Raw genomic sequence first — 70,920 nt, forward strand, 5'->3', positions numbered from 1 at the left:
CGAGCTGGTCATGCTGGGAGACAAGCTGGTGAATCTGGTCGAAATAATAATCGTGGTGGTCAAGCTGGTCATGCTGGGAGCGCGCACGCCAAGGTCGGCTAGAGATAGCCGAACTGGCATTGCTGGGAGCGCGCGCGACAAGGTCGGCTGCTGGAACGAGGCCACGTCCTGTTCTTTGTCCTCTCGTTTTTGGTAGACCACCGGGCGCGTCAGGCGCGCTGCAAGCTACCTTTGTGTGCGAGAAAAGAGAGAGAGAGAGAGAGAGTGGTAGAAACGGAGAATCGAAGACGCGTTTGGATAGCTTGGGCAGAGGGCAGATCGAAGGGACGGCTGTGTGCGCGTTGTTTGGAGACTAGTTGAACGACGGTGCAAGCGAAGCGGGTTTTGAGAAGACAGCGAGCGGCAGTCCGTTCAGTGCGGGAAGATGTCAGACGTCCCGACTGCGGCGTCGCTTCGTGTCTTCGAACGTGTGTGTGCCCAAGAATGACGGCGGTGCCGAGGAGTATCGCCAATGCCATCCAAGCCACACGGATTTCCTCGCCTCTGCCGACCACGCAAGTTGCCGCTTCGCCCCCATCGCTGGCGGGACCCAGGTTCGCTTCTCTCGTCCGTGTAGTATTTTCGTCTGCTATTGCCTGTTTTTGGCCTGTGTCTAGTATTTTTTTCGTGTTGAGAGATAAGCAATCTGGTTTTATTAACATTGTAGACAATTTGCACCGAGAATCTGTGCGTCGGTTAGTACTGTGTCAGCGCCGAGGATGTGTAGCATTTGAGTTCATGTGAGGCTGCCGCAAGTACGAAAATAATAAATTGGATGCCGAGTTGGCTTTTCTGACGAGCTTGGCTTTTTTATTCTGTGTATTAATTTAAACAGGTTAAACTGGTTGGGAAGTTCACCAGCATGACCTGTTTAACAGCATGACCAGCATGCCAAACTGGGCATGCTGGGGCAATAACCCAGCTTGAAGCTGGGACCAGATCAACCATCATGACCAGTATGACCAGATCAACCAGCATGACCAGCATGCCAAGCTGGGCATGCTGGGGCAATAACCCAGCTTGAAGCTGGGACCAGCTTAAGCTGGTTTTTTCAATAGGGTAGGGACTCTTCGTTCCGCCTTTTCCCATTCTCTTTGTCCAAAATCCGCGATGTCACAAACTGGACTGCTACTTCCTTCGGTTCTCCTATCTTCCACATGTAACCGTTCCCGAAATTTCTCCTCCATCACTGCTCCTATATATTGTATCGCATCATCTCCCTCTAATTGATCTCCCTGATGCGAGAGTATGAACCTCTGTTTAGCTTGCGTTGTTTCACCGATTGAGTTCAAGTGCTCCCAAAACTTCTTGGCAGCGTTTCTATCTTTCTTACTTACATTACTCATCCATTCCTCACCCTTTCTCTGAATTTTCGCATTGATCAAACTGGATGCCTCTCGGCGACATGTTATAAAATTGTCCCATTTTCTTTTTACTTCCGTTTCGGACTCCCCACTACGCTTGGAATACCTGTGTTCTCTAGAGGCTTCCTGACGTTTTTGTATCGCTTGCTTCACTTCTTTGTCCCACCAGCTTTTTGGTCTATGTCCTTGCTTCCCCTTTCGTTTACTCTTAACTTTGTCTAGTTCTAGAGCAAAAAGCCTGGTTAGGCTCTCATAGGTCCAATCTGTATGCCGTTGCCCTGAAACTGCTGCCTCTATTCTTTCAACAACTATTTCCAACTCTTTGTCGCTGCAGAAAGTTTGCTTTGAATTATGTTGTCTAGTTTCAGCATTTACTTCTCTGGCAAAATTCAGCTTAATACGTTTGTGATCACTACCAAGACTTTTGGAACCTTCTTCATCTATTTTCATTACTTGTAACTTACCATATATTTTGTGTGACATGAGTACGTAATCTATAGTTGAATGCAGATTGCCAGTTTCCCAAGTTATGTGCCCGTCACACTTCTGACTGGTATTACATAAAACTAAGTCATGTTTTTCCACCAGTTCTAGTAATATGCTTCCAGTTGAGTCCGTATACCCATCCAGACCCTCAATATGGGCATTCATGTCTCCCATAATAATTATTTCGGAGCCTTCCCCTAGTTCACTAATGTCTCTTGATATGCAATCAATCATTTTTCTGTTTTCCTCTTTAGCACCTGTCCCTGTCCATAAGTAAACCACTCCAAGGACTGTTGATTCCCCAGCGACTTTTCCTTTCAGCCACAAATGTTCGGCGCACTCCTTTCTGATCCTTTGAAAGTTCATATTCTTCTTAATAAATGCTCCAATTCCACCTCCCTTCCTCGTTCCCTCCATTCTGTTGCATTCTTCCCACACATAGTCAGGGTTGCAAGGTGGCTGCTCCATGTCTCTGAGATGTGTTTCCACAAACCCATACACCATTAAATCCTCCTTTCTTAGTTGCTCCTCTACCTCTTCCCATTTTAACCTATTTCTACCACCCTGCATGTTAATATATCCAATGTCTGATTGTGCTGTTTTTTTATACCTGTTCTTACGTTTTCTCCTCTTTTTAACCCTGGGTGCCTCTCCTAACTTCGTTGGGTTTTCAATTACTTCAGTGCCCCCAGGGCCCTCGGTCCCCCCAAAAAAGCAGTCACCGTGCGGCCCATCCTATCCCCCACCCTGTAACCCGTGGCCTCACTGTAGTGAATGCCATCTGCAAAAGGGCGGGAGCCAGCCTCGTACACCTCTCTGTTTACTTCCATTACGTCGTACCGAAGCTGTCGACTCATACCCTTAATTACTCCGTTGGCTTCGACAACCCTCCTCTCCGTTAACCCGGACTGCCCCCGAACTTCTGGAATGGTGCACACAACCACATGCGCATTCTCAGACACGTCCCTCAGCTTACGTATTCCCACGTTTAGCTGCTTTCCGAGGTTCTGGCTCCTACCCTTCAGCACATCATTAAGCCCCGCATGAACTATTACTAGGTTCCTTCCCTCCCGGTTATCCCACACCCCCTCACGTGCTGCGGTCATAGCATCCACCATACACTTCCCTGGCTGGACCTCTACGGTTACCCTCTGGTCTCCATTCACCCTGTTATGTACACCCCTCCTAACCCGTGCTACGTTAGAGCTCCCCACTACCAGTACCCTAGATCCCCCTGGTGCCTGCGCGCCTTTGTCCTGCGACTTATCTCCTGTCACCTGACTGCCCGACGCCTGCTGCTCGAAGGCGCCATTGAGCTGAGGTTCAATCAGCTCTCCAGCGTCGTCGAGCCCGCCTGCCAACAGGCCGGACTCCAGACCACCAGGGACCCCAGCCTGCAGACTGGTGGTTCGTCCCGCTAGAACTGACACTTCCTCCTTTCTTCCCTCGCTACTCTCACTCGCTCGAATTACCCCTTCCAGGCGCTCTACCCTACTGTCACACTCCCTCTTACGCTCCTCTAAACCCGCCTTCCATACTTCCCCCAGCTCTTCCGCCTGCTTCTCGAGGCCGACCCGCTGCTCCTTCTCATGATTAAGCTGCCTAGTCAGCTCCTCTACCTGGGCCTCGAGACCCACCCGCTTCTCTCCTTCTGCCTTAAGCTGGGCCTCAATCTCCCGAACTCTACCCTCCCATTCCCCAGTTACCTGCTGAAGCTTCACACAAAGCCGACACTCGAAACTCACCTCCGCCGCCACCTCCAGGCTCCCGAAACCCGTCTCCTCCAGGTAACACCACCTCCCACACCCCTCGCACTGCACCAACTCGTCCCCACCCTTGTCATGCCGACCCAAATCTAGACCCATGTCTAGACCGGGAACAAACCGTCCCTTCCCGCCAAAAATTCAAACAGAGCCTACTTTGCGAAACTAACGTTAACTGCTGCTGTCCAAACCTAATACTGCTACCGCATAGTCACTTCCAATCAACTCTCAAAAAAAGAGAGAGAAAAAAAGAAAAACTGGCACTTAGCTTCCGATGCTCGAGGAGAACCAGGAAACACGTCCGCTCACCGCAACTCAGTACGAGGTACGCCGGCGACCGCAGCGACGCTTGTGTTCGCTCAAAAACTTTATTTTTTATAGTTGCCCACGTCCTGGTCCGGACGGCCCGGCCCACGTCTCGCGGATGGATTCCACAAGGGGACCGGAGTGATTAATTAGTGTTTCTAGTGCGGTGGGTATATCGGTGCCCGTGGGTGGAGCCAGCCATTCCTCCCAAGAAATGATGTGTGAGAGTGTTGGGAAAAGGGTGGGTGGGTTACAAGATTAGCAGGTGTGAGGGATGGAAGGATATTCTCCGCATTTTAGGCAGGTGGGGGAGTCGGGTCGGTTGTAGATGTGGTGGAAGATGTGTTGTGATGGAAGAGAGTTAGTCTGGGCTTGCCTGACGATGGAGGATTGTTCTCTAGACAGGGCCAATCATGGAAGGCCGACCACAGCGACGCTTTCGGTCGCGCACGTCGCCAATAGGTGCGTTGCAGTATACCCCTTTAAAAAATCACTTTTTTTCCCCTTCTTATTCTTTTCAGATCCAGGTGGTGATTCCTAAGCGGATGACAAGAGATCTTCACATCTCGCCACCTTTGTACTTCAGTGACACAAAATAAAAACGGCTTGCCACAATCTCTCTCTTTTTTTTTTTTTTTAAGGTTTGCAAACTGCATTTGCACTACACGTGCCCGCAATGGGATTCAAATTCCATGTTCATTCACCAATCTTTTTTCCTTTTTGTTTTTTTAGGCGCAGCTCTACGCGATTCGCGCGCATACCAAAATGTGTCTTTCGAGGAATGGAACATGGACACGAGTTCTAGGAGTTGAAAAAAGTGTAATTGAAAAGAAAAAAAAACACGAGCGCATTCTGTGTTGGGAGCACCGTGGTTGGGAGTAAGGCGTAAAGGTGGGGTCACACTGCTCGTGCGTCATGTACAAAAGACAGTCTGCAAAACACGAGTCACCGCAACATCCGCGTGGTTAGAACGCCATGTGCCGAGTTTTCTACTCCAACTTCGAATGCCGTGCGGCATTCGAAACACGGATCTCGCGCTGACTCGCATTCGAATCTGTATGCAGGGTGACGCAAGCTAGTCTTTTGTATGATGCAGTGTGACCCCGGTTCAACGCTCACCGTATAGACCAACTCAACTCACTGACGTCACGCTACCGCGGTGGCGCTACTGTCGATATACTGCGCATGCGCAGAAGCTTCACTCCTCATGAATTGGGTTTCTGCGCATGCGCGGTGCCCACACCTGGTGTGGGCAAAGCGGGCTTGTTTCTAAACACTGCGTTGGTGTATAAATGGAAGCAGGGACAGATCTTTGCAAATCGTCACTTTTCCTTTTGATAATATAGTAAGGGCGCAGGCGAGCTGGTGAATGTTGACCATGTTGAATAACCTGAGACTGGGGCAGAAGTGAACAAATAAGTCGAAGGAAATAAGTCGAAGGAAGGAGTCGTCCTGTCCTTTTCTGTTCCTTCGACTTATTGGTTCACTTCTGCCCCAGTCTCAGGTTAATCACCATGGTTTCTCCTTTTCAGTCCAAGCAAAACGCAGCGATCCGGTGGAGACAATAGGGAGCTTTCGTGGGTCTTTTTCGCCGTCCCGCCACGCCCTCCGCAACCCGCTACGATGCCCGGAACGCTACAGTCAAGGCCATCGGCGCGCAGGCGCAGTAGCGGCTTCTTCGTTGCAGAGGGCTTAGATGAGGGGGAAACGCGGTCTACGAAAATTCGCTAATAAAGCAGCGCCAAAAGTTAATCGTCGCGGCGCTTGTTGTCTTTCTGCGTTTGCTGTCGCCGCCGAAACCAATCGCGCACAGCGAATGCGCCATGCTCCTGCGCTTCTTTATGTGCGCGATTGTTTTAGCCGCTAGCAAACAGGAAAAAAAAAAAAAAAAACACTAGGAAAGCTTAAAGGGGCCCTCCGGAGCGTTCTGCGATGGTCTATTTATGGCGGTTGCTCCATCTACAGGCCCTAAGGATCACAAGAATCATAAAATTACGGTCATGCGCTGCGGATTTCCCTATTAAAATTGCTATCAAAGTCCCCGGCACTCCCCCTTTTCTAAGATGACCCCGGAAAACGGGAGGGGAATTTCTTTACGCATCAGCCAATAGCAAGCGAAGGATTCCGGCGTCACTGCGCGTCACCAACGCGGCCGACCGCCGACCCCGCGGAGGAATCTCTCGAACACGCGCGGACCGTCGTCAAGGAGCTCGGACTTTGTGCTCGGCAGTCGTCGTTCGTCGCCCCGCACCGTCGCGCTGCTACTGCCATACGCAGTCGCATTCCACAAATGACAAGGAAAAGTTTGACTGGCTGACGTGGAAGGATCGCAAAGCTGGCTCCGGAGTCGGGATCCACGGGAAGAAGGAACACGTGTCCCGCAAACGCACGCCTGCAGACGCCCCGGGAAGCCGACGAGCCGACGCGCCGACGCATCACCCCCTAGCAACAAGCTTGCGGGGAGAAAACATAGTTCGCTGGTTTTGGAGCGATAATTGCGGACTATGTTTCCCGCACCACAATCAGTTTACATTTTTCTCAATCTCTATTTTACAACAAGCTTAAAAAGTGTTGCAATAATAACGTTCGCATTCACCGCGAGATGCAGCATTTCCATTGGTCAAGTTTTAGCGATGGGCAGGGAATGGAGGATTGCCTTCTAAGAGAAAATAGTCCCGATATTTTTCTTCTGCCATCTGCTTAATAAACGGTTTTGTAATCTAAAACTTTGCATACATATTAACTTGTACCTACTACGCAATATAACATCATAAACAGACGATCGCAGAAAGCTCCGGAGGGCCCTTTTAAGCTTCGCCTTTAAGGCGGCGGTTCAACGGCCCCACCGGTGGCAGCTGCTGTGCTAACTCTCCCGTTTGCGGTGCAAATGTCGCGTCTGTGCGCGTGCCACGTATTTCGTTCTTTTTGCAAATAAACTACTACTTCATCATCGGCATTCTGGTGCAGAATGTAATATGAATTTGTCAAACCTTAACACACAATAGGAAAACAAAAAGGGCAAGTTTTGATATTTTCAAAAAACATACCTCTATGTTTGTCCCTCTGTTTGTTTTGTGCTTTCTTACTGTTACATCTGTCCCAACACGCTCGTCAAAGTCTTCTATGCATTCCAAGCTTCTAGACTTCTAATGCAACCAAGACGCGTTCTTATTTTTTTACTGGATACATGTAGGACTCGTCTGGTTTTGTGTATACGTGTTTTTTTTTTTTTTAATTGGCACACTCATAATTTTTATACTTCAAAAAGAGCCTTCTTTATGCGAATTTGAAGTGTCGTAATTCAGTTTCACATCATAACGCAGCAACAACATTTAAGGGCTGGCTCCTAGTAAACATAAGAACTGAGCATAAAAAAAAATATATTAGAAGTGCAACGCGAGCAGTTTCTTTGTAAATACCACATGATCGTGATAAAATTTCAAAGAATTTCCTTCACGCGTTCTTGGTTTTCTCAAATAGCGTTCTGGTATCTGATCTCTTTTTTTTTTTTTTTTTTGTACGCTAGAGGAACTAGGCTGGTTCTCTGTGAGGCTCGTTTGGTTGTATTCATATTCAGATTTGTTTAAAATAATTTTAAATCGTGGGACTATGTCGAAGCTCGACTCTGTACATAAGAAACCAGTTCCAGAGGAGAGGACAGCTGTTTAAACAATTCTTTAATTAGAGCTTTTCACGGTCTAATTAAATCACTTTTTATGATTTTAATGTTTTCAAAGCATACCAATTATCCTAAATATTACAATGGAATTATGTTGTAGCGCACAACGCGCACGACGCGACATCTTTTGAAAGGTGGCTGAAATTCGAGGTTGAAAACTTCAGGCAAATTGGCGCTGATTCTGTTCCTCATGACGCAGAGGATTCTTGTCTCAAATATTTTCTCGCGCTTCTTCCTCGTTCTTGCAGTCACAGTTAGTCAAGTGAAAGAAAAAAAAAAAAAAAAGATAGAAAAAAAAAAAGCGCGTTATAAGCAAATTTTCAGAAACACTTAGTGCATATAAATAAGCTATTCAATGCTGCCCGCCATGTTCCGACACCACGAAAGGTGCAAATATTGAACTACATATGGCGACGACGAAGGGGAATTTTTTTCTCTTCACTCCCCAAGGTAAACAAATATATATACTTTTAAGGTTCCAACTTCCCAACCGCGCCGGTTCTGTTTTGTCCGCCATCGTGCAGGGATTCGAGATTTTCAGTTTTAACGTTACTCTATTCGAAGACAACTTACGGAGAGTGTTATGTCCAAACCGCAGTGGCTGGGCCTCACGGTAGGCCAACGAACAGAGCTCTGGGGTGCTATGTTGCGCTTTTTGGACTCCCAGGAGGCTTGGAAGAAGGAAGTGACGTGAACGACACAGCAAACGCAGATTGGATGTTGACAGAAGAAAACGAAATCAACACCCAATCTGCGTTTGCTGTGTCGTTGACGTCACTTCCTTCTCCCTAGTCTCCTGGGAGTCCAAAAAGCGCAACATAGCACCCCTGGTCATCGTGGCTCAAATCTGAGGCTCACCGAAAAGGGTCTAATAAATCCCTTCAACTAGAAGTGAGCAATCAAAAGCGTTGCACTTGGGCGAAACCCTGCCTAGGTCATCTTTCAATGGATTACTTTTTACCTCATTTATTGAGATAGGAATAATCTGAGACGATCAACTTTCGTGGTGTTGGTTTAATAATTCAACGACTCCAAGCTTCCACTGTGCGCTTTACACCAACCATGACCCCTGTCCTTTGCAAGTAATGAGAAGCAGCCAGGGCCGACTTGCTAGAAACAGCGTCTCAGCTGAGACAGTGGGAAAGGAGACAATGTCAAAGCCAGCGCACGAGCTGAGCGGAACTCAAGCCGCGTCTCAAGACGCTCGCGCGCCCCACATTTTGCACTGCTTTCTTTCACCCAGTCTCAGCTAGAGTGAACTAGAAACGACTGAGTGGGCCGAACTACAGGCACTACAGGCTCCGCTCATGCTTTCAGTGGCACCTCAAACTGTGGAAAGCGATCAGGTGGAACCAAGCCCCTTCTATAACAGCGCTATGGGCCTCCTGCGTTGCCCAGGGGGTGCTACGAAAAGAGACTTGTTAGGCCTTGTTTTGGGTAGCACAAACTTTAGCGTCTCAAGCTGCCACACATGCAGAAGCGTGCCTGCTCTGGTGCGGAGCGCGAGATCACGGTGAAAATACAAAGAAACAACAAACATTCGAACGCTGTCAAAGCTAAGACGCTAAGAGCGTGAGCCAAGAGATGCCCTTTCACGCGTTCCAAAGTAGACATGGCAAAGAAAAAGAAAAATGAAAGCGTCGCGACACAGGTGTTTTGACGTCGCCATGCGCCCAGAGACAAGAGACGCGTACCCTAGCGGTGGTGTCATGAATTTGGCACTTTTGATTGTCTTGCGGCGTTGAGTCTGGCCGATTTCTGGCGACATAAGGTGTTTTTCGTTCTTCAGCACCAGACAGAATTAATAAAAGCTCAACCAACGTGCCATAAGTAGTGCGAGGCTCAATCAGGTGCGCTTGTATACTACCCAAAATGAGGGCGCTACAGTTTGTTCAAAGCCTCTGTTCAAAGCTTCAGCGCAGGAGGCGAGCGGCGACACATGTCAAGGTCATATGGGCAATATAGGGCTATATTGTATTTTTTTATGATTTTGAAGTCAGAGGCAACGTCAAAACACCACGTCATGACGACATGACGTTACGACGGCGCCACGACGTTACCTGGCGCCAAGATGCTGTTGTAAGGCTTTCGTGACAGCGCGTCGCGTCGAGGAGAACGCTGTTTCCGTCATCAAGTCGCCGTTGTAACGTGGTCATGACGCTGCGCCGCGTCGAGAACGACGTGAACGTGGACGTTGATGCTGACGTTGACGTCGACGCCTTAAGTAACCTCAAATGTCCCTATGACGTCGCGTTAACGTCGTTTGAACGATGTCAACGTCAACGCCACAACGACGTCACGATGAAGCCTTGACGGCGTGTAACGTCTTCGCCTTCGCCAACATCAACGTCGACGTCGTGAAGTTGTCGGGGCGTCGCCGTGATGTCGAGTTGCGTCATGTCAACGACCTGACACCAAGCGTCTTTATGACGCCGAATTGACAAGGACGCCGTCATCTTGACGTCGCGCGACGTCGTCGTCGTCGTCAACGTTGATATCGACGTCGTTGTCAACGCAATATGACGTCAGAACGCAGTCTTGATATCGTGTAATGCGCGTTGTCAACGTCGATGACGACGTTGACGTCAAGGCGTCGTCGTGATGTCGCATGGCGTTCTTACCACAAGTCAGGTCGCGGTGACATTATGTATTGACGTGACGCCTGACGTCTAGGCTGTATATAAATTACAACCCGGCGTTCTACTCTTTCCAGCGGCGTAGACATTCCATTTTCCCGGGGGGGGGGGGGGGGGGGGGGGGGGCGGCAGGCTGAGACGTTCTTCGGAGGGGGGGGCGGGTGCAGCGCATTGCCTTTTCACCAGAACTGGAGATTGATGAAGCTAACAAAAGCAAGCTGGGATTCCATTTCCCATGTATTTTGTCAATAAAGGCGACGTCGGCGTTATACGTAAACAGCGTCTCGGTAAGGATCATGGCCCGTGCCCCGATGTCCCCCCGAAGTCTACGCCTGTGACTGTTTCCATGACCTTGATCAGTGTGCCGGTCAAGCTTGGCGTTGGAACGCAAGGCGTTTTTCATAAAAAACGGCTTATCCAAACCACTTCGCTCGTACCGCCCGAGAGGGCGCTACGAGCGAAGTAGCTTTAAATCCCTTAAATTAGCCTTTTTTTTTTTCACATGCGGAGGTGCAGAAATAGCACTCCGGTGACCCCACTCGTCTTTTCCAGAACACTCTATCTCAGCTGAGAGGCTGTTCTAACGAAAACCCCTTCATGTTTTAAAAGTAGCGCGAGCTGCGTCGATGCACGAGGTACGTGCAACGTGCAGCTCTTGGGAAGTTCATGGCGGCACAGCGAAGCACTGAGCTAGATTTCAGACGTCATGTTCTTCCCAGAAGTGGCGCTCGGCATGTGTCTCAAGCATTTCCACATCAATGAATGGCGCCACTCTTCCCAGGATAGAGGCTTTAGTTCTAGCAAGCCGGCCCAGGATCACAACTCATGAAGTTTCCTCGCGCTTGTCTTTCGTTTTTGGGAGTCCCTGCAACCAGTGTTGCGAGATGAGATCAAGCGAGATGCTCAGTGCTGCCCCGCCACGTTCTTCTATATCCGGGCTAGAGAGCGGTCTTCCTTGTGGCTTTCACTGTCGTCTAGGAGCAATGGGACTTTTTGAGCCGCATGGTGGTGTGACCACACTACCATACCCAACACCGCCTGAGCCATCCTGAACAATTAACTGTCCCCCGACCACTCCGACTAAAAATGTGGGCAATTATACTTGCCTAAAGAGCCGATCGAAATAAGTTTCAACTTACGATAATTGAATTCTTGTCAATACAAACTCGTTTCCTGAGAGGTGTTCCGCGTAAGTCCCTGCAGGCAACATGCCTCATGAGCTATGTATGGGTCTAATTACTCTAGAAACTTGTTTAACTCAACTCCGGAGCAAAGAGGACAAAGCGGTGAGGAGGAGGTGCCTCCTCACCGGTCAGGACGAGTGGGGCCACCGGAGTGCTATTTCTGCACCTCTGCATGTGGAAAAAAAAAAAAAAAGGCTAATTAAAGGGCTTTAAAGCCACCTCGCTCGTAGCGCCCCCTCTCGGGTGCTACGAGCGAAGTGGTTCGGATTAGCCGTTTTTTATGAAAAACGCATTGCGTTGGAACGCCAAGCTAGACCGGCACACTGATCAAGGTCATAGAAAAAATAGAATGTTTGCTTGCTTTCCTACGTTACGGTATAACTTGGTCCGGGCACTTAATCTAACAGCCTACCGATGAATCAATTAATGCTTTAATCGCGATTAAATTTTTAAACATGTTAGTCGGTTAAATTTTGAGAAACAAAAAAGTAAGATTGAACGCTTTCACCACGCAGACGTGTACGAGTACACCTGCACGAAGGCAAACTTTAGGTGAACATTTGACCTAAAGTAAACCGCAGGGGCGAGATATGCAACTCGAGTGAAGTGAATGTTACATGTGCCACAGCCACTTCAACGCCATGCGATTGTCCGTTTAGCGTAGCTGAGAATATTCCGAACAATCAAAGGAGTTCCCTATTGCCGGAAAATATTAACGAACTTGTTTGCTTCTGAAGCTGAAGTAATAATTTGTGAGTGTGGGTGTCTTTTGGGTGTTCTCATATACACATCAACGTTTATTTAAAATATGAAATTGTGCATTTTCTCGTTTATTACAAATTTAACAGAAGCAAAAAAATTGTAATTTACTTTTTTTTTAAGCTATGATACATGGAAATGTACGAAATCTATTAATTGGTTAATTATTCGGTTAAAATTGACGCCCAGCCCTAGTTAAAACTTGGCCTCCGGGACATCCGTGCTTTGGATGATCTGGACTGCTTAGCGGTTCTCCCGTGTACATGTTGTAAAAATACAAATAAATATTACAACAGTGTGCGTGAGTTAATAATAAAAATAATCTTTATTTCCAGACATACATATGTCTGAGGGGCTGCGGCAAAAGAACACACACACACACAAAAAACAAACACTTCTTATGAGTTGTGAATGCGAAAGCATAAATGTTCTTCCACTTCCTTAGTTCGTCTGCGGCGTAGTGGCGTGGACGGCCACGTTTCGCCGGCAGACGGCCTAGCGCGCGCGCTTTCGTGAAGTGGCCGCGCCGCGCTGAGCTCGGCCGTGCGACCTCTCTGGAATCAGCCCGGACGGGCTCTGTTGGCTCTGCAGCCTCCACTCCATCCTCCTACCGGCGGCCGCGCTGCTGCGTGCGCTGCGCCGCCATGGAGAGGGCTTCTCTGGTGGCTTTTTTTGGAATTACGAAGAACAAGAGCCAATAGGAGCTGCGTTCCTTGATGACGTGCACCGTCCAATGGGAGCATAATCCATCAGAAATCGGCTTCACTTGGGAAAGGGAATTTTAGTTGACATTTGGCCAATGGTTGGCGTGGTTTCAAAGCTGATGACGTCGGTTCGCTCCATGGGGCAGTTCCCCCGAATTTGGGGCAACAAGTTAGTGTTGAAGCAGTGGCTTCAACACAGGGCACAGCTGACGGACCAGCTCAAGGTTTGGGCTGACAATGGCACCTTCATCTTTTGTCTCTCAAAGTCAATTTCATTTCATTTATTATTCCCTCAGGGCACGAAAGCAATACAGAGGGGAGTGGGCGGTTAACACATAAAAGTTGCATAGTTAAGTGAGGCAAAAAACAACAAAAAAAACACACACTATGCAACATCTAGAAAAAGTTGGTAATAACATTTTTAAAATCAACAGTGTTAGTTATTGAGACTATATGTGTGGGAAGGCGATTCCAATCAATGGAGGTCTGGGGTAGAAAAGTGGCATTAAAAGTGGAGGTGCTGCAATGGGGAATCCCTATTTTTAGGTCATGGTCTAAGCATGTGCTGCTTTCGGAGCCTATTGGCTGCGTGAAGGCCTTCTTGCTGCTGCAGGTTGTTCAGAGCCAGGCCACGACCCTACCTGCCCCATCTCTGATGCACCCTCTTTCGTCCAGCTGGTTGCGCATGAGCTTTAGCATGTGGCGTCGCAAGACAGCGTGGAGCCTGCTGGTGGGGTCCGATGGATTGCTGAACAACCTCTTCAGCATCTGAGCAAAGTGCACTCCGAGCGCTGTGAGCATGGTAATGCTGTGGTTTGTCCTGTCAAAGGTCACACTTATGCACTCGGCTCCAGCTTCCTTCAGTTTGATGATTACTCCCGTACCAGGTTGGCATGAACGTTGCCGTCCAGACCATCAATGAGGGCGTAGCCCAGGGGGATGTTCCAGTTTCTGTTGGCTAACAAGTGCATGCTTTGCAGAGGTGACGCAGTCGTTGCGGATGATGCCGTGACTGCTGGGTGAATCCTGGTTGTGCATCCACCACCACTGCCCATTTCCACAGGGTGCTTGGGTGTGGTAGCTTGACATGCTTCCGCAGAAAGCTTTACACCTTTGCTGAGTAAAAATGGAGTGCAAGGGCAAACTTGCGCACATCCTCTGTACATGCATTTTTGTTGTGCCTAACTATTTTTAGGAGGAGGTTGCCCATTGTGTTGGTGAATGCATTGTCAAGTATCTAACTGCTGGCTTAGGAAGTTGTGATCTCAGTTGACAGAGCAGCGTGTTCAGCTTCCTAATCCTGGCCATCTTCCGACTGGTCTCCTTCTTAGCCTGTTTCAACAGTTTCCTCACCTCCTGCAGCTCGTGCTTCCCCGTGGCCAGGAGGACCCTCTGCAGTCGTGGGGACACAGCTGCATATGAGTGGTCACCGGAGGAAGTGTTGTGTCGCATGAACACAGCTTCAGGGGGAGTCTCTGACGTCGTAGCCGAAGAGGGGGAAGTAACCATCTCTACACTACTTCCAGAACCAGCGGCGGCATGGGCCTCTCCTGGGGATGACTGCTCGGTTGTTGATCCAGGCTGCCTTTCCGGAGAACTAGACCTGTCAGCAAAACGAGCAGTGACATTCAAGACTGCCCGTATTCCACAAGACTGTGTGCCAGTGCATGCGTTGTTTGCAGGTTATACAGTGGAGTGTGATATGTGACCACACCTTTTATGCATGGGCCACAAGTGGCACTTACCCACAAAAAGTGGGTGCTAGGGTTCTGGCTTATGAGTAGGGTTCCAAGTTTTCGTTATTTATTTTTTAATGTGTGAGTATTACCTGGCTCTATGAGCAAAAAAAGGGCCGTGATCGCAGGCCGTAGCCAAGAACCGTAACCAAAAGTCGTGACCAATCCAAAACAATCAAAAATCAAGACAATGAGAAAAGAAATCTTTCGTCATGTGATCTCTCTGGTCACGTGAGCTCTCCAGTCATGTGATCTTTCTGGTCGCGTAATCTATCTGGTCAAATGGTGAAACAAAAAATAAATAACTAAAAGAAAACCATCCCTTGCTTGGTTTCGAACCTAGGCCCCTTTGATAAAAAAACTAGTGCGCTATCCGTTGTGCCAACATAACCCGGCCAAAGGTAATGCTCCTGCATTCTCATATCATAGGAGAAAGCTTAGGTGCCCTCGAAGTTTAATTACTTCAAAATGGGGGTGATTTTTTCGTGTTTATCTCTTTTTTTTCTCTCTCAAATTCTGAGTTTTTTGGCGTCTACATTTGATATCGACCGAAATTCGGGTTTTAACGGTGCTTCTGTAATAACATAGAATGCATATCTGTGGCGCTTCTAGGAGACGCGACATTATATTCGTCATTCATTTCTAACTGAAGCACATAGAAACAATTTCGAAATAAAGAAAAAAGCCTCGCGGACAATGTTCTGGTTAAGCACAAATACAGTTATTTATAAAGGTTCCCAATGTGAAAGTGGGCTTTTTCATCAAGGCGAGCTCAATTCGGGGTTTTTCGGTTTTTACTGATTTCAAGAAAAATTTCTCGGAGGTTATATTTTAATGTTTATTGGTATACACCGAAAACGCAAAACCCACTTATGATTGAATTATTGTAAAAAGCATAATGGAATGCCATGGAATCATTATAATGGTGGTGGTTGAAGCTGTTGCAAAGAACCTGAGTAGAAGCCCCATGCTTTACTGAAACCTGTCTATTGGATTCCAAAGATGCCACTTTTCTAGTGATTCGTTGACCACCACTTTCAGATACAAAAGGTATACCTTTGCAAATTGTACAACTTGTCACCCAAAGTACCAGAAGACTGGGGTCTGCATCATGTGTAATTTTACCTAGTAATTGTTGTACTGACTTTTTTGTGTGTGTGTGTGCAGTGTTGTCAAGTGCAGAGAGTGAGCACGTTAGTTTAAGAGTGCTCCTTGGGACCCATCCCCTTCATGTATTAAATCTGCAACAATTATTTTGAGGGAAATAAATAAGTTGTGATCTGCTGCAATGAAACTGGCCCTGTTCATACCTATGTCTTTGCTTCAGTTGCTGGCACAGAAGGGAGGCCTGGTCAGACTGCGATCTTAATCGCTTCCGAGGTGACCGTTTTGTCTTACTTGCAGGAGAGCTGAACACCGTTGGCACACTTCCTTGCTTGAGGTATGTCTTATTGTTCAGCTGGTAGAAGCAGTTGTCTGCAAAGTGCACTGAGCACAATTTGGACCACCTACTGGGCGTCCAGTCTCGAAAAGGCATTTTCTCCATCCACGCCTTCAGGAGTTCCGGATCATTCAGTGGGAATCTGTGATGGCATAAAGAAGCAACTATGAAAGCTTTCTTTTTTTAGCATACGAAAAGGTACTAAGCCATCTGGTAAAGACTGTTTTAGGCACATCCCAAGTGCATAAATAAGCTATCTGGTATCTTGCAGACTAACCTCCTTTTCGGGCCACTAGCAGGAACAAGTAGGTATGGTTATGTGCTCATTTATTCAAATCGCCCTTCTCCTACAAACTAACACTAAGAATGCCATACTTCTGAAGTGAATCACATTTCCTCTTGTGGGAGGCATGAATTTAAGTGAAGAGGTTTTAGCAGTGGGATCAGCTTATAAGCTGCTTTCCTCATAAAGCACTAAGTGTGCGTGAATGCGAGCTGCAGACGTTTTAGCATGCGAGGGGACGGAAGAGAAATTCACGCCATGTCAGTCTCAACATGTTTGCATGGCAAGTAAAGCTAACGGCGTGACCAGGTTGACTTCAAGAACTAAGAAACTTACCTGTGATACGAGATCGCCGAGTCCCGGCTACCCCTGTTGGCACAGTCAATAGCGGCGCAGGTACTCGGCATGGTCTTGTTTTTAGGGTCGTTTGTCTCAGTTAGCAAAGTGACGGAGCAAGACGAGCTGTCGAAATCTGAACCGAAAAGATGCGCGTCAAAAGCTGTCTGCTATGTTCACAGACCGCAAATACAAGTGTTCAAATGGTTTAAATAGTTCAGATTATTTGTAAAAATCTATTTTTACCACAGAAAAAAACACAATTCACGGGTATTGGTGATTGTAAACAAATTTAGAGGGCACAAAAGCGACGGAGAATGAGCAAATGCTTTTTATGCGCGCTCAAAATTTTTGTAGCGCTGAAGCACGCTGAGCGACGACGACGTTCAGTGAAAAGGAAGCTGCTTGAAAACAACATAATGATAAGAGAAGCTGGTACAGTTTTGTGCACATGACTGCCAGTGGCATACCAACTTGTTTTTGAGTGGGGGGGGGGGCAAACCAGACCTCCCCCTCTTCCCCACCCCCCACCCCCCCCCCCTGCCCTTGAGTATCCCTTGGGCGCCAGTGTTTGCCCTGCCTGGTGGCGGCTGTTTCAGGGGAAGGGGGGGGGGGGGGGAGGGGGGCAGAACACATGCCTTGCCTTGCCGCCCCCTCCCCCCCACACACACACTGAGAACTGGGGGGGGGGGGGGGGGGCACAAGCGCCTTGCCCCCCTCGGTTGGTACGCCCATGACGACTGCCAACCGATCGCAGTCGGCACTCGGCAGACGGGAGCCCTTTTCACGTCATCACGAACCACGTAGTAAGGTCCAAACTCCAAGCGTTGAGGAAAAGGCGCACGGAGGTTCGGACTCGGACCAGCTAGTTCAGCGCCAATTCGCTCAGCGCCGAGCAGTTCAGAGATTTTAACACTTCTCTTGGTGCCTCAAATGCGAATCTTGACCACCGCGCCAAGAAAATTGACCGGGCACGTCCGTCGTACCTTTAGAACTCTTTTGAACTCGAACGACCGAGCGATGTCCGAAGAGCACAGGTCGGAAATGATCCGAACCCATACGAGAAGCACGGGGCCGAAGCTGGCTTATCCTGAATGAATGCACGCGAAAAGCCTCATCCCCTCGTACTCCACGTTATTCCTACGCGAGAGAGCACACAAAACTCTGAAAACACGAAATCCACACACTACACCGACGCCCTCAACGCATTCGACTCCCACAGGGCGCTGCCATCTTTTCGTCACGTGCCAAGTGGTCAAAGTTGTACAACATGGCGGCGCCCAGCGGAGGTCAACGAGGTAAATGGCGGAGCTTTTGCCTGCCAACCACTCTGCCAACGCTGTGAACGCTGGCTATGAGCTTGCGCTTCTAGCCTTCGTTGAAGTACAACATAAGGTGAAGTTCAGGCCCGTTCACACTCTTGCGACCCTTGCGACCTCTTAAAACTGGGTTCCTTGAAAGTTAGAAGGGTAGCAGTGTAAACTTGGCGGTCCGGCATATTTTCTATTTCTCTCGCGCATCGTCCTTTTATTCTTGGCTCAAAAAACTTTTGTCAACGTTATAAACGAGCCTTTCTTATAGGTATTACGCACATTTGACCTCGAAAATACCGCAAAACCTTCGCTCTTGTAAAATGCAGTTTCAGGCATATGGTTCCAGGGTCACTGCATAGATAGCGCCAGTGTGCCAATATGTTCTCTCGTCCTTGTCTCGTCCTAAGAAGTTTTAAGAGGTTTTAAGAAGTCTCGACTCTCTCGGTCGTACTTGGTTGCAAGAGTATGAACGGGCCTTTAGTACCTAACGTTAATTGGCGGTACCACTTTTGACACGAAAGGCGCTAGGTGGCGCAAGCTACTGCCCGTTACAAAAGGCATAGTTAATATTATTTACTTATCCATCCAAGTTTCAAGCAACTTCTTGAATCTAATCCTGTTGATTCAATCCAAAGCCTTAGCGCAGAAGAAGAAAGTGGAGGACGCTATCTGCGCGCCTACGGCGCCTGCGATCTTCGTCGAAGACAAAACATTGTCGTTCTCCGAGCCATCTGAATCCCCGTCGAACGTTTCGTGATATCGCCAACACTAAGTCGGAGTGCGTGCGCCCGTCAAAACACGCGCGATGTCTTCGAATCTCATCCTGGGCCCCGTGGCGAGCGACAACTCCCAAGACGTGAGCGAGGTGTCACAGGCGCCCGAGTCGCCCCCGACAGCGATGGGACACCTTAACTTCTCCAACTCCGATAGCGAGTCGGTGCCCAGACCTCCTTCGACGGCGGTTCACCCGGGAATGAAGGTAAACAGCTACCTCTCGGAACACCTGCAGAAACGGCGCAGTTCGTCGCGCTCCATCAAACGCAAAAAGTTCGACGACGAGTTGGTCGAGAGCAGCCTCATTAAGACGTCGCGGGCGCGACCCTTGGGCGGTCCCTTGTCAAGCTCACTCACCGCCGGAGTCGGACCCATGGCCGCGTCGTCCAGTCTGACATCGGTGGTGGCGTCGTTCTCGGACAGCAGTCAGGTGGAATCCGTCGCCTCGCTCTACTCTGAGCGCAAGAAAAGTTCCAAGTCGACCCCGAAACGCGTGAAGAAGTCCTCGAAAAGCGCTCAGGCGGTCGTCGCCAAAGACCTTGGCCGCTGGAAGCCGCACGACGACTACGCGCTCATCCTGGCGGTCCAGCAGACCACCGATCTTGAAGCCGTCTTTCGGGCCGTCAAGTTTTCCTGCAACTTCACCCTGCAAGAGATCCGGGAGCGGTGGTACGCCCTCCTTTACGACCCCGCAATCTCCAAGATGGCCGTGGCGTCCATGAAACAGCTCCATCCGGATGTCCTGGCTGGTATCCAAGCCAAGGCCCTGTTCAGTGAAGAAGAAGAACTGCTCTTGGGCACGATCCCGTCGACTGCTCAGCCGACGCTCGAAGACTTCCAGGAACTGTTAGAGAAGCATGTTGACGTGTTCCTCGCCGCGCACACCGCCAAGGCACTGCAGAACCACTGGACGCTCATGAAGCAGTACTACCTCCTGCCGGACCAGACGGTGCCACCGCGGTCCAAGGGCGAAGACACGCTGAGTTTCTCGGATGCCGAGGAGGAGCTCGAAAGGGATCCGCTTGGCTCGCCCAAGGACGAAGCCCTGGAGCACGAGCTGTTCCTCATGGACCGCGGGGTCAAGCAGGAGATCCGGCAGCTCGAGAACGAACTGCCCAAGTGGCAGGTCTTGGTGGACAGCGTCACCGGTGTCACGCCGGCTGACTTCGACAACCAGACGCTGGCCGTGCTCCGGGGCCGTCTGGTACGGTACCTGATGCGCTCCAAGGAGATCACTATCGGCCGCGCTACCAAGGACAGCGCCATCGACGTGGACCTGTCTCTGGAGGGGCCGGCATGGAAGGTGTCCCGGCGCCAGGGCGTGGTCAAGCTCCGCAACACGGGCGAGTTCATCATCGCCAACGAAGGCAAGAGGCCCATCTACATAGACGGGAAGCCCGTGCTGGCGGGAGACAAGCACAAGCTGAACAACAACTCGGTCGTCGAGATTGCGGGGCTCAGGTTCATCTTCCTCGTGAACCAGGACCTGATCAGTGTCATCTGTTCGCCTCAGTCGTGTGCGTGATCGCGCCGAGGAACGAGGGACGCTTCTGACTGACGTGACGTTTGATGGAGAAATAAATGCGTAGCATTCAGAATGCCTTTGCCCACATCCAACCGTAGCCAGTCTGCTAGATCCTGGGAAAGTAGCGCCAAGCTCCAGTGTGATCGCCATTTTTGTCCGTGGAATGAGCGGTTTCTGTTTGACCTCTCCATTCATGGCGAGCCGATCCAAATTGCCACCGACAGGTTGCTTTATAGAGATTTTTTATAGACAGAGACCTTGTTATCCACAACTCTGGCAAAAGAAACGCACAACTTTGCACTGCCACCACGTGTGGCGTTAATGCTTGGCACCACTGAAAAATAATTTTCCTGTGCAAGAGATCTGTGGAGATATGCATGATTGGTAAGTTGATTGCATACACAGTGCCTAAAATGCTTATACTAGCGAGGAACGTTTTCACTACAATGACACTGTACTCCGAAAGGACCAAAATGGTGATTGTCACGGCAACGGAGACCGATCAGCCAATCACCTTGCGAAGTTTTGATCATCTATATGTATTTGTTTGTGTCCGACTAGCTTGCAGGCAAGGAATCCTTACTTTTACAAGGTCCAGTGACTTTAACCCGCATTACACACCAGACTGTCCGTGAACTGCCGGTTGAACTGTCGGATGGCCGCTGTGCACTGGCGACTGGCTTCCCGCTGCCGCTTCGGTCCGGCACCGTATTTTGCAGCCACGTCTTTGACTCCGTCTTTGCCGTGCTGTGCCCACCATTGTTCCTGCATCGCTTTGGTGTTGCGCATAGCCTGCAAACGAGAGCCTTCGTACTACATGTAGTCTACTTTGCTGTCGCTGAGCGAAGTCCCTGCTCCAAGATAAGTCGCACACGGAGTGTTCAACGATATATGCACGCTCTCGAGGCTGCATCCCAGACTCTGTCACGGAAGTGCAAGAGGTGGCCCTAGAAATGCTATACATTTAAAAACTGAAGGCTTGCCCTCAGGCTGACAGTGTATGGATGGTGTGTGCTCTTTAGACCAGTCACGAGGTAGTTGATTGGTCCAACGAGTGCGTAGCTCCCGTCGCGCTATCGGGCTAGAGGTGAAAGGAGCATAGAGGTGTGAGAATATATAAAACTTCAATAATAATTTGCAAATAATAGTGTTTGTTATTTGATTTGCACAACCTCATGTTGCATTATGTTACGGGGGCTTTGTCTGCTTACGTCAAGTTACGACTGCAAGTCGCCGAGACATCTGCGCTTAATATGGAGCGTGGCGACTGATGAAAGGAATAGCTTTGCACGTGACATATGAAACATGCATGTCCCGGTGACTCGTAGTTGTATCGCAATGTAACGTAGAAAGACGTGAATGTGAGCTTCTATGTCAATGGTCCTTAATCTATTCAAGATTTCTAGCATCAAGCCTCACTGCTTCCCACTGCTCTGTCGTCAAGCTTCACTGCTTCACACCGATGCATGCATCAAGTTTCGATGCTTTGCACTGGCATGCCGAAAGAAACGGCCATGTCAGACGGTGCATGTCAGCACCTTGACCTGATGGGCTGGGACATTTTGCCGACCATTGTAGATCAGCCTCTTCAACAGCATCCGATTTACTCTTGTCTGCTTTGGCTCTTCGTGCCGATAAAATCATGGAAGTCGCCAACCAGCACCCTGCGGCTCCATTCGTCGTGTCTGCCCGATCCCACGAGCCTGTGTCTTCAACGGTTTGCGCTCCTGCACCATGCACACCTAGATCTGATGAAATTGCAGTGCTTAAACAAGGCATCCAGGACCTTTGAGAACTCGTCACAAGCACCATCTGCCATTCTTGGCCGCGCAGTTCTGGACCCCAACGAAACTGTTGCTCCCGGAGCTTTAGCCGTTGTTTTCGCTTACCACATGTGGACTGTTGGCATTGCCGGTTGCGGCGAGACCAACAGCCGGCGGCGCCCTATAGCTAGTACCACCGGCGCTTCGGATCTTCAGCGGAGCATTGCACAATGCCATGCAGCTGGAAGACGGGAAACGTGACACGAGATCGCTAGTGGCGACTAGCGGTCCCAGAGATGACCGAGGTCACCTGTTTTATGTCACGGACGCTACCGTCAGACAAAGGTACTTGGTTGACACAAGGGCCGAAGTAAGCGTACTCCCCGCCGATTCCGTCGACCATGCCCTTACACCTCTCTGTCACCTCCTAGCTGTCAACAACTCCAGCATTCCTATCTACAGGAAGTGGTCCATCCAAGCCAACCTGCGCCTGCGAAGGACCTTTCGTCGGTGACATCCTCATATCACCAACGCCTAACCAGCAGAACTTTTGCGCCACCCTTGCACCTGGTTTTCAAGCGTATCGCCGAGCATGGCCTTATTATCAACGCAGCGAAATGCGAGTTCGGCGTTTCGCCAATGAAGTGTCTGGGCCACTTTGTTGACGGCAGTGGCATCTGCCCTCACCCTGACAAGGTGAAAACGATCACAAACTTCCCACTTCCCGAATCGCTCTGCCAACTCTGCTGCTTTCTCTGCCTTGTCAACTACTACCGGCGTTTATCCTGGGCTGCGCGCGACTATTCTGCCGCCTCTTGAAGCGCTCCTTCAAACTACCAAGTCTGCATCATCTTCTCTGGGCTGGTTTAATCTTGCTGGTCATGCTTTCGCTACCATCAAAGAGCGTCTTGCATCTACTGTCCTCTTGGTTCACCCAGAACATGATGTCCCCATGAACATGCTAATTGATGCCTCCGGCTCTGCTGTTGGAGGTGTGCAACGGCGAATGGCATCCACTCAGTTTCTTCTCCGAGAAACTGACGCCGGCTGAACAATGGTCGAGTACTTTGGGCCGGGAGCTTCTTGCAGCTTACCCGACTCTCGAGCCCTCCCGTTTCTTCCTGGAGAGATGAGCCTTCATTATCTTCACCAATCACAAGCCCCGTACCAATGCACTCAGGTCATCTAAGGCCAGTTACTCTCCCAGAGAAACGTGCCACCTGACATTTCTGGCCGAATTCTCCACCGACATTCGGCAGTCAAGGGTGTCCACCACATTCCCGCCAACGCTCTCGGTCACGTCTGTGCAATCGAATGCCACAGATGCGACCTTAAACGACTTGCAGAGCTACAGCAGAGTGAGGAAGAGCGTCACTCACTTTGCTTTTCTGTGACATCGTCCCTGTGTCTCATAGATGTCTACTTTCCGGAGCGAGGCACAAGCGTCACTTGCGACGTCGACCCCATGTCGGGACGCAAGCGGCCTTGTCTTCCTCCACCCTTACAACGTCGGCTGTTGAGAAAGACCTACATGGTCTCTCACACCCATAAATCCGCGCTTCACAACATCTCGTCGCGGAACGATTTGTCTGGCTGGGAATGAACGCCGACATTCGCGCCTGGGCCCGTGCATGCCTGGCTTGTCAACAGTGCAAGGTTGTCACGTCGTACCACCACGCCCTTGGCGAAATTTTCTGGCAGACTCCCGCTTCGCCACCATTCGCGCGGACCTCGTCGGACCCTTACCGCCGTCCAAGGGATACCGATACATTCTCGTTGTCGTCAACAGGTTCACGCGCTGGCCACAAGCTGCTTCCATCGTCGACATAACTGCTGGGACAGTCAAATCTACGATACTGTCCATTTGGATTGCTTACTTTGGAGTTCCCGCAGAGATTGTCACAAATCGTGGACTACAGTTTGAGTTGGCCCTTTTCCGACAGTCGACAACTGTCCTCGGCGTCCTGCATCTCAAAATTACGGCCTAACACGCAAAGACAAACGGCTTAGTCAAACGCTTCCATCTGCATCTAAAGGCGTCTTTCATGGCCCACGCCAACCCAGAATGATGGGTTGCGTCCCTGCCGATCGTTCTTGTGGGCTGCGCACTGCCATAAAGGAAGATGTCGCTTGCGCCACATCCCATCCAGTATACGGCGCACCACTACACCTTCCCGCAGTGTCAATCGCCCCTGCCGTTGTGCCCTAAGTAGAGGACTTAACCCGTTGCCTACTAATAACAAGTACCAGTCGTGCCACCCCTTACAGACCATAAAGGCCGACCACGAGCATGACTCACGTTCCGGTTTTGGCGCTTGTTTAGCACGCGCTCTGGCACATCCCAAAACCACCCCATTGCTCCATTTACCTTGGGTAGTTCGCTCGTTTGTTTCGCTGTTTGACAGAAAGAGAGCACTCCATTTAGCCAAAAAAAAAAAGCAGTCGCTTGCGAGCATTCATGCTAAAGCATGGCTTTGGTGCGGTGGTCCGCTTTAGCCATCAAAGAGATACAAAACCTTCCTTTCGATAGGGATTAATGCTCCAGCATATGTAATCACAAATACTTCAGCCTTTCCGGTTTTTAGGCATCGGACGATAGTTTGATTTGAAGTGACGCGAGTGACAAGACTGATGCGAGTCCTGCAAGCATTCCATCAACTTCTGCGTCAGCACGTCAGTGGAACTCAACCCAGAAGTTCTAATTTAGAGCAACATGTGACACCTGGCAGTCGAGAAACTGTTTTTGCCTTATTTTATTGCAAATTGCTCATTTAAAATAAAATTTTGCTCTACATTCGTTGAAGAAAAAAAAAAAATGAGTAGGCAAGGGGTTAACTCACCTTTTTTCCGACATTCATGCAACACCCATGCGAGCTCACCAGAACAAGACTCCTTTCTTCCACCGGGATCTCCATAACAGTCACTACGTTTTCCTACGCGTCAATGGTTTCAGTCGTTCCCTTCAGGTGCTTTACACCAGTCCCCACTTCATCTTTGAGCGAGGCAGATTCACGGTGCACGTGAACAGTCACGACAGAAGTCGCCGCCGACTGGCTCAAGCCGGCATTTATCTAGACACTCATGCCAGAAGAGCCGCCTGCTTTTCCCTTTCTACAGGCCACCACAAGCTGCATCTCGACCCCAAACAAGACTTCTAAAATCGTGCATTGGGTTCTGTATTCTTGAATGGCATATGCAACCACACCTCCTTCTCCAAGACGGCATTCTTGGCACCGATCCACGAATTGTTTGCCATCATAAGGACAAACACTCATTGCATGCCTTGGTGTGTTTGTTACTACTGTCACCTTTAGTGTTGAGATCAAATGGTACAGCAACTGCCACAAGGGGCACAGTAGATAGGTTTGGTCAGCAGGGCAAAAAGTATGCTTCAAACAATATAAAGTTCAGCTCAATCAAACAATGCCATTTCAAATCCAATTTTTATTCACCAATTCAACAGCACAGCACACCTACATAACTTCGATGCACATAAAAATATCCTTAAAAAAAAAAAAAAAAAAAAAGAAAGCAGAAAGCACAGCATCTGTACAAAGTGTATTGAAAGTGCTAATGTCGTTACACCTTTATTTAGGTTCAATGCTGACTACTGTATTGCTGGATTAAATAAGAGAAAAACTTTGCCTAGGCAAACCTACTAAGAAACTGAAATTAAACACCACTATACATTCCCTATTGCTAAACTCGCTGCAAAGTGCTTTGCTGGGCGATTGCAAGAAATGGCAAATCCTGCACCAAGTCAGCAGAGTTCTCTGCTGATGACCGGAGAAGATCTCGTTGGGAACAATGCTTTCTGAAGATGCGCACAGAAGTAAGCCTGGTTACAGTGTCACGAGACGGGGACCTATGCATTGTTGGGCATCGAAGCAGAGTGCCTTTCTCTGCCATTAAACATCTCTCGACTAGATGGCAAGAGCGGCGCAGTACTTTCTGCTTATGGAGCGAAGGAAACTTCCACCGACACAAAGCTAATAAAAAGAAAAGAAGGGCAATACCCTAAACCAAAACACTCACTTTACAAAACAGCACACACAGCAAAAGGTGCTTTGAAAGCAAGCACAACAACTTAAAATCCCCAAACCTAAACTGGGCACACTTTTTTAGACTTTTCTTTCTTCATATTTTGAAGTTACTGCACAAGCACATATGTGCACAAAAAGAGAGACAAAAAAATCAAAAATAAAAGCAAACCAAGATAAAAAAGAAAAAAGTCCTGAAGTGCTACATTTGAGTCAGTCATCGTGCATTATACAAATGGATGCTTCGATTACATCCATGCCGCAGCGATGCAAGGCTGTGTTGCCAATGACGTGGATTCAATGGGCCGGCCTTCAAAATGTGTTTATGTACTTCGTTCGCGGTGAATGCACTAGAAGTGCAGGATCAGCTGCTCGCAAAAACCATTCACGGCAGCAGCGCTAACTTCCCTAATCTTGGCATGTGCTTGCAGGTGCAAACAGGCAATGAAGTGACTGTCCACATTGCAGCCCGACGTAATTCATACCTAATCTGCTAAAAGGCACCACTACCATATGCCGTGCATTCATCTATAGTAAGCTAGCTTTACTCTGAACGAAGTTGATTTTGATATGACATATATTCCAATAAGCCATGTGTGTACGAATGCAGGCAACAGTATGTGCCGAGTCATCCGCAGTAAAAGAACACCAAGGCAATTTGAGCTATCGTTCGCTAAGTTCATCCTGTGGAATGTCACATGAGATCATTAAAATGCAAGTTTTAACGAGTCCTTAAGATGGCAAAACTGCTCTGTCATTGAAAGGCAACAATCTAGAACTAGCATGCTACAGGCCACACATGTTCCAAGTTTTAGTCAGAGCATTAAAAAAAAAGAGATTTTTAAACATTATTTAGTATATTTAGAAAAACTAAAAACATTATGAGTAGAGTAACGTCCAAATAACTTCTATGGCACTTTTGAATGTCTGGGGAGTAGTCCACATCTACCGAAACAGTCAAATAAAAAAAAAAAGTAATTTATGTAATTATTTCTAAGCTCTTTTCATCCAATCTGCCCTGTGACAAATGTCGATCCAAAAAGTTGATGATAATCGCGCGTCCCATCAGCAACAAGTGCCCATACTGCACCAAGCTAACTGCACTGCCAAGCAACCTGCTTGCACAGGACTAATTTATCTGTCAGCAGGTGCGAGTGAACACTCTGGACTGCTCCCGGGAAATTCCACTGCAACGGTTTTCGAGTGCTGCAATACTAAACATGAGAAGCGAAAAAAAAAATGGAGAGCGTCATTGGCTGTCCTGTTTGCCGGTGAGGGGGTGGCAGGGGCCAAAAGAGCGGTTCTGGAAAAAATCGGGGTATTGCAAATGGTCGGAACAGGGGGCGCGTTTCGAGACGAACGGCCAGTCATGTTCATATCTGGTTCAGCGGTATCTTGACCGGGAGGGGCGGGGCCTCTTGATCCTGTGGCGGCTGGATCTTGATCTGCTCCGACGGGTCGTACATCAGGAGGTAGTCGAGGTCTCCGTTGACTCCCATTTTCTGAAGAATAATATTAAAAATTAAAAAAAAAAAAGCACACACACAGAAAGGCAAGTTTTTGAACAGTCTCAAGACATTAACCCTTTAAGTGCCTTGGATGAGCCGAGCTCGTCGGCTGCTTTCTGGCTAAAAATGCCATGGATGAGCTCAGCTTGTCTAGTGGTTTTTTCGGTAGCTATCAATTCCTCAGACGAGCTAGGTTTGTCTGAGTAATTTGCGGTGCTGATCATAGATGGCAGCACTCGTTTTAGCTAGCAAATTTTTTTTCGCCGCCGCTGATTTTTGCGTAATGAACTTTTTAAATTTCATCTGTAATACTAGAGGAATAAAACTTCTAAATAAAAAAAATATGGCACTTTTTGGGTACTTTAAGAAAAAAAAAAAAGTGGCACTTAAGGGGTTAAATTAATACCACCTAGAAGACAAGGCCTGCGCATGACGTTTCGTTAGTAGATCCTCGACCCGCCACAAGCGGCAAACACCCCGGAGCTTGACGAGAGTAGGGGCCCCGCAGAGCGCGGGCAAAAAGTGCTCGCAGTGTTCCTAATAAGCTCGAAGCCTCCGCTAGCAGACGAATTCTCCGCTACTCATTGGTTTTGCCCATTTCCGTGCGAGATGACCAATGAAAAAAAAATTGTCATGGGTATTCGTTACTTTGAATGTTAAAAAATTGGTGCCTCCTCACAAGTGAAGGACATCTTCTTCGCGTGGGAAAGATGTTAGGGTTTTCAGGTTGCAATTTTGGGACTGCGATAACCTCCTATTTTTGCCTTCGATTGATTTTCTGAATCAAAATCTTCATATGTGCTTTTTGGTATTTATTAAATATATTAAAATGTGCAAGCTCCTTACACATTTATATTCGAATTTTATTTGTCTGCGCCGGAACATCTGCTATGGGTTATCGTTTGTTGATCAACCGGCTGCCTTCGGGCATACACCAGCGCATACTTGGAGATGGCAGGCGTGTCATGTGGTGCCTACCACTGGAAAAACAAGTTTTTGCGATGTGTTAGAAAGCCCTTTTTCCGCTTCCCGAAGACCGAACAAACGTGAGTAATTAAGTTGCTGCAGCATTAAAATTAAGCTAAAACAAACAAAAAAAAAAGAAGAGAAGCTCCTTTTTTTTAAGCTGCTGCTTTTCATTTTTTCCCCCCATGTGCCGCAATGAACGTTGTCGTAGAAGGAGTTTTTGGCTGGGTGATTTGTATCTTTCCATCGTCTGCTAAAGTTTTGTTTTATTCGCCGTTGTTTGCTACCCGTTCACCATTTTTCTTTATTTTCGTCCGAGAAGAAGACCCCATCTTTCCTGCAAAGTTCGGAAAATGTTTGCACGGTCATTTTCTCGTTACTTTCTTGTTTTTGTTCTGCTGCAGCGGCTAGTTCGCTTGCTCTGGTAATCTTAACATGTTGTTTGTGCACGTTTTAATGACCACTTATTTAGGTAAAAAACTGCGACAATGCAGTCTGCAACAGATCAACAGTAACCTCTTACGACGTAGTTGGAGCAGCTAAACGCCTTTCTTCCGCTTTCCAGATGCGCTCCAAACTCGTGTGATCCCCTGAGTGGCGATTGAGACTGCTAAATAGACTGCCCTACTTTTGTTCATGCGTGCTTCGTTATTTGATTGTCGTTGCAGTACCGATCAGTGGATTCCGCTTTGCAAGCGGACTGACCGTAATGAATTGTTCCAGCTGTTCGGGTGACGAAACGGGGCTCGCAAAGTGTCTGCATACGTAGACTCCGAGTCCTTTATCGGCATTCGCCACCGCTCTCGTGGGTTTCCGGAGGAATTACGCCGCCTTTACTGGCGGCCACAGCTGCGTGCGCGACTGCTTAGCGCGAGCTAATAACGAGCTACCACAGCTCACGTGCAACGTGCGTGCGACACCATCAAGATTGCCGATCTTAGCAATGTAAGCTTGTTCTGAGCACGACCACTGAAGCAGGCGATGGAGCAGGCGATGGAGCAGGCGATGGAGCAGGCGATGGAGCAGGCGATGGAGCAGGCGATGGAGCAGGCGATGGAGCAGGCGATGGAGCAGGCGATGGAGCAGGCGATGGAGCTCATCCGGGCTACCTAGGGAGCGCTGAAGCCGCCTCGGTGGCTCCGAGGCGAGAGCGCAGGCCTACGGATCCCCAGGTGGCGGGTTCGAATCCCGACCGAGGTGCCCGCAATATGACGGAGGCTTATTGCGGAGAAGGCGCCGTGTAACCGAGCTTTCGGTTGCACGTCAAAAGATCCCCAGGTGGTCGAAATTAATCCTCAGTCCTCCGCTGGGGCGTGCCAGATGCCCGTCGTAGGTTTGGCACGTAAAACCCCCAAATTTGACTTTTAGGGGGCGCTGAGGGGATCTACTAGTGATGACGTTTGGAGGAGGAAACACGCAGGCCTTGTGTTTTAGGTGGTATTGGTGAAACACACCTCAAAAATAACTTTTATGTGCAGAACACTCGCTTACGAAAGCAACGAAGACGCCACCGAAAATTGTTTGCGCTTCGAAGTACCATAGTTTCTAAAGAAAACAAAAAACAAAGTCTGCAGTCGTGGGGAGTCTGCCAGTTTCGATCAGCATGGGCGTCGTACAGGCGCGTGGTCGTGCATCACTACTGCATGATGCGCCTTAAAGACCCCAGGCCAAACAGTGGTAGTGCACTGGCTATATTTTTCATCTATAGTGGACATGCCAGACGTTTACCAACTTCCTTCTGTCTAGACAAACACACAACACACTTGCCTTTAACCCTTTGTCGGTCGGTGCCGTACATGTACGTCAGAGATTACACATCTGAAGGTGCCTGCCTAAACGTGAAACTGCCTGCACCGCAAGAGGTGTGGCCATTTGTTCCGCCTTTGGCGAACTATAAACATTATATTTTAAGAGTGTTTTGCTTTGCCGAGCTATTTGTAGCTTTCTAATCGAATAATCCTCACACATGATGCTCACTTGGCATACTGGCCACTCTGGCTCTTCCGTTTCAGACTTCCCAACGCTTTTAGGAATTCAATTCGGAAGACGAGAGCTCATCATCTGATGAAGACGCTTTGTAGAGTACCTCCTACTAGGAGTCTAAAGCTACTGGAATGTTCTGGAACCGGAAGTGCCAAAATGAAACGGAATGGAAGGGAGGAGACAACTTTTTGCTCTCCAATATTTTAATTTAATACTTCTAAGCCTATACAGCTCGCAAGCACCGTACATGCTCCCACTAGACAACCAAGAAAAAAGAACTTGTTCACCGACTTTTTTTATAGTATCTATTCCTTTGCAAACAAAACCTGAACACTGGGAAAAATATCTAAAAAAACAAATCTCGACTGTCAAAGGGTTAGCGGAGGACATGTTTTACGAGTTGTTTTCTATGAGAATTGTCACAAACAAGCATTACAAACGGTCGTCAAGAATGAGCATCGTGAACGAGTGTCACGAACGATCGACATAGACTACCGTTGCAAACGAGCGACACGCCGGGAGCGTCGCGCTACAAAAAGTCCTATATAAAGGTACAAAGTTTGAGCCCCAGCGGGGCTCGAAGCCGGGTTTGTGCGGTGCTGGTCAGATACTGTAATAGCCACCGAGCCGCCTAGCACAGCCACTCTGGAAGCATAGCGCTCCCAGCAAATCGTGCCAACGAGAGCGGTGCAACGTCGTACTGCGCAATCACTCGCCTCAAACATGTCGCACAAGAGCCGTACGAGGCAGCGCCGATGCAGCACACTCGTTCGCCTGGTCTCGCACCAAACCAACATCAGCAGTGCACAATGCAAAAACTAGCACAAACCAGACACGGAGCGTGGTGGGTGCTAGACACGTTACATACTCCCCGGCCTTTGTCAGCACCATCGAGCCTGTGTATTTTTTTTTTACTATCTAAATTTCTTTTTGCCGTGTCACCAATGCAAGCACATTCCCCCGAACAAAAAGACCCACCTGTGCCGAGTAGGGTGGGGGCTGCTGCTGGGGCGTGGGCGAGCGGACCATGGTGGCACAGCAGAGCCAGACCATGGTGACCACCACCAGGAAGAGGACCAGCATGAGCAGCCACTGCGGGATGCCCGACTGGCGCGAGATGCAGTCCAGCCAGCTCGATGACATCGTGGTCGGCTCCTCCGGGCTGATGGCAGCTACCTGGTCCTTGCCGCTGGCACTCAGCACCGGCGTCGGCTCTGGTGTGCGGACCGCAGCCGTAGACGTTTCCGGATCCGACTGCTCCTCTTCAGAGTCACCTGGGAAGGACGTGGAGACGCGTTTCAAAAGACGGAAAGTTGGGTTAGTTGGCACGAGAGCCTAACGTAAAACGGCGCAAAAAGGCAACGGACGAAGAGCAAGAGCCAGCGAATTTCGCTTTGGCAGCGGAACGACGGCGCAACTGGAACGGTTGCGAGCGCTTTAGGTGGAGATTGATAGTTGCTCCTGCAACCAACAACGGTGCAATTTAAAGGGGTACGGAAACAAAATTATAGGGCTCATTTTATCGCTTAGTTAAATACCACCTCGCATCAGCCCCTGCGCAACATCAGTCTCTTATTTGTAAACACGAGAAAAGTAATTTTAAAACAAATAAAACAATTTTCCACTCGCATCTCGTAATTTGGGGGGCCAAAGCTTTGTTGGGGGATCGTGACGTCTTGCTCCTCCCGCAGTGGTGCCACCCTTGGCAATACAACTTACTCATATAGATACTCTAGCCATGAACGCAATGACGCATTTGCGCTGCTAAGCTGGGCGCGCGATTGTTTTGGTACCACCGAGTCGTTTCCGTGTTAATTCATCACGTTTCCGTGCAGGACGTCACGCTATTGCGCGGCAGAGGGCCGCGTCAACAGCGTGTTGAACTGCCATACGCCTGCCCATGGTTTTCGAACGATGAGAAATTTCGAAGCGTGTGAATCTGTTTCGCGTGTCAGTCGTCTCTCGGGCGCCGGTGAAGACCGATTGCTTGTATGGTAAGGATTTTCGCGATGAGGATTATGAAAGGCGACCCACTCTCCTCAGGAGCCTGGGTCTTCCTACTGAGAATGTTCGGCTGCTACCAGGGGTTGAGCAGACTGCATTTTTCCAAGAAAAGAAAAGCCAGAAGAGCTCAGCAAACCGCACGAAAAGCGAAGCAAACTGGCAAGTGAGCATGCTGTTAATAAAACACCTAATAGCGCATACCTCCAGGCTGGCTAGTCATTATTAAATGCGAGGCACTTCTTGGCCACCCTGACCCCCTTCAGATTTTGTCGGCTGGTTCATACGGTTCTAGCCTGAATCGCCTGTCCGTCACCATGTGCGAGAGTGACTACTCATCCTCACTGACATCTTCCGAGTCCCCTCAATTGATGAAATCCTCGTCCTCTCTAGTTTGTAGATCACGGTAAAACGCACCTCGAACTACAAAGGCCGAAATGAATACATAACAATGGCCGTCGTGCAGCAGCGCAGTCCTCCGCCACTCCAAAACGCGAGATTGTAACACGCAAAAGCCACCGCGTGGCAGCGCTCATGATCATGCTAGCCTTTTGCTGTGCCGAGGAGCCCGACGTCACCACTGTGACAGAGTTCCCACGACGCACTGTACGCCTTGATGGCAGATTTCGAAGTGCTTGCTAGAATCGGATGCTTGAAACAAAGGATATAGCCATCCGCTCAAAATGCGAATGTGCGATTGTCGTTTACGGATATCACAAGTCATATTTCACCCATTTCTAAAAGGTTTCCATATATTTTGATTTTGCACCCCTTTAATGATGTTGCTAAATCAAGGCAATCGTGGAACTCCCTATGTAGGTGGATCGTTTCAAGCATCGTATGCAACAATAATTGCTGCATGAGCAGTGATTACCATTGCTATTGACTACCTCTCTGTTATACTTTTGGCAGTGACAAAAAAATGAATGTATTTTAATATGTGTTTGGTGTGTTGTTCCAAGTGCAAAAACACATTTCAAACTTTTTCCCACTTCCATGTAAAAAAAAAAAAAAAAAAAAAAAAAAAACAGCGCTTTTGCATTTGTGATACATTAACAGAGTCGTTTATAGCCTCTAAAAAACAAAAATCTTTGCCTTTTTCATGATTGCTTCAAGCTCACAGCCGCTGGTCTATGGTATATTTGCTGAGGAAGCCTGACTAAGTAATTTGAATTCTAACCGCTCCAAACAATCGGACACACCTTCGAACGACAGCAGGGATGTGGATATACTCTGTTCCGACAGTAGTTGAGCGCAGCTGCGCACGCTTGCACGGCTTTAAGAAGCATGTGCCTAGCGCTAGTACTTGCACACAGCCAAGACATTTTGAATTTGCGCACCAGTGACAGCACCACTGCACACAGCCGGTGAGAACTAATACCTTTCCAGCGCTCCTCATCCGGGCAAAAAATGACAAATCACTCGGCTGTGGACGCACGTGCGGTGTCCCACATTCGACAAAGAAAGTAATTGCGCACGCACGCTTCGGAGCCCAGTAAACAAAGACGGACGCAGAAGGCGATCATTTGAACGGTCTGCGGAGCAAGGAGCAAATCTTTTTTTTGCATTTTCTGCTACGCACCAGCATGAGGGTCGAGAATAGCCACGGGTCTCATCTCGCCCCGCACCACAACCAGGTTCCCGGTGTCCTTCTGCAGGTAGACCGCAAGGAATGTGCGCCGCAGAATGCGGCAGAAGTGGTACACCACCGTCTCGTAGATCCGCTGGACAAACATGATGAGGCTGAGACCAGATCCATCCGACTCCTGGAAAGAAAGAGAGAGGGAGAGAGACAAGCTAAGGCGAGGAGCAACGTCGGTGAAGAAAAGTCTGATGACATAGGACATGCAAGCGAACGACTATCCTGTCACATTGGCAGGCCCGACACAGGAACACCCAACTTCATGCAAAGCCACATTTGAGCAGCGATTCAGCCCATGAAATGAACTTCGAAGTCTTGGTGCAACAAATTTTGAGAGCTACAATAAACATTTCGTTCTTTCCCGTACGTTACCTATCTATAAGGTTTTTAAAACATAAAATACTTTCTTATTGTAGCCACCTCAACATTCGGCATCGAAAGGAAGTTTAAAAAAGGGCAGCTGCCGAGTCTATTTTGCCTCTCGGTTCAGCCGGGTCGTGGGGTCTTTGTCAAGGCCACGCCTCTGCGTCGCATGTCTACAGTCCTCTCACTTCAGCTGCATCGCTCACGGCGCTGAAAGGCCTCTGCAACATCTTTTCACTAAAGTATTTTATTTTTTTCGGACTATCTCGGTGTCTCCAAGAGGGCTGCGAGCTTTTTAGGCCTTCACTGACATATGCGCTGCTGTCGCCGCTCCGCAGCCCAAAGGATCGCTTATTTCAAACTCTCGATTTTAAAGGTCGAAGCTCTCCAAATTAGAACAAGTACGATACCTGCAACGCGTCTCTAAGCAGTGTGTATCGCGTCTTCATTCTTGGCCCGTATATGAGCGGCGCTTGCTGAAGGCTTGTGGCTACATCGGCGAGTGCTGCTCTTATGCCAAGTAGTGCATTTGCACGCATACCTTCTGGTCCTTCTCCTTGCAGGCCTTGTCGAACTGCGTCTGGCACCCGCCGTTGCAGGCATAGTGGATGTTACTGTCTGGGTAGGCTGTCGAACACTCTGCGAACAAACAATAAAATTAAATTTAAAAAAAGGCTCAATTTTATGAAGCATTTCAAAACCTCAGTGCCTACAAAAGGCACCTTTTGGCATTTCAGGAGGAAACTATTTGCGATCTCGTGGTAGTCAACCTCATTCTTGCCAACTTCAAAACCAGTTACCACGCAATCAATCACCTGACATGAGTGGCCATAACAATTAGATTACTTGATTACTTAGAAGAAAAAGTAATTGGACATTACTTAAAAAATAATCATTACTTTTTCAATTACTTTAGAAGCTTCGTGCCATTATCACTTAAAACAACGAGGAACTCTGTAAAAATAAAATTGCTCACATCTCAAAAACAAAACAAAAACTATCTGGATAAAACTAAACATATAAATAAATGTGAGTACGAGATCCATTCCAATATATCACATAAAGCTCATTGACGAGTTTCTTCCAGGTTTGATAACGGGCCTATTGTAAAAGTCACCGGCTGCTCATCGTCTCTATCTACCCTTTCCAGATTCCCGGATAGAGGCTTTTTTATACGGTGGCGTGGCATGGAGCGAGCGCAAATATTTTTTGAAGTGAGGATGCTAGATCCTGTGAGCTCTACTGCGACTTAGATTCAGCTCCGGAGACATTGATTTTGCACTCATTGTGGCTTGTTTTTCGCCTTCAAGTTAGTACCATCTCCCTCTTTCTGGCGCCACTTCTGCCAAAAGAAGTGCAGTCTTGTGGAATGCCAAACACTTAATTTGCATGTGACAAAGAGCTTACATGTTCTGTCGCACCTTAGCGTTTACACTATCTGGATTTACTTATCTTGGGGGCAGACGAGTGTAGATTGCTTTGAGCACGATTCGGATTGAACAGTTAATAAAGACGAAGTTTCTACATTAACCACCAAACTTCCCACTGAAAGGCTTTTCTAGAGAACTCAAAACCTGACAGTCCCAACTCGTAACCCGACAAACTACTCCATGAACTGTCCGGACAAAGAGCCCGACTTCCATTCGTAGAGTGATCGAAAACAATGGTTTTATTCGTTATGGTTCCCAGCATTTAGAAGCTGATAATGTGAACATGCCGCAGCCATTTTTAGCTTGGAATGTTGCGACCAAGTTTAAGAGTCGTCGTAAGCCAGGAAATTGGATGGGGTTTGAAAAAGTAGTAATGGTTACAACTCCAGACATTTTATTACTTAAAAAAATAATTGATTACGAATAATTTGATTACTTGTAATGAGTACCATACAAGTCTGCATATAGGTAACTGTAACTTACTTAGGGGTAACTTGGTAGCTCTGTTACATTTTTGGCAACATTGTACAGATAACTTTGTAACTTTGTGCAGGTAACTTCATAACTTTCGTATGGGTACTAATATTATCCAATTTCTCGCTGAAGCAGGACTGGCTACTGCGTATGTAGAGGATGCTCTTTGGTGCCGGAAACATCTGATCCAATTGTTCGAACTGCAACAATGCAACGTTTCATGTGCCACATGCAAGTTGACATTTCCGTGGCTAGCGAAACAGTTCCAAGGCTGAGGCTCTTCTAACAATGTCATGGCCACAAAAGCAAGAAAGAATTGATGCATTAGCTTGTCTTCTTGTTTTCCAATGACAGTATGTTACCAACCAAGGTCTGAAACCATACTGAACAGAGACCTGGAATGCAATTACAGGTATAACAGAGAGTGGAAAAATAATTACAAACATACTGCAGTTAAGTGCAAAGGTAACCAATGTGGAATGCAAGCCAATGGCAACTTCAAGCCAGGGGCACAGGAAGAACCAGGGACACGAAATCCAGGACACACTAGGACACTAGGTCATATTAGTCCTTACCGGGACACTGACAGGGTATTTATGCTCGCCAAGGTTTTTACTTGTACATGACATACGAGAACCCAGCTACACAAAACACAATTTGCGGTTCAAATGTTTTTCCTCCTGAAAACCGCCGATCGAGAACTGGCTGGTTTGAGTTGCGCTCGCTCTTTTCCTCACGATCGTGTGCCGTTCAGACTCGCGTACCAAATATGATCAAAGTCGTGAGTCATCGAAGGCACACAGTCAATATTAAAATTAGAAAAGAATATAAAACCCATTTTTTGTGGCTTCTAAAAAGCCGCAAATATGTCGATTGAAGAATAATAAAAGAGACTTTCAGCCTTTCCACTCCGGTGAAGAAGGAAGACCAGCGAAGCTGTACTATGATGGGAATGAAGTAATGGTAGGCCGCAAGTCGGCAAGCCAGAGTGGAAAGGCTGGAAAGGTTGCCACCACCTATGAGCAATGGCAGCAACCAGACAACCGGCAAGCCAAATGTCTGGTTGCCGCCGTCGCTCATAGATGGCGGTAGCTGTCTGGAGTGTCGTGTCGACATTTATTTGCTGGCATACACGACCCTGGGGAAACTAACCCTTACCAACTCTGCTGTAAAAAAAAAAAAAAAAAAAGAAGTTGCAGAGAGTATTGGAAGTATGTGTACTGCATAATTCTGAACATGGCATCATATCACTGGAATTGCAGGCTTGACGAAGCGGACTAAAGGGTTGTTTATACTTCATAACTTCGACAAGCACACCCGATCGCGTTGGCCAATGCTGGCTGCGAACAGGGTATGTACTCCGTCATCGGGAGCAATGCGATGTTCACAACGGAATGGAACATTCTCCATTCGCGTTGTCGACAAGCGCACATTGACGACGGTGGTTACCCCAGAAGCACTTGCACGAGAAAACCATGCGGGAACCCGGACGTTAGGGCTGGTCGGAGCGTGCAAAACGCTCACTTCTGCGACCTGAACCTGCCATTCTTGCCGTGTGCTGTTCTCAAGTTTGTGTGTATAATTAACGTTTGTGTGCTCCACTGGACGAGTGTGTGCGTGGACGTGGACGGCTTCAAGAACGTGCTACACCCGAGGCTCGTTCACCCTTTAGGCCTAACTAGCCGGTTGTGGTGGCACACAAACAAAAGCTGAAAGCTCGACGACGCGCCAAATGTAGGGTTATTTAGAATTAAGGATAACCTAATGTGCGTGCTATATAGAATCATCTGCTAGTCGTACGCGCCGGCAGCCATTCCCGATTGAAACGAGCGTTGTTGAACGTACGGGAACAACAAACCCAGTGGAACATATCTAAACTATTTGGCCGGCCAGAAATTTTCAAAAACTGGGCTGTCTCAGCTTGTAAACGATAGTTGTGGTACGCGGTGAAATGGCACTGAATCCCGGATTGTTTGTATAAGCTCAGTAAACTGAGCTATAATTTCAAATGCGTGAATTGCATAATTTAGGCATCATACATAGGCTGTCTTCGGTGTCAGTCTCTTGGGTTAATTTGAAAGGCTAGCTATGATGATAGCACACTGGCCATCTGTCGGAAAAACGTCGCTGTGGTATGTCCAGTGCATCGCTTCCATCAAATATCCCAACAGATTCACCGGAGTCGCTTGGTACGACTCCGGCGAACCCGCCAAGCGGCTAGCTTCGATGGAAGAGTTGTTGCAATTTTATGTTTTTCCGTCGACGTTCGTGTGACATTTCGGAGAAAATAAATGCTGGTTTGCACTCATTATCTCCATCACTTTTTTTGTTTTTGAAGTGCTAAACACTGACCCAAATTGCTGCTACCAATGCAAAGACATCAAGCACAAAGTGCCTGACAGTTGCATGTTTTTCGCCTGCTTCACACAAGAAAAAAAAAAAAAAAAAATGCAGTCGGGTGTTGCCATGTGACTTCCGGCAACTTTCTCCCTCTTCCCCCAGTCCACATGTCGCAGCTATTAAGGGGGGCACTAAAAAAGATTCTGCGATCGTCTGTTCTTGGTCATATCCGATTCTACGGGCTCTAGGCATCCTAGAAATTAAAAAATTACAATCACATGATGCCGATTTCCTTATTAAAAATGTGATGAAAGGTTGAGACACAACCCTTTCTGAGTAGAAATTTCAGCTCAGGAAGGGCGGGGCATACCCCAGCAGCGGTGTCAGCTTGGCGACTACGGGCACTCGTTGGCCAATCGCAAGCCGCATCTTTCGGAGAGGCGGCTTGTGATTGGCTGTCGAGCACTTATTGTCAAGGTGCCGACACCGCTGCTGGGGTATGGCCTGCATTTCCCGAGTGGAAAATTCTGCTCAGAAAGGGGTGTGTCCCAACCTTTCACTGTGTTTTTAAACAAAAAAATCGGCGTTGCACCATTGCAATTTTCGAATTTGTGAGATGCTTAGGGCCGTAGAATCAGTTATGATAAAGAAGAGACGATCGCAGAATCCTCTTTAGTGCCCCTTTATCTGTGCTCATGTTTCAGTTTTGAGCAGTTGCATTTTCTTACTTTATTAAAAATATATGTGACTCCAGAAAAATATTGATTGGGTAGCCCAGCACCATAATAAATTGCATAACAAAAAAATAAAAAAAAAAATATTTTTGGGAGGGCTGTCAGTGTCCCCAAGCACATTATCGATTTGGTTACTCTCCATTTGTCCAGAAAGTTCCCCCATCTTGTTATGATAAGCTGTATCCACCTTGTCCTTTGTGTGCCTTGGATTACAATAAAATACCGAGCAAGTGCCCACCCCACTTTCACTGGCAACTGGACGAATCTAGACATGGGCGCTTATCCGGTCAAGTCAGTAAAAACCAAAATGGCGGCCAATAAAGAGCTTTGAAGGCAGGGTGAACGGAATCAAAGAAAGCACATTTATTTTCACATGATATCCCCATCAAAGCAACTGGCGGTCTTGCGGCTGCCACAATGGAGTTATTTTGGAGGGAGTGGGTGCTTAACGCATAATTTGCAGAATTCCCAAATTCGGGAAATGCTAATGGTGGGCGCTTTGCGGTATTTTACGGCAAGTCTGAAGTTGCTAATGGCTTGCCATGGTTTTTGTGCGGTATCCATGTTGGTGACCTTAGGGTCGACTTTCGGTTTGCTGGTGGCCAGTATCGATGGATAGATGCAAACGGCGGTACCCTTTACAACGGGCGGTTGCTTGCGCCACCTAGCCTAGAAACTAAAACCGAAAAGTATGGCTCCTCCCTTCACCCTCCTAAGCCACTTTGCTTACCATTTTAATTTTTGTAACTATCACCAGGCGGTGTAGAATATCACCAGGATGACCTTGAGGGTATCGGGGCAAAAAAATGAAAACATCAGCCCTTTGCCCCGTCCAGGGAGTCACCAATATTCCTCTGATAAAACCTTGTCAGCGTTACCCCAGCACCGGGACCACTGGGCGACAGGGTTGATATGTCATTGTTGTCTAGGATCAATGTTGCCAACTGTCACCGGCACGAGGCACGGCAGGAGGACCTTTTGATTCCAGACTTGCTAAAACAGCTTGCAACGAAGTAAGCCAGATCTAAAACACAATGAGCATTATTTCAAAAGCGCATCTGTCGCCGACAAAGGCCACATAGCTTTGCGCAACAAAATGGAGGCCTCCACGTGTCGCTGGGACATAAGGGTTATCGTTAATGGCATACGTATTAAGGTAGAAGGCCTCAAAGTTGGTGTATTTGTTTCACCTAATCTAAAGTTTGGAATTTTTTTTTTTTTTTTTAGTTTATAGAGCACATGAAAACTGCATGCAGTTCACTTAAACTTTAGTGCATCATATGAAACGGGAAACATTTTTGGCGTACTAGGTTTCGCCTGCCTTTCACAGGACCGCAAAGTTAGCAACTACTGCAGTCCGCGGTGGGAGCGGGGTCATCGTACTATCTTAAAACATTTTTTTTTTCTCGTAGTGAAAACGCTTTTTTGACATATAAAGTTGTTCTGTGTGATTCATTTGTGTGTGCATCACATTAACAAAAAAAAGAAACAGAAAAAATAAAAAAGTTGAGTGGACATGCAGGTTCAATCTCTCGTGGAATCACCCATAAGCGAATGTTGTGCAACACAACGGAGGTGACCCTACGACCTGCCACAGCGGCAAAAGACGACAAATGAAAAGGCAGACGATAGTCTTAAGCTGTAGCTTTCGAACGAGCAACCACTTCAGCAGCGACTAAGCACAAAGGTTTGCCTTTGACAATATTGAGTCGAAGCCAAAATAAAGAAATAAGCCAAAGTCATGGGATCCAATGTCGGATACATGTTTCGCGAACCTTCGACAATCCAGGACCGCTTTTGTCTTGGCAAGGCTACGAGATCACAAATTTAAATGCATGGAAAGCAAGCTTCCATCCTAGTTCGCCACAGCTGGGACCGTGATACCAGACGGAACCAGTGCTGCAGCGCATACAGCTGCAAAACCAAATGTTAACCACAGAGTAAAATTTACATCCGAACATCTGTTCGTAGCCAAGCCATCGGCAACTGCCCTTTGTATGCTTCGCACAAAACATGATAGCTCTTATTTTTTTCTCGGAAGTTTATCACGCAATTTGCTGCGAGGCAATGAAACATTATGATGACTCAGGCTCAACGTGGCACTAACTTATCCATCCACCAATTCAACATGTGGAGGCAGTCTCAATGCTATGTGCAGCAATGCTGCTATCGTATAAAATATGTGCGACTCCTATCGCACGTTTCACCACCGACTTGCCCAGATTTCTACGCTTTTACAGTTCCCAAACCCAATTTCTGTAGTTTGCACTTCAGCTACCAGACAGATTGGCTCTCGCACATCTGAGCTGGATAGCCTTAGTATGTTTCTAGCTAAGTTTTTACAACAATACTAATAAACAACACAACCCCCCCCCCCCCCCAAAAAAAAAAAAAATTAACAAGTGATATTTTGTAAGTTCCAATGCGAAAACAGAGCCTGTTTCCAGTAGCAGACGCCATTCAGCTCGTCGGCCGCCGTTTCACCATTGAAAATTTCCAAAAATAGACTTTTGAACCAAGTGACGGAAAGCTCCAGAACTTTGGCATCTGGTCCAGACCTCTGGCACTACATTTGCTTGGAGACCAAGTGTCTGGAGACGCATAGTTTATTTTTGGGTTGTAAAAAAAAAAAAAATATTTTTGGGGACTCCTTTTCTGTACATAGCTTGCACTGATGTCACGTCAACAGCCATTGTGAAGAAACCTGCTGCTGCATGCATACCTTCTACAGCACATAATTCGTATTACGGAATTTGTTGTTCTCAGCTAGAACAAGTAGGACTGACCACTGGTATGGCAAGATGAAGTCATGCACAAGCCATGTATTGTCATGTAATAATTATTTTATTACTATTTGCTTTCTACCAGAGCATGTGAACTAATCCTTTTAAGACACTTTAGACGGCCCATAAAAACCGAGTTCTCAGTGTACTGCACTGTAATATTACAGTAAAAAAAAAAAAAAATCAAGGAACGCATTTGCGCCGTTCAAAAAAACAAAAACAAACCTGTTCTGGGCAATTTATGCAGCACTGTGTGCATTGTCTGCGAAGTGGCGGCGTAGATTGCCCAGAACAGGCTTCTATTTTTTTTTTTTTTTTTCATTTTAACAAAGCAAAGTTTCAATTTATTTTGCTTTTCTGAAAAATATTTAGCAGCTTCACGGCTCTCCAAATTGTAAAAAAAAGCTTTTGCCGGCTTCTAAAATAAAAGCAAAACTTTTTGTTATTGATGTTCGTGCCGGCTTATCTTGCAGGAGAAAAAGAATTCCATGTACGAAGGTTTAACCAACGACAACCAAAAAAGGAAGACCCGCGGCCTTATCAAGCAAACCCGAGAACAATGCCCAGAAACGGTATTTGTTCATTGCCATTGGCTGCAACATCTGTTTAACCGATGAGTCGCAGTCGAACATGTATGGCAGCTGCAGGTTCACATCATAAACGATCTTCACTGTCCTCTACCCTTACCAAAATTCTAACAAAATGTTAAATTCCTTATACACATTAAACCCTGAACTACAAAAAAAAAAAATGTTACGCGCATTTTTTGAGGCGCGGAAGCACCGACTATTCGTGAAAACAAAGCTCACGTGACCTTATGTTTGCAAAACAAGAACAAAAACAAATGCACCAGCTGTGTCAGCCAGTACGGGCAAGGCGATCCCATTTTATAGCGACATCCTCGCGAACATCGGTATTTCTAAATAAAAATAAATAAATAATAAAAAAAAAGAGCTTGAGCAAAGGGATTACCATTAAGGCAGGCCTTGAGTGTGGCATTCCAGTCGTTTTCTACGGCGTTGTAGCCGCACTCTGTGAAGAGACTGCATCCTTTTTTGCAAGCGTTGAGGTGCTTCGCCTGCAACAGAAAGCGGAAAGCGAACACAGATGTTTCCAGCGATCTTTTCTTTTTTTAATTCTTTTAAAGACCCGACTGTTTCTGCAGCTTGCTGCGTCGCTCCGTAGTGACTAAATCCGTTTTCGAGAAGTCGCAGAAGTGCAGTGGATTCCGTACCACTCTTTGTTACGACAGTGCTTTTTTCAGATTTCTTCTGTTTAGTTCTAGCTGCGTAGTCACCGGTGCGTGTCGATAATTAGTGGGCACGAAAAGGCATCGCGGTTTTAAACCATAAAACAAAACGAAAAGGTTCACATATGACCTCGTTTGAAAATCGGAAATAAAGAGCGTGAGCGCGAGCGTTGAGGTGCGAGCAAGGACAACTGAAACACAACGGAAACAGCCCCAACGTTTGATATCGGAGGTTCGTCGTCGCGTGTGGACGTACTCGTAACTTTCGGCGCCGTCTGTACTTACGTCGGGGTACGTGTGTTCCGGATACGTCCGGTTGCAGGCACCTTCGCAGGAGTCCGCCTCAGCGGATGGCGTTGGGGAGACTGGCTCAGAGCAGCATAGTGCGACCGAAATCGCCAGCAGCGCGAACGCGTTCCTAGTACACTTGACGAACATCTTTCATACGTCTCGGGCACTTCAACAATCCATGGAAAAGCAAAACAAAAACACTTAACAACACGTAAGCACCAAGCCCGATCTCGTCTACGCAAGCTGCAGTTCACAGCCGCAGAACTTATATGCTTATATCAGATGATCGCAGCCCAGCCAGCCCAGCTCTGTCGCCACCTAGGTGTCGGCTCGGACAAAACGAAACTGTAATTGGAGCTTTTGTCACGATAAAACCCTCATAATAAAAAAAAAAAAAAAATAATATGAGGGACATGGTGTTCAGCTTTCTAAAAATAAAAAATAATTAGCGCAAGAACGGAAGCATATAAAAGAGCACGGATTTTACCTCTCGCCATTTGTTGTTGCCACGGGCGCAATAATTACCTCGATTCATCCACTGGATTCATCAATGTTACTTTTTTTTTTTTTTTTCTCTTCTGATGACGAAATAATTAAACTTATATGCAATCTTTTTTTTTTTTTATTTAGTTCGTGAATTAAACAGGAGGCATCTAGGGTTCCTTGCAACGTTTTTATTTATAATACACTTCAAAACTCGCTGGAAAAGATGCACACACACAACAAATCCTGTACACTTTTAACATGATCCTTTCTATATACAACACTATTGCACTGCCACTTAAATCCGGCAACTTGTTTCTTCAGAATCCATGTAAAACATATCCCTTAAAGAAACTCGTAAAAATGACCCCATGCAACACATCCCCGACTTTTTGCTTGCTTACAAGCAATGGCACGGGATGTCGGAGGGTGACAAATGTGTAGCGCAAATCAAAATGTAAATTAACCAGTCGCATTCACTATGAGTGATTTCTTCCCACCACTCCCCTGATGATCGTTGCAGTTCCATCGCACAAACGCACAGGTCACTGGGTGTCACAGAAATACAAACAGCCACAGACACGTCGTTTTTGACTCGGTCAAGAGCTTTGACGGGTGTTCAGTTTGGAGACCTCGAACAATGCATCAGCACAGCAGGCCTGCCCAGAGGTGGAAACTGCACGTGCTGACAAACTCTTCCACCAAGGAGTGCAGTGTTGAAAGACTGGAGCTGGACTTGTCTGCACCGGTTCTCTCTGTCGAGGCGGCATCCCGGTGCACCGATCGCAGCTCCTGCACAAACGACGCGGGTGAAATGTGATCTCCAGGTGCCAAACAAGAAAGACCATAGTCAGTGAATGCTTCAAGAGACACTGAAACACCCCAAAAATGTTTTTTTTTTTAAATATTTAGCCAGGCGATTGAATACGGTATGAGGAGACTACCCAAGCAATATTTTTCTGCAGAGTCACGTATATCACGCATAATTAAGCAAAAAAAAAAACAACTAAACTGCTCGAAAATTAAACACGAGCACGCAAACTCGTGGCTGCAAGTCCCGTGGATAGACCCGACCGCGGTTTTTCTTCTCCGACCCTCAGGCATGCGAAGCATGTGACGAAGTTGCGTGCACTGTCTGTCGTGCGATCGTTTCGCACTTCTATACCTTCCACTCGACACGTTCTGCGCTTGAAGATCGATTGGCCGGCACTACTAACGACGGCTCCGAAGTGCGCCCCACGTCCTTCACAACGTAGGTTTGTCGTGCACCACCACTGCGTTGTCCAGCCCGCGGTACATCGCCACAATGAGAATGACGAGCACACACGCCTCCTGTAATCTGTGCAATATTTTCTTTTTTTTCCGATTGACTTTTTTTTTTTTTTTACAGCGGAGCTGTTAAGGGTTGGTTTCTTCAGGATCGTGTCAGGTACCAAACAAGTGTCGACACACCACTCTGGTTGCCGCCTTCACTCATAGATGGCGGTAGCTGTCCAGAGTGTTGTGTTTGCCACTTGTCTGCTTGCCGCCGTCGCTCATTGATCGCGGCAACCTTTCCAGCCAAGGCAACCAGACAACTCGTAGCTGCCGTCGCTCATAGGTGGCGGCAACATTCCTTCGGAGGAAGAAGAGTGGGAACGGAACGAGTGGCGACGTGCGCAGCAGCGTGAATGGTTCCGCAACCGCCGCGAGGCCGCTATCGTCTAAAGTTCCACTGCGTCGAGCGCTTAAGATTCCCTTGCAAAAGAAGAGCAGATCGCTCGCCTGGAAAGCCACCACCGAGAACAGAGGCTAGAGCTCCACTGCTCGTTTTTCTTCACCAGAGCGGAAAGGCTGAGGGTTATTTACCATTAAATTTGTGCCTTAGATCAGGGGTTCTCAGACTGGGTTCCACGAGTTGGTCTCGTGGGTTTTGCGAGCACGCAGATCGCAGTCTCTCTAGTTTAAAGGGCAACTCCGGTCCATACTTTCAATTTTGGTATTATGACTGTTATTAGGGCAGTCAGCGTCCCTGAATTGCAAGGTGTAATTTTTTTCTCGTTAATGCGCGCAGTTTTAAAGATATCGACGCCTCAAAGTTTTGTTTGGGGCGCTGCCAACAAAACCAAAACTAGCCGCTCGAGGCCCCGGCAACACTGGAAATCAGCCGCTATGTGAACGTGACGTCAGGATCGTTCTCGTTGAACGAGTACTCAGACCGAGTGGCACCTACCTCTGTTTGCGCTAGCCGTCTAAAGATAGGAGGCAAGCTGATTTTGTTTTAATTCTGTATACGTGGTAGTTATCCAGCATATGTAGCAAGAGTTAACTGCGTATACCCAAAAGCTAGCAACTGGAAAACCCGTGAACTTGTACAGTGCCATACTCGGCACCCACCGCCGTGCATGCGCTATGCCGTACTCGTCGCTTGTATACCCAAAAGCTAGCGACTGGAAAACGAGTGAACTCGTTCGGTGCCGTACTTGGCGGCTGTCGCCGTGTGTGCGGTCTTCCGTACTCGTCGCTAGGCCTAAATTGTCATCGGGGCTCCGCAGATGGAGCGGCGTTGCTCTATGCCGTGCTGCCTGTGACGTACAGTACTGGGGGCCCTCTCACTTTTGCGCTGCGGGTCAGTCCCAGACACGAAGCTTTGAGGCTCTCCGGCGCAGGCCGCGGCGCCCGAACACACGTGTGCTGGGCTGTACAAGTCTGTTTTTTGGGGTTTTTTTTCTTCTGGCGCGTAAAAGCCGAAGTTCAAAGTCCACTCGTCAAGCAGCGTTCATCCACACCTTCTCCAATTTCCGGTGCGTTGGAAACTTGTGAAAAAGCACCTCCGTGTGGCGCGGCATGTTGTTTGAGCAGCCCACAGTGCTACAAGTTGCACTCGGCATCTTTCGAGGAACAGCTGGGCAGTATTGGGTGCACCGAGTCGCTCGCTAAAAAATGTCTTGGAGTCCTCACAAGCAAATAAACAAAAGGCCATACCGAAGCTACACGGGCTACAGATAAAAGCAATGGCTAAACACGCCAATCACAAGCCAAAGTAGCAGTGGTAGCGGCTCAAACAAGCGCACTCCGCGCAACGCCCGGACCGGAGGAAAAAAAGAGAACGATTCTGCCGTCACGGCCCAATGTTGCTTTAGCGATCGGAAATTCGCTGTCCGCCCGCTAAGGAGTAGTGGCTCGCGGCGGGTCGCATTTTTATTATCAGCATTAGTTGAGAATGCGGCGTCCCACGGACGTAATATTTTGGCTGGGGTCGTATTTTGTGTCACTACAGCAATACCAGTAATTTATTTCATTTTGAGTTTCGGCCGGAGTTGCCCTTTAACCTTCCACGGACTGAGCCATAGATTTAGTTGGTGTTGCAGAAAAAGCAATTTCAAACTTTGCACTAATATGAGTAAAGTTTGAGAACACCACCTTGGATGACCCACGACATCGAACATATTTGGTGCACACAGTTTGAACGCCACTTCACCATAAAAGAGAGAGCGACCGAAACCGGCCGATTCTCGACCGACTGTTTTCAGAGTGAAAAGCAAACGAATTTCAAGCCGCAAATTGTGTTCTGTGTAGTTAGGTTCTTAAAAGTCATGTTCCAATTAAAAAAACCTCGGCGAGCGTAAATAGCCAGTCAGAGTCCCTTCAAAAATACAGAGCGTGTCTTGTTAGGTCCATGCTTCTTGCTTTGCGACTAGTCCCTCGGTGACGTGGTCGGCAGACGCCTTGACCTCAATGACTGCGGGGCGATACCAATAATATACCGGGACCTGCCCCATCCTGCATTTCTTAAAGCTGTCGAAAACTGTGGTAGACAAGCTCATCACTCACCGCCCGGCTGGTTTGGGCATTTGTGGTCAGCAGCATGAAGGAATCTGCGCAGGTCGGTGACATGACGACCTGTGAAAAGGAAAAGAAGAAATATTTCTAGTAACAGTGACTCTCACCGAGGGTCGTACCTTCCAGCTTTTTATTCATTTATTTATTTATTGATAACAAAGGTACATTGAAGATCAACAGTGTGGGGCAATGAGCACAGCAAGCATACACGGCATGCATGAGACAGCATGCACGAATAACAAAAGATAACAAAAAACAATATGCCATTTCATAACATACGAGACAATGACCAAAAGAAACAAATGCCCTCATATTGAGGCATCTTAGACGAATAAAAGAACTTCATACCAACATAAACAAGGTCTCATCACAAACCATGCGAGAAAATATACAAAAAGGTAGATCGACAGGCTAGCGAAGTGCACACGACGAAGACACTGCGCACCTAGCTTAGTGACATGAGACTCTTGGAAAATGACTCGCTGAACGATCAGCAGGGTGTCCCCCCAAAATTTTAGAGGATTTTACGGCATCAGTTGTACTGGGTTTGTTTTGCCAAAAACAAACGGAGCATGCACACATTTATCGCAGGTGGCTTTGGCGCCGGGAGAGGGCAAGTACGGCAGCGAAACCCTCGCCCTTTTGCTAATAATAGTCGCGGTCGAGGCACAGCACGTTCGGTCAATTACAATTGCACTGGGGGTCATGTGAATGCGCTCCACACCACCTGCTCTTCGTCACCTTCGGTCGCTTGAGATAAAGCCTGATATAAAGCCCAAGATAATGCCCAAGATTAAGCCTGAGATAAAAGAGATGTTCTTCACTGGTACTGGAGTGTGCGGTCACCTCTTCCACTGCTGCGGTAGTGTACAGCAGAAGTCTCCAGCGACTCACCAGGTGGTGTATGGACCCGTCAGGACTGGTGAAGAGTGAGTGGTTCTCGCTGTACCGCACCACCAGGACCCTGAGGAGCCCCTGGTACCAGGCAAAGTGCATCGACATCAGGGGTTTCAGCTGGGGGTCCGCCTCGTCCAAAGGGGCCATCTCCACATAGCCCAGGAGCTCCGTCAGCTCCGTGTAGCTGAGGGTCGGGCGTACCTGGCGACGCGAAAGAAACAAAAACAAACCGTCAAACCAGGCACTTGCAATAAACTGTATCAATGTGACAGGCCAAAACCAAAGGCTATTTGCAGGCCTCCAGGCTCCAAGTTTAAACGCAGAATGCGTTATGCAGCTGGCACCAAACCATTTCCGGTTTTGCGGTCCCGTCACAGAAGACTGTCGTTAAGTAACCCGACGGCATTTGCATGGAACGCGAGTCCTCGCCTATTGGACGCGATTCCCGGCCGAACGCTGCAGCTAAGTTGCCGTCCGATCTGTGCCCCACGATGGCTGATTGGCGAACCACTATCACCGTTATTGCGATGCTCGTTCGCGCAGACAAAGATAGATAGATCTCGTACAACGAATGGAGCCATGCTACAGGTACGGCCGGCCGAACTCTCGTAATAAACTGAGGTGTTCTTGATATCGCGCTTCTTCCATCTTTGTCAGCGGTGCATGCTTTGGTTACGATTATAGGTTGAACCACAACCGTGTAAGTAAGGAACATGGAGGTGAACAACGGCGGCCACCGAAAAAGGGCCCCGTTTTCTTTCTGAACATTTCCCCAAATCGTTTATAACTTTTGAGTCGGTCACCAGCAAGCTCTGAAACTATGGCACCTGGTCCGGACAGCTAGCGGGAGTACGGCTGGGAGGAAACAGAGCGTTCAATATTTTTTGCGGCGTGCAATAAACACCGTAAACTTTTTCCCCCAGACAACCGGTGTAAAACTACTACAGTGCCTGTAACGCGTCCCCGGCTGGTGTGTTTAGGGTCCCGCTGCACCCGTGCATCAAAAGTGGTCCCAAAGTGGCAACAAATGACGGCACAAAAGCCGGAGCATCACGGCGTCAGATGTCGCGGTCCCGACGGTTGGGTGTCGAAGTTCCGGCATAGAGCAAGAGCGAATGCGAGTGTCGCTGGCGTCGCGTCGTCCCAACTCCTGGCTGCCGAAGCTTCCACGAACCGTCAAGCCGGAAAGCGACCTGTGGCAGGATGGGTCTTTGACACCTCTGCCACCGCCGCTGCGACACCACCGGCCGCAGCCGGCATTGGCTCTGACACTTCGGTCACGCCAATGGGCAGAAATCGAGGGACCGCTTTTTCAGGATGCAGTAAACACACCGATCGGAGACGCAATGCAGGCCCCGTGGTAAAACTGCCGCACGACTGCCGAGCCGTGACACCCACCACGTTCTCCCTGGTGCCGGCGCTGGTGTCGTCGGAGGCCTTGTGGCGGCAGGTGAGGCACTTCCACAAGTAGTCTCGGCGGCAGTGCAGGGACGCCTTCGCCACCACCGCCCTCAGGTGCTCCGCGACGGACGCCGCCTGCTCCGACATCACCTGGGACGCGAAACGTTCGGGTGTTTTACGTGCTAAACTGATGAAGGGCATCCGGCACGCCCCAGCGAAGGACCGAGGATTCGTTCCGATCGCCCGGGGATCTTTCCACGTGCGACTGAAACTTTGGTCGAGCAGCGCCTTCTTCGCAATAGGCCGTGGTCGGATTGCGGGCGCCTCGACCGGGATTCGAACCCGCCAACCGGGGATTCGTTGGCTCGAGTCGCCGGCAGAGCGAGAATGGCACGACACGTCTTTCGAATGCCCGGCTTCTAGCACGAGCTTCATGCCTTCGGCGGGGGTCTGGCTGCGCATGCGTGCTCGGAGCACGAGACACACCGAAGCACTGTCAAAGGTAGGAAGCTCACGCTCGCAGGAGAACTGAAGCTTCTCTTTGCCATTCACATCTTCTTAGTGACAGTAGCATTTTGCTTTAAAGCCGTTGAGGCGGCTACCTGAGACATGATGAGCACGTTTTGCTACGAATACTAGGGGTGTGCGAATATTGAAATTGTTTAATACGAATCGAATACGAGTTTAAAAAAAAGAAGACTTCAAACTTTGAATATGTTTGGAATATGTGCGCACCACTAAGAAATGGCACGAAAATATGTAAATACTTCATTTATTACCTTCAAAACCAAAAATGATGTTAACAAATTCAACTGGTAATGCAGCTATTCTGCATTGACTAGTAGTCACCTGTCAACTGCACATGAAGGCAGGCAAGAAGTGCAACTTGTAAGTTATACAAACTGACATAATTAAGAATCTACAAAGTTGCACTTGTCTGACAGCATGCGAAAATTCAACCAGTAAAGTTGTCACACAAACTACTGGCAGTGACCATTTTAAAGAAAATAACTGAATTTGCCCTTGACTAGCCAGCAAGTTTGATATCAGCTATATTGAAATTATTGCAAATAATAATGCAAGAAAATTAATCGTTCCACAAGCTATAAGCACACCCTTTTCGAAAACACAACTGCCCCTGCAGTCAGAATGCAGGCTTGGCAAAACAAAAACGAAAACTGCTCCTTTGTCGTGAGCTAAGACATACCGCAATTGCAGGATTCTAATGTTCCCTTTTTTTTTTTTTTCACCAAAGTCGGTGCCCAAATATACATGCGCTTTGCAATCGAAACGAAGAAATCGGAACTTGAAAAAAAATACAAAAAACGCACTACTCGGTATAAGGTGGCTAGCCCCATTGCCATCGTGACCGTTTGTTTACGTTTGCCATTTTGGTATCTATATCATCACGCTGGTGGGAAAAGATAACAACAGATCAGTCAGGCACGTAGCCAGGATTTTTTTCTTTTTTTTTTTTTGGGGGGGGGGGGGGGGGGTTGTCCATGACAAAATGCTGTATGGGGGGAGGGGATAAAGGAGGTCCCAGCAAAATGAAAGATTTTGGTGGGGGGGGGGGGGGGGGGCCGGGCCCCATGGGCAAGGCCCAGCCCCCCCCACCCTGGCTAAGTGCCTGAGATCAGTACTGCGTGGCCTTACAATCCCAGCGGCTCGCAAAGCGTTCTCTGGAAGACGACCCTCCCGAAGGCCCCAATTGCATGGCATCTAAAACGCTTTAGATGAAAGCAAAGATTACCTCTGTGGTCAGCGAAGAACCATTGTTGGACTCCGACAACGGCGACGAGTGCATGGTATTTATTTTTGTGTTGGCATGCGTTTCATAAAATCTGTTCTCTAAGGTATGTGTTCAACCTTCATTGTTTTATCTGCACGGTAGAATTGGCAGCAATTTACTTTTTGAATATCTGGGAGCTAAAGCTACCTGAATCGTTCAAACGCGCAGTTTGTGCATAAAACGTAAACGGCAAGGCTTTATAAAAAAATGGCTACAATGAAGCTGTGGAATCCCTGCACAACTGCAGACACAAAAGACACCATCAATGTTGGAACCCTAAAAACTATACTAATCACTCTTAATTTCTAGCTTCGAAGCTTACATTCTGTGGTGTCGCTTGCTCTACCACTGAGCAGTACTTCAGACATTTTAACGATGAGCAAGTGATTTTCGAAAGGGGCCTATGCACGCAATTTGAGGCGACTAAACACAACTAAGCTCTGAATGTTCAGGGAATGTACCACATGCGGATTATTTGCTATTTGCTTGAATATTTGGCCATAACCAAATATTTGGAAATTTCCGAATCTAGAATTTTGAAATCGAATTCGAATCGAAAGAAAAATATTCAATTCGTATTCGAAATCTGGAATATTTGCACACCCCTAACGCAAAAAGATGGGTATGGTGCCCTGGTACAGAGGGTGTTTTGGCTCAATCGACTATGTTTCTTTAGTGTGTTTTGCCCTTATTTGGGCATTTTTCATGAAAGGATGGCACAGCATCTTCACCTTTTGCATTAGAGTCTCGTGGGAACTGTAGTAGCCCAGGTAAGCCACCTCCTCCTCGCAGATTCCCCTGAACGACCCTTTCCTGGACCTGGGGGAGGGGACGAAAGAATGCCTCATATCAAACAGCCAAACAGAAAAACAGCCATCCATTTTTCATAACTTTTTCTTGAAAATTGCATATCGTAATTGATCAATAAAAAAAAAAGCTTTCCATATTTAATGTAGCCACAGAACCTTACAGTAAACCTCTCACATAGTAAAAAAAATGTTTTAACAAGCAAACATTTCACTGTATCGGTGTCTTCACTAGGTAGTGCATTAAAGCCAAATGTGTTATCAGTATTGGAGCTTGCTCTAAAATCGCCCACAAAATTGCCGCCTACACATGCATCTTAAATTTTCTTCCAAGGTAAATTTTAGTGGTGTGGTGTGAAGTATACTTTCAAAGCACAACTGTCTTCCTGAAGAAAAAAAAAAATTAAACCAGTACTTTTTTTTAAACAGGGAGCATCGATTTACAAGAAACTCAAACCACAAAGAGCATTTGCAATTTAATGGCAGGCACCTCGCACACTATTTGACTGCTCATCTGTAAGTTGCCAGGTAGTGATGAGGACAACGGGGGAAGAGACTGGGCCAATCCTGGAGACGCTTGCACGCGGTTCACGGTTCCGCGTCCTCCTCGCAGCTTGTATTGCAGACGCGGCTAATAAACCACGTGAGCCTGATCAAGCAGTAGGAAATACAGTATAGACCACTTACAACGTGATAGCTTATAGTGCAGGACCGGGTATAACGCGGCTTTTTTAAACCACCGGTTCGCCTCCCATAGAACTCCATGTAATTACATACCGCCTAAAATTCAGGTGCGCGAAGGGAAATACCAGTTGTAGTGCGATTTCTGGAACAGAACACCGATTGCACGCTTCCCTGCGCGACACTAGATAACGGCGCTAGCCGCGAGCGGCACTCGCGGGGTAAGGAGGTTGCTCGAAGAAGCGGGGAGAAGCGAAGAGGGAGGCTTCAGTTGCCATAGCGACGAAGGGACGCATGCACGTGTCGTTCACGTGCGTGCTTCCCTCCGCTGCATTGGAAACAACCGCAAAAACAGACCAATCGCAGGGCGAGGAGAAGTGTTTGCACGCGTTGCATGCCGGTCGCGGGCCGGCTTCTTCTATCCGCAAACATGGCGTCGGTTGTGATCGTCGCTCCTCGTTCCGCGTAAAAGCGCTATCCTTGAAAGTGAATTTTCGTTGTCTATCGCTATGATAACCCAGCACGTACTAGAAGGGAAGATCCACCTACTCGTGCGGCAATGTTGTGGCGGCACTCTCAAGACGGCAGAAAGGCCCGTGTCGTTGTGTTTGTTTACTTCGACTACAGTTGTGCTTTCTAAGCATTTGTGTTTTCAAACATCGCCCGGATTTCTTATTTGGAGCATTTCGTGCCTGTGCTCAAGTTGAAGGTATTACTGGCGCGTACCGTATAAAGGATGCGAATTTTCACGCGTTTTCATCACCGGAAAAAAGTGATTAGGATTAGCAATCCTGAACGCTCGCAACGTCCGTCCGCAACTTGTGACGCCGTTAAAAGGCTGCGCCAGGCGAAAGTCGCTCATTTCTTTCAAAATGTGTGACACACTTGAGAGAGAAGTGTACTAGTCTGGTGAAATAAAGACTTTCCTCAAACTAAGCTTTATTTTTCATCTAACATAAAATAAATTGTTTTACAAAGGTAAGTTGTCTCATGGCATGTATTCTGGCCTGAAAAACTGATGTTTTGGTTATAGCGCGGTACCGCTTATAGTGCGGATTTTCGCGACTCCCGCAACACACATTATATGCGGTCTACACTGTATTTTGAAATCCAGGCACCGTACGACAAGTGCAGCAAGCCGACAATGCTTTAGTCGAAAGCACACAATGCACTCAGCCGAAAGCAGATGATGCCGTCGCTTGCTTGCTGTGCCTAGCATTGACTGACCATGACTGACCATGGCCAGAAGAAAGCTAAACTAAAATTAAAATAAAATTACACACACATTCATTTTACCAAACGCGATGAGGTGCGGTAGCTTTACAGGAACATTGTTAGTGAAAACAATTAGGAAAGGAAATGATACAGGGATGAAATGGTTTTAAAATGCTGTGCACATATCAAGGACGTCGTCAAGGGCGGCGTCAAGGGCGGTGTCGAGGACGACGGCGAGGATGACATCAAGGATGTGGGGTCATGTCAGCTTCAGCTACCGGCGCTTTCACAAACGGAGCTTGCACAACTGGCGCTTACGTGACCTTGCCCTTCAGCCACGTTCAAGGTCACGGTATGTGACCTTGAACGTGGTTGGGCCTATAAGGCAACCGCTTTAATAACAAAAGCAAATTGTTTGCAAGACGAACCTGGTTCCCCCAGCAGTACTGCTGGAAATGGATCCAGACGATGACACAGACGGAATGCCGATGGTGACATTGGTGTCCTCCGGTGATACCACAAGCTGCGGCAGACGGCTGCGGTCCGGAGCGACAAATGACGTCTGAAACAATAGAGCCCGCCATAATGTCTTCAGTTCGGAAAAGAAGCAGACTTTGAAACGGGAACACATGCTTTCAAGCATTACGCACCGAACAAAAGACTTTCGTCACTCTAAATTCCCTATAATTTCATGGCACCAAGGGCACTATTTACAGTGAAACACCACTAGAACAATCTGATGAAAAAACTTCGCAAAATTCTTTGGCAAAAGCCTATTGTGCCCAAGACATCCACTTGAGTGAACTTTCAATAACTTTTTCCTGAGGTCCCTCAAAGCTTTCTCAAGTAGTATTTCTTATACATACTGCAAGCTCAAATGAGGTCACAGTATGTATTAGGGATGGGCGAATATTCGGTTATTACGAATAGCCAACCGAATTCTGTTCTATTCGGCATTCACTTCGATTTGAATTCAAGTATTCGACAAAATTGAATTATTCAACAATATTGAATTATTTGACAATATAGTTCAACCTTTCTAAATACAGTCAAACCCGACTATATCAAACCCGTTTACATCGAATTATTCCTTATATCGAACAATTTTGGTGCACAGTAATGTTATAGTGATAATATATAGCAAAAACAACGGTTGCATCGAACAAAAATAGCAGCCGCTACCTATATATCGAACTGCCAAGAGCGCCGTTTTGCTCTGCAAGCTGGCTTTCCCCCAATGCGGGCGGCCGCATTGGGGTAAAACCAGCTTTCAAAACACGCTGGCTTTTTTTTTTTTTTTTTTCCGGGCGGCTACATTGATTGCTTAGAAGAAAAGAAGATATATCTTTTGCGGAGAGAGCGGAGAGAGGGTGCTCCGTGCTCCCTCTCCCCGTTCCGTCCGCAAAAAAGAATATTATTGGGGAATTGTAGTAGACCGTTCCCGCTGCCTGCAGAGCACCCGGATAGCGCTCCGTACAAGATATTGAAGTGTGCAGATAAGACTGGCGGCGCGCATGCGCAGCTGCGGCGTTTTCTTGACGGATACCGTAGTGGAGAAGAAAAACAGTCTAATACAATTCCCTATTTTTTCTTCCAAATTGACGCAACCGCCCAAAAAAAAAAAAGCCAGCTTGCTTTGTTAGTTGGCTTCCCCCAATGCAGCCACCTTTTTTAGGGGTAAGCCAACTTGCAGAGAAAAACGGCGCTCTGCAGGAGGAGGTGCTCCCGCTAGACGTGCTCCGTGCTCTCGGCATAGTTTGGCACTAATGCACGAATGTAGAAGGCAGCGGTTTCAGCATTTTGGAGTCCGTCGATAGCGTAGAAAAATATTGTTATCGCGGATGCAATGAAGAAAAAGCAGCAGAAGATGCAAGACTACTTCATTGTGTAATATTTCAGCAAAAAGTGGATTTTTGAGAGTCAAATTCATTAAAACTTTTATACTGAATTACCCGCTATATCGAACTGGTAGACTTTTTTTGCGAGTTCGATATAACCAGGTTTCAGTTATTCTGGCTTGAATTTACGGCCAGGTGGCGCAAGCTTCCAACCGTTTTGACCCTTTCGTGCTACCGAACTCTATACACTTGAAATAAACAATTACAGTATATCTAATACCAAATAAAGGCAAATATAAAACTATAGTTTAAACATATCTCGCGGTATTCTTTCCTTGTACTACCGTATTTGCACGAATATAACGCGACCACGAATATAACGCGAGGGCAGTTTTTGATGCCCCCAAAAAGAAAAAAAAATATTATTACTATTATAACGCGAACCAATGCCGCGTCAATTTCTCGCACTCGGTGGCATAGCAGAAGTGAAAAGTCAATGGAAATAGAAGAAATATCAGTTTATGTTCTGACTGCACTCATCCTCACTGCTCAGGTCCTTCTGTTTACAATCCACTTGGCGACTACGCAGGTATGCAGCAGCACGGCACCTGCTTGTCTGGTAGTTCTTTTTCCTTCCGTGGGAGCTCCTCGGCAGCCCACAATCCAAACAAGGCGCGGAAGCAGAAGCACCAACACACAAACACCAGACCACTCTGAAGCAGAAACTAAACAATGCGCAGGCAGAGAAAAGACAGCTGAACCCGATACACGATCGCACTTCTTGTTCTGGTCCCTCTTCGTCGCTCTTCGTAAACAAATGCCTCGTGTTGCACGATTGCGTAAACGCGGTCGGTGGTCTTGGCTTGGCTTGGCTCGACTCGACTCGACTCGAATTTCCGGTGCCCGCATTCCCGCATGGGGCGCGCGCGTGCGGCGTGCGCGCGTTGTAAAAATACAAAAGCGATAAAAATGCTTTTTTATGTTTTCTATTCGCCCCTTCACGTGGCCCAATGGCTAGAAAATGCCCCTCCACACCCCCACTTCTTTTTCCATTGGATCTTTTGCATTGAGCTGGAGGGATGACTTTCTCCTCTGGCTTTCTCCAGACTCGCGCGCCTCGTGGCTGAACTCGATTCCGAATATAACGCGAGGTGCGTTTTGGAGCACGTAATTTCGAAAAAAAACTCGCGTTATATTCGTGCAAATACGGTATTCAAACTATTCGATCAGAAATTGTTCGACCAAAATCACTATTCGCTTCGAATTCGATTCGGACCCAAAATCCTCTATTCGCCCTCGCATAGTATGTACAAACAAAAATAGATAAGCCAAGAAAAGATGCCGGGGACACATGGCATCACTTTCAAGAAAAGTGGAAGGCAAAGGGGTTTCCTGTTGCAATTTTGGTGCCTGGTGCGACACGAGGCATTGTGAGCACATTCGCTAAGCAAGGCACGTGCAAGTTCGCATGTGCAGTGGTCGGCGCTGCTGGTGCTCCCACGGGAATGAAGAATCCTATCTTGTGTGCTGACAAGCACGGCTGGTCTTGATTCCTTTGGGAGCAACAAAGTGCTTGACACCAGGAGCGCATCTTTGACTGATGTGTTTCCCGTTCTATCCCCGCGATGCATCAAAAGTGCCATGCTGTTGGATGTCGCAATTCCGGCACTTGGTCGAAGCTATAGCAAACATTAAGGAGTATTCACATGGGGGACGCTTTTCGGAGAGGGACATGCGTGACGTTAGTGATTGCGAAACCAGTGGAACTCCCTCCCCAAATTCAGCATTCACACAAATGGCGGGGAGTCGAGAGGGATGTCAGTGTTATCAGACGCATCTAGCAGTTGCTTCCTCGACAACAGGGCTCTGTGCACGCTGACAAGAATACATAAATGGAGGTGTACATCTAACGGCAATATGCGGTTATGACAGCAGCGCTGTTAGATACAAAAGACGACGAACTGCTTCCTGCTAAAAAGAATATGCTTCTTGAATGGGAACATGCCAAACAAAGAAGAATTAAGCCTGTTCTCGGTAGTTTGCGGCAATCTGTCCCATGTATTCCCGAGCTTCGCGGTTCACCTTTTTACCATAAAAACTTTTAAGAAAATCGCTTAGAACTTTTGAATAAGATAACAGCTTGTTCCGAGACTTCTGTATCTGGTTCAAAATGCCAGTGCCACATCTGGCTAAAAACTGAGCAATCGACAACATATAGTTTATTTTTACCATTAAAAAAATACACAAATTGTTTTTGGGGGGCACCCCGTGCAACGTTTACCAACTGGCCTCATTTGTCATCTTAGTAAGTCAGCATTGAGAAGCGCCACCGACCTGCGAGCTGCGACGGGAGGGACCGCCGCTGGCCGGCTGCGAGCCGCCTGCCGTCAAGGTGGATGCACGGACGGGCCGGAAGCAGCCCTCGGCATTCTCGTCCTGCCCCTCGAGCGAGGCCGAGGAGGCCAGCGGGCCCGCGCTGGTGAACTTGGGGAAGAGCTCCCGCTGGCTCGTGAGCAAGATGTAGAAGCCCAGTGCCAGCACCCCGTGCTCCACAAAGGCGGGAGAGGTGTCGTGGATGGTCAGGATGCCCACAAAGAAGTTGTCCGTCTGCTGAACGTCGTTGGCGTCCCGGTAGCTCACCTTCTTGTTCGAGATCTCCACCAGTGCGTACTCCGTGTCCTGCAGTGGTTTTGTCCTCGAAGGTCTCAAACAGGGGAACAGCCCAGTAAATTGTAAAAACTTGCACGTCAGTAATCCCACAAAAAAGGATGAGAAACAAGCTAGGATTGTACAGTGCATACTCCGTGTCCTGCAGTGGTTTTGTCCTCGAAGGTCTCAAACAGGGGAACAGCCCGGTAAATTGTAAAAACTTGCACGTCAGTATTCCCACAAAAAGGATGAGAAACAAGCTAGGATTGTACACACTGTATTTACTCGCATAGTGAACGCACTTCCCACAACGAGTACCAAATAATATTTGGACTTTTTGTTTTCCCCTCGCGTAATGAACGCATTTTCTATTTTCGGCTCGAACTGCGTCCAACTCAGGTGGCCACCGAGCCCACCGAGCCAATTTTCTTTAGCGGCCCGGCCAAGTCAGGCCGAGCCAAGCATAGCAATACACGCTTTCGTAATGGCTGCGAGTGCGTAGTTGCGGAAGTGATCAACAGTAACCGAGCGGCCCGCACACCTAACGAAGCTGGGGTCGAAGAATTGGCCAGCCCCGGACATTCTTCGCCTATCGGATGCATTGATGTCAACAAACACGCCGTCGTCTGTGGTCTGCTTTTGGATAGTGAAATCGTAAAAGTGGTTAGGCCCACGAATGGTCGCGTTGCTCTCCGTGCTGAATGAGCTTCATGGGGCGCTTTTCTTTTGGCAAAGGGCACGCCGAAAGCGCCCTAAGAAGGTTCGCAATTTATAAAGCATGGTTACTGTGGCGAGCAACCGACCAGCCGTGGGTGCGCCTCCATCAGTGGAGACGTGCCACAGTATCTGCCATGTCCTATTGGCACCTAATACGACATTTGCACGATGTGCATAAATGCAAAACTTTTACTCCGCGTAATGAACGCACTCCCCATAACGTCTCAATTTTTCATGAAAAAAAAGTGAGTTCATTATGCGATTATATATGGTACTTTGTTTACCCAATCGAAACAATATTATCCTTAAATGATTAAGATCTTCGGTGACAATTGCAGAATCAGGAAACATTTTGGACTCTAGTAGGTCCTTCGTCAGTCCAGCTAAAGAACTCAAATAACCCACAAATAAACAGTGTGGTGGAAGCTACGTGCTTGTTCGACCAGACGTACATCTGTCTTTTGGAACATTATCACACTCCCGCCTATGCCCGTGTGCAGAAAGCAGGCTCGGGTGGCGAAAGCAAGGCGGTTGATTGGTCTGGTGACTGCGTAGCTCCCTACGAACTGTCATATTAGGAGTGAACAAAGTATGGGGGTATTCACCATCTCCATAGCAGAGTGCGTAACTGCTCGGCACGTGCCGACGGCCGACTTCCACGGTGCTTTTGCAACGTGCATTCCAGACTATCGAGATTGCCGGTTTCGGCAACCTATGAGAGTGAGCTCGTTCTGAGCATGGCCAATGAACAGTGCACTCAAATGTGCTGTCCAGTGAATACCACCTATTGTACAACTGACTGAAAACCAATGTTCCATCCTTGGGTTTTACTGCTCAAACCTTACACGGACAAACCAGAAAGAGCCACTTATTTCGAGGCCGAAAGAGGTACCTTTCCTAAATTGTGGTGAAGAGTTACAAAGAAACCTTGAGCAGCTTAATTGAAGCCTCACAGTGCTTCAAGTCGTGTAGTACTCGACTCAGTTTATTGGGACTACTCTTTTATTCAAATGCAACACAGTTCCGGTACACCATGTTGTTCCCATCACCAGCATTAGGCAACACTGATTTTAACTTATGACCTAACTCATACCTTAATGTTGTAAAAGAATTAATTTTGATACTACTGCACTGCTATGTATTCTAATAAAATATGGAACCACGTAAAAAAAGATGCTAAACTATTCGAACAGATTTACCTATACACTGTGCTGTCAAACTTACAATTCGAGCAGCATAATGGAGCAGCACAGGCTCTACAAATTAGAATTTCCCGCAATTGCAGCACACAAAAGAATGGCAACAAAAAACTCCCCAAGAGCTCACCAGATCCGTGCTGTCGTCACACACGACGGGCACCATGCGAATCACCTTCATCCCGTACAGCTTGTTGTGGCCAATGATGTAGTTGTACAGCTGGTTCGGGGCCACGTTCAGACTGGGAATCACTACCGATCCTGTGCCATACCGAGGAAAAAGAAACGGAACACACGTCTCAACTAAACGTGCAGCTGCACGAGAATGGGACTATGGAAGGATGTGCGGAAGTGGGGTCGCTTTAAAAGTCTGTGGAAACTATGCTCCGCTTCACCTTACCCAACTGAACCAATAAATGAGAGCCAAGAGTGCGTCGTCATGGTGCTCGTCGACTTTGTGCGTCTGCCATCGCTGATGAAATCAATCCCGCACAGTGAAAGCGCCACGAGCCTGCGCTTTCCTGTGCACGATTGGTTTAACGGTGCTTGCAAATCGACAAAGAAAACAAGCGCTGAGACAATGCACTTTTTGTGCTGCCTTATTGGCTCACTCGGATCGTAATGTCGGTTGCGGTCGAACTGAAAGTGAAACGAAGTATAACGAGATGCCAACAGTGGTACATGTATGGACACTGCCAAAACAACAAGCGCAAAATATTTTCTCCAGTGCCCGCACATTCGGTGCATTTACTCTAGCAGCCAGCTAAATAAAGACTGGCGTGATGTCCCGCTCGTGCCCGCATTGGGTTCTTCTGCTATTCCGTCCAATACCTACAAACAGCGAAGTGTTTTCGTGACGAAAATGTGAGACTTCGAATCACCACCCCTACGGACTCACCAAACCAAGCGGCGAGCAACTTGATCAAAAAGCATCCCTTCGCGTGCGAGAGCGGAGGCGTCAAAAAATGAGGTGTCTCTCCACGCATTAGAAAAGAGGCATGAAAAGGTAAGAGGAAGCGAAGACGTGTTTGACAAAGTTCTGTCACAGCAGAATCTCCTGGGTGGGTAGCAAACTTCTTGAATATGAGCCCTTCGTTCACTGTAGGACATCTGGTGGTTCCTCACTGACAAAAGCAACATACTCTTTTTAAATAATTCAACTCTCTTCTCGAAGACTAAGTCGTCGTTTGCAAGGGACCAGTGGATTTCCGAAAGCCGTAAAAAAGGCAAGGCAGTCATTGCTAAAACTAAGAGACGACGCTAGAATCTATTGCTGCACCCTTGGTGCAAAAAAGATGGCAAACTTGCTCGCTACGATTGGCAGATACAATGCATAGACACAAAGGCAAAGCAAAGTCAAGTCTGAGTGTTTTCCCTGCCAAACAAACGAAGGGTGTCTGGCATGCCCCGGCAGAGGACCGAGGACTAGTTTCAACCACTTGAGGACCTTTAAACGTTGAACCGAAATATTGGTAACACGGTGCCTTCTCTGCAACGAGCCCGCGTCAGATTGCAAGCACCCCGGGCGGGGTTTAAACCCACCAAACGGGGATCTGTAGGCCAGCGTTCTGCCTCGGAGCCGCCGATGTGGCTCGTAATCAAGGGCACCTTTGCATCTACCCATTTTATCCTCTAATCACGGCTTGTCGCCGAGACGTCGGTGTACCTCCGAGCAAAAAGCAGGCACACCTGCTGGCCGTATCATGGTGCCCGGAACACATCTCGACAGGTGTGTTTAACGTCTTATCTAGCCTACGCATCGAAAGCGGTCCCCAAGCGGCAAAAAACGGCATCACGAAAGCTGAAGTGTCACATTGTCGGAAGTCGCAATCCCGGTATTAGTTGAACATAGATGCTCTGGAAAAAAAAGCATGCGAGAATGCGGGTGTCGCCGAGGTCAAGGCGTCCCAACTCCTGGCTGCCGAAGCTTTCCTGGATTGTCGAGTCGCAGTGCGACATGCAGCGGGACGGGCGTCTGCCGCGTCCACCACCGCCGTGACGACGCGAGGGTTGCGAAAGGCGACCGCATGACACTTAGCTGATGTCGTATGTAAGCGAGGGACCACTTGCACTAGCCAGAGACGCACTTCGGGCACCGTAGCTGTACCGGTACGCCGAAAGTGAGGCGGCGCCTCGGACTCACCGGCGTGGATGAGGTTGCGGGCGTAGTTGGGCGACTTCTGGTAGTACTTGACGAAGTCGTCCAGGAAGCTGGTCAGGTGGTAGCCGTGCTTGAAGAGCAGCTGCTGCCCCGACACGTACGAGTGGATTGTGCGCAGGTGGTAGTCGTACGTGAACGAGTGCATGTGCATGTTCACCCGGATCTTGTCCATGTCCTCGATGAACTCGGAGGTCACCTGCATTCGCGCTCCGTGTGTGACCCTTCGGCTCGCTTGGCTTCACCAACGCGGTTCTGAGCAGTGCATAGTGTGGAGCAGAATCTAAACTCCGTGTCACCAGTTATGTGCAGTGCAGGCGAAGGCAGAGCCAGGCGAAGGGAGAAAGGGCAAGCATAGGAAAGCGGGATGGGAGAGGAGGGAAATGGAGGGCAAAGAAAGAAAGGAAAAGCACTAGGTGTTTGAGAAGAGAGGAGGTTTCTTTCCTTCTTTACAGCCTTTCTAGTGCTTGCCCTTTCTCCCCTCGCCTGGCATTGCCTTCGCCTGTAGTGCACACAACTAGTGACATGGAGTATAGTACTTTGAATTTTAACAACTGATATCTCAAATTGTAACGACGGGAAACAAATTTCTAATTGCAATGTGCCAGCTGATGCGAATATTTAAAAAGTTATTGAGGGGATTTTAAAAGGGCACCCAAGTGGATTTTTGAGATTGTCTATTTCTGGTGGTAACTCAAATCTACGGGCTCTAAACATCCTAAAAACCCCAAAATTACATTCCTGGGCGGCCGATTTCACTAATAAAAATCTAATCAAAGAGTGTGACACGCCCAAGTTTCTGCGCCTCGGAGCGGACACTGGGAGGCGCCGTCAGATGGTGTTTTCAAACAATAATTGCCGTAGCACGTCTCCTACACCCGAAGATTTGACGGTTTTTGTCAAAATATAATGCAAACGTGCCTAAAAGAGCAATATTAGTAACGTATGAAATCTCCACGCAATTACCTATTTTCATTAGCCAAATATTATTATGGGGGTGGTGGGGACCCAGAGATACCCCCCTCCCCCCCAAAAGAAAATAGTGCCCGTGTATTTTGATTAGAGTGAATTTGATAGAACATCTTGCCATCTAGAACCGGCCATTTTTATTGACGATCAAACCAAGCTCCTACAAAAAGCAATTGAGTGCCCCTTTAAGTAATGAACTCACCAATTAAAACTTTACGCTCTCCACCTGACGTCAGCCGAGGTGGAACTGATCCCGAAGGAATCAGTTCTCTATTTCCAGTGTCCTTTTTCTCAAAAATTTATTTGCAGCCTTAGAAAAAGCATTCCATATATATTTTCTAATCTTTTACGCACTATTCTTTCACCGTGGCATTGAAACAATTCTGACAACGTTAGAAGTGACCATTTGTCACGGATAGTGCGTATACTTGGCCTCGCAACTACTGTGATACCTTTAGTCTGGTTAGATGCATATCAGATGTGTTCCAAGGCCACACGATAGATGGTGCCAGTATCGTTGAAAACGATCACAAGCAGACACAATGCATTTGGTCAAGCGCAAATGCAAACGCCTTTAGAGCCTATCCAAACGCCAAGCACATGCCACCCTACACAGCTTTACTATGCTATGTTCGTCCCCAAGCTGAGAGTGCGGTGAAAGCTACACGCTCATTAAACCGGTCATTCATATACCGGAAAAGCCCACATATAATATAAAGATTTCCCCCACCCCTCCCCGAGCTTAGTCCGCTAAATTCCGGGTACCGGAAAAAGGTAAGTTCCCCCGATTCTGATCTGGACCCGACAAGGTTTGTGAATGAACAATGAGATCCATCTTGCCGTAAACAATGAGCTGCTGCAGGCAAAGGCTATGTACCACGGTTTTCCCAGGTCACACTGTACGCAAAAGAACTCTTCTTTTTTTTTTTTTGTTGGGTCTCAGATTGCATTTTGTATCACGTGCAAGTTTGCATAATACATGAGTTTTTACGGTACCGTTTGACACATGATCATGCCCCCCACCCATACCTGCACGCAGAGAGCGTGGTGAAGTGACAAAAGGGAAACGGCTGATTGGCCCGGCGGCAGCTTAACTCTCACTGCAGTGTCCGCTTAGGGGCGAACAAAACATAGCCTGTCTCCGGCGACGCAAACAGTGTCAACGATTAGGGGAAAAACAGCACTATATAAGACAAGAAAAATGAGAAGAATCATACACGACCCGCTAATCGTGCACAACTGCTACCGACTAGCTCAACTCTCAACCTCGCAAATAGTGTCGTCCCCTCACCTGGGACATGTAGAGCGAGGTGCCTCCGGGAAGCAGGCGCTGGCGCTCCACGAGGAAGAGGTTGCACGCGACGTAGGGGTCCCAGAACCCTACCTCGAAGAAGTACAGCCCTCCCAGGTGCCACTGGAATAGGCAGTGCTGGGGCAGCACCCCCAACGAGAGCGCGTTCGCACCCACGCTTGACTTCTTCCGCAACGGGCAGCCGAGAGCGTCCGACTCGCGGCGCCGCATTGACACCATGCTGCGAGCGGAGGTGAGAAAGAGGGGAGGGATCAGTGGCCGAGCGTATTAGCACGCCGTACCTCGGAGCACGTGGAGCGGAAGCTCAGAATGCAGAGTCCAGGGAGCCTGGGTTCAAACCCCACCCCTGCCCGTTTCGATCTGGGTGAGCATTGTACTGGTCTGCGGTCGTGCATCACTACTGCGTGACGCATGTTAAGGGGAGATGCGGGTCGAGAAATAGACGTTTTGGCTCAAATTTTTGATTTTTGTTTTTTAATGTTTTTGCCATCTGTATGTCTTCTAGTTTCATATAAAAAAAGAACTGCTGAAAAATTCGGCCTAGAAGTTACAAAAAAGCGAACTTGAGTGCCTTACCGCGACTCACAAAAATCGGAAAGTTCGTCATTTTCGAGCTCGCGTTCCTCCTAACGTCCGCGTCGGCCATTGTTGCCGTCGCTTCGACGAGGAGGAGTCAGCCTCCTTCTTTCCGTTGACTCCTTCCACAGTTTCGTACTTGAAGTAGAAATAAAATAATAAAACATTTCCTCGCGTCCCGATGAGGCCCTAGGTAGCGCTTTAAAACCACGTGACGTAAATGCGGCACTCCTATTGGCTAACGCGCTGACAGACCATGCAGTGAAGACAGCGCATCTTTTCCGCTCGCTTCACGTCGCACATTGTCTGAAAGGAGAACTACGTTTTCTGTTCGCCTATCGAGAGTTTCTCATGATGAATGGCATCGAGAAACGCAACTTTCGACTCCGGAAGAGCCGGTCACTGCGGCCGTTCAAGGGAAAGCGCAAGCAAACGCACAAAAGTGCGAGGAATGCGACGGACCCACCCGTGGACCTACCACTCCAGCAGAATGGCGACGCGCCTTCGAGCTCTTCGAGCGAAGCGCGTGCCGGGCAACGGAGCGCATCGGAACTCATCAGCGACGTGTTGGACTTCGTGAGTGCTTCGGAAAAGAAGCTGATGACATTTTGCGATAATGAAACCGTTGACAAGGGAAGTGGCGGAAACGCCGTTATCTGCGAAAGTGAAACTCTGACGCAACTTGTGAGCGGCGCGACGTGCGGGACATGTGGGAAGTGCGAACTCGCCGTTGTGGAAGTTGAGAACAAACGCAAGGGTCTTGCATCTTTGCTGGAGCTCAAGTGTACAAACGTTGCGTGCCCTTCCGAAGTTCTTTCGGCTGCGTATACATCGCAGCGTGCGACCGCCGCTGGTCGTGAAATGAGCGACCCGGAACAGTGCAGTGGAAGCGCCCGCGACAGCTTTGCGCTCAACGTGAAAGCAGTGCTCGCAGCGCGCGCGATTGGCATCGGTCACGACCAGCTGGTTAGATTTTGCGGCATCCTTGGTCTCCCAAAACCGCTTCATCATAAGACGTTCTACAACATCTCGAAAAAAGTCCACGCCGCTGCCACCAAAGCCGTTTCCGACAACCTTGCAGAAGCGAGGCGAGCAACTGCGTCTGAAGCGGGTCAGAGCGACATCGCCGTGATGTTTGACGGGACGTGGCAGAAACGGGGACATAAGAGCCACAATGGAGTTGGCACTGCCATTTCTGTGGACACAGGCCTCTGCCTGGATTTCGAGGTACTGTCTAACTACTGCCACGGTTGCAACAGGCACCAGATCCTCAATGAGCAAGAGGAAGAAGTGTGGCAGGCATTTCATTCTCCGGTGTGCGAGAAGAACGTAAACTGCTCGTCACATGCAATGGAAACCACAGCAGCTCTACGCATCTGGCGTAGGACAGAGGCATACAACACAAAGGTGCAGTTTACGACATTCCTCAGCGACGGGGACAGCAAGGCGTGTGCGGCAGTGTCAAAAGCAGAGGTGTATGGGTCCACCGCGGTGACGAAGGAGGACTGCACGAATCATGTCGCCAAACGTCTTGGAACAGCACTGAGGAAACTAAAGACTCCTCTACCACGTGGGAAGAAGCTTGGCGACAAGACCATTCAACAGCTGCAGCGGTACTACCAAATTACCATCACCAGCAACCGAGGGAGTGTGCGAGGCATGTACTGTGCAATCTGGGCTTCGTATTTTCACTCATGCTCGACTGACGGAGCCAGAAGCAGCCACAAGTTCTGCCCTGACGGGGAGGAGTCCTGGTGCAAGCATAAGCGGGCACTAGCTCTGCAAGCACCGGCTCCGGCCCACACACTCCTCCTCACCAAAGCACAAGGGAAGGCAGTGCTTCCCATCTACAAACGATTGACGGACATCAAGCTCCTTGCTCGCTGTCTGCAGGGGAAGACACAGAATGCCGCGGAGTCTTTGAACAGCAAGATTTGGATGTTGTACCCCAAGACCCGCTTTGTTGCACGGACTGCGGTGGAGACCGCCACTACCATTGCTGTGCTATGGTTCAATCGGGGCCACTCCAGCTTCGAGCAAGTTCTGGAAGAGCTGGGAGTCCTCCCTTCCAAGCAGCTGGTCCATCTGAGCGGTGCGGCTGACCAGAAGAGGATAACCAGCATGTCTGCAAAGCTGACCGCTGAGGCCAGGTCTCATCGACGCCGTCAGGTGAAGCGTGCCCGTGCGGAGGACTCTAACCGCAAAGACCGTGAGGGCTCTACCTATGCTGCAGGAGAGTTTTAGTCTGGGGGTCTAGAAATAGACATTTGGGACTATATCATCTTGAAGTTTCATGTGGTTTGATTGACACATTTGGTATCTGGCAAAAAAATAAACTTTGAAATGCTTTTTTCTCAAATAGGTGTTTTTGCCTGTTTCCGGAGTTTGTGCACACAATATTTTCCCCTTGTAGTTGTCAAATCGCAATGAAATTTTACACAGCTACTTCTGAGAGTGCACAGAGTGTGCAAACCTTGTTAGTTACAAGATAAGTACTACCTCTTTTTTTTAGAAAATACTAAACAAAAAGTGAAATTTTCAAAATACTGACACAAAAAGTTTTTATTTTTATATAAAAAAATATTTTAGGTATTGCTGATTCAAATAGATATTCACAGTCTGTAGTTATTGGGGAACCATCCTGGCTATTTAGGTTGCCCTATCTTTGTAATTAGTATGAAAAATTGTGTGCACAAGACGGGTGCTTTTTATGCATATTATGCAGCACAGATATTGAACTAGAGCAGCTATCACCAAACAAATTACATAATTGAAAAGAGGAGCTCAATTTCTACTAGCTGTGCAAATTTCAGCCCCCTAACCCCAATATAAAGAAAAAGTATTCCCGAGGAGCATCTTCCCTTAAAGTTCACAGGCTAGCAGTTGTACTGCACTAGCTAACTTTCTCATCTACAGGGCAAACCAGTGTCGCCATACCTCAGAGGCAGGCCAACCTTACACTGTCTAAACACGAATGTTTATTATGGTCTAGGGAAGAAAGACCGGGATTCCATTTGTCCGCCAATAATACTGCGTGCGTGGCAAAGTTGGCAGTGAAGCTTTAGGGTTCGAGCCCTGCAGAGCTAGCTCTTTCTTCTACCAATCGTTACTCTTCTGATAAGTTACAGTTCATTCTCAAAACAACACGTTTTTTCTGATTCGTATGCCGGAACGCGTATAGATGCCCGCTTTTGGTCACGACGTCACCGCTTTGTCTTTACGTGTTCCAGCACCAGTATTTGGAGTTCAAATATCTCAACTTTTACGTGTCCCGTATTGTGATGTACCTGTATTGTACTGTACACATCCACATTGAGGGAGTGACCAAACACGAAGCGCGTTTCCTTCCCGCCGCTGATCGTCTCCGACATTGCAACGCCAGCAACACTGGCCACTACCCAAAATGCTCCTCGAGCTATCGATTATCACGAGCCCAAATCGAGTGCCCACGCAATGCTTGGGTCCAATCTATAAGCCCCATTCACAGTACCACTATGGGCAGTACTTTACCACCCAGCCACTTCAACAAGTTAGCAAAGGAGAGATTGAATGAAAACGCTCGCTTTTGCCCTTGAAATTACATCGCAAGAAAAGAGTTTGTTGGCCAGTGGCGTTGCGTGCGAGTAACCTTGAGTCGCACTAGTGCCAGTAAGCTTGTGTAAAGTGAAGAACATTCCAATCGAATATTGTTGCCTCGCCCTTTAACCCCTTCAGTTTTTTTTTTGTTGTTTGTTTTCTTTCTAGACATTTCCTAGTGGTTGATTTTTGTCCACGTACATGTCCAGGTTGGGAAGCTGCCCAGGTTAAGAAGCATTGAATGGAAATATTGAAGGAGGCAAATGCTATCACCTTTCTTCCATTTGGTTTTATTTTGGTGCATCCGGTTTCGTGATATTCCGGCGGTCCCAGATTCCGAACTTTAGGTACTTCACAGAGCTTTTCCATCGACTGATGAGCTCTCATCCCCTATATTTCCTTTTCTTTCGAGAAGCATTAAAAGTCCGAACTGGAGGAGCTGGCGCTCCGGACACGCTAAGCGACCATCTCGCACGTATCACGTGTGCCGAACTATAAATAGCTGCAGTGGAGCAAAACACCGTACAAATATAACGTTTATAGCTCGTTAAAAACGTAACAAACACCGGCACCTCCCCGGAGGGCACACAGTTTTGCGTTTAGGCGCAAACTCTGGAACATGTATGGCGACGACCGTCAAAGGGTTAAATATTAATTTAAACTCATCCGTCCGTCCGTCATTTTCATTCGTGACGTTCCGGTAGAGGCGCGGGGTTCCGAATACATGCGCTCCGGGCCGGACCTCACCTGGACTTGCGGGAGGCCGCGTGCCGGGTCTGGATCGCCATGAAGCCGAGGTTCTGCAGGTACTGGATGTACTCCTGGATGTAATGGCCGCAGACCGTCATGTGCCAAGTCTCCTCGTTGGTGCTCCGCCGGTGTTTGGGCGACCCCTGGCCCCCAGACGCCGGCGTGGTGCTCGGCGCGCCGCTTGAGC

The 70,920-nt window shown here is 48.0% G+C and overlaps 4 protein-coding genes across 4 annotated transcripts; 2 read left to right on the forward strand and 2 right to left on the reverse strand.

The window, feature by feature from the left end:
• Positions 1 to 12,514: 12,514 nt before the first annotated feature.
• Positions 12,515 to 17,962, reverse strand: LOC120850204 (THAP domain-containing protein 3). Its single transcript, XM_040222645.3, has 4 exons — positions 17,703 to 17,962; positions 16,717 to 16,852; positions 15,967 to 16,239; positions 12,515 to 14,523 (listed from the first exon to the last, which is right to left on the reverse strand). Exons 1-4 carry the CDS (start codon positions 17,773 to 17,775, stop codon positions 14,112 to 14,114), a joined length of 894 nt encoding a protein of 297 aa, XP_040078579.1. The 5' UTR covers positions 17,776 to 17,962; the 3' UTR covers positions 12,515 to 14,111.
• A 516-nt stretch (positions 17,963 to 18,478) lies between these two features.
• On the forward strand, positions 18,479 to 20,420 carry LOC8026914 (microspherule protein 1). Its single transcript, XM_002406640.4, has one exon. The coding sequence runs from the start codon at positions 18,835 to 18,837 to the stop codon at positions 20,326 to 20,328; it is 1,494 nt and encodes a 497-aa protein (XP_002406684.3). The 5' UTR covers positions 18,479 to 18,834; the 3' UTR covers positions 20,329 to 20,420.
• A 5,095-nt stretch (positions 20,421 to 25,515) lies between these two features.
• On the reverse strand, positions 25,516 to 44,242 carry LOC121835348 (transmembrane protein 59-like). The gene is made up of 6 exons (XM_042289477.1): positions 43,890 to 44,242; positions 43,328 to 43,433; positions 35,136 to 35,233; positions 34,172 to 34,355; positions 31,567 to 31,862; positions 25,516 to 27,633 (listed from the first exon to the last, which is right to left on the reverse strand). The coding sequence occupies exons 1-6, from the start codon at positions 44,040 to 44,042 to the stop codon at positions 27,505 to 27,507; spliced, it is 966 nt and encodes a 321-aa protein (XP_042145411.1). The 5' UTR covers positions 44,043 to 44,242; the 3' UTR covers positions 25,516 to 27,504.
• Positions 44,243 to 67,742: 23,500 nt separating this feature from the next.
• On the forward strand, positions 67,743 to 68,651 carry LOC121045565. Its single transcript, XM_040498509.2, has one exon. It carries the CDS (start codon positions 67,758 to 67,760, stop codon positions 68,649 to 68,651), a length of 894 nt encoding a protein of 297 aa, XP_040354443.1. The 5' UTR covers positions 67,743 to 67,757.
• The last annotated feature ends 2,269 nt before the right edge of the window (positions 68,652 to 70,920 follow it).

Source organism: Ixodes scapularis, unplaced genomic scaffold, assembly GCF_016920785.2.
Source record: "Ixodes scapularis isolate PalLabHiFi unplaced genomic scaffold, ASM1692078v2 PGA_scaffold12__126_contigs__length_90152505, whole genome shotgun sequence".
Classification (NCBI taxonomy): Eukaryota; Metazoa; Arthropoda; class Arachnida; order Ixodida; family Ixodidae; genus Ixodes; species Ixodes scapularis.

Bases quoted from the DNA above. Each gene is read 5' to 3' on its own strand.
- LOC120850204 (XM_040222645.3), bottom strand. From the start codon at position 17,775: ATGGGTTCGGATCATTTCCGACCTGTGCTCTTCGGACATCGCTCGGTC. The intron at 16,853-17,702 runs GTACGACGGACG...TTTTCGGTTCAG, and splicing joins AGTTCAAAAGAGTTCTAAAG to ATTTCGACAGCTCGTCTTGC. The intron at 14,524-15,966 runs GTATGAACAGGG...TTTTGCTGACAG, and splicing joins CAACTGAAGCAAAGACATAG to GTCTAGTTCTCCGGAAAGGC.
- LOC8026914 (XM_002406640.4), top strand. From the start codon at position 18,835: ATGTCTTCGAATCTCATCCTGGGCCCCGTGGCGAGCGACAACTCCCAA.
- LOC121835348 (XM_042289477.1), bottom strand. From the start codon at position 44,042: ATGTTCGTCAAGTGTACTAGGAACGCGTTCGCGCTGCTGGCGATTTCG. The intron at 31,863-34,171 runs GTGCGTAGCAGA...CGTCCTTCCCAG, and splicing joins TATTCTCGACCCTCATGCTG to GTGACTCTGAAGAGGAGCAG. The intron at 27,634-31,566 runs GTGGGTCTTTTT...ATTATTCTTCAG, and splicing joins CCCCACCCTACTCGGCACAG to AAAATGGGAGTCAACGGAGA.
- LOC121045565 (XM_040498509.2), top strand. From the start codon at position 67,758: ATGGAAACCACAGCAGCTCTACGCATCTGGCGTAGGACAGAGGCATAC.